The sequence below is a fragment of the Microchirus variegatus genome (assembly GCF_963457635.1).
Source record: "Microchirus variegatus genome assembly, chromosome: 1".
NCBI lineage: Eukaryota > Metazoa > Chordata > Actinopteri > Pleuronectiformes > Soleidae > Microchirus > Microchirus variegatus.
Genome location: NC_139802.1, coordinates 24,226,582 through 24,287,529, shown reverse-complemented (window position 1 = coordinate 24,287,529; position 60,948 = coordinate 24,226,582). Strand labels below are relative to the sequence as shown.

General features: G+C 41.0%; 1 protein-coding gene across 1 annotated transcript; it reads right to left on the bottom strand.

Annotated features, from left to right (window-relative positions):
- Nucleotides 1-548: 548 nt before the first annotated feature.
- On the bottom strand, nt 549-33,168 carry LOC310932259 (hemicentin-1-like; the record flags this gene model as incomplete). Its single annotated transcript, XM_083895552.1, has 14 exons — nt 549-559; nt 6,115-6,270; nt 6,895-7,188; nt 7,304-7,555; nt 12,098-12,367; nt 12,447-12,698; nt 13,212-13,487; nt 14,245-14,493; nt 14,595-14,876; nt 22,504-22,587; nt 22,694-22,945; nt 23,129-23,377; nt 32,725-33,024; nt 33,114-33,168. The coding sequence occupies 14 exons, from the start codon at nt 33,166-33,168 to the stop codon at nt 549-551; spliced, it is 2,982 nt and encodes a 993-aa protein (XP_083751678.1).
- Between the last annotated feature and the right edge of the window lie 27,780 nt (nt 33,169-60,948).

Below are 60,948 nucleotides of genomic sequence, written 5' to 3'. Positions count from 1 at the left end.
ATTTTTCATGCACACATCTGGGACCCACTGTTGGGTCACGACCCTCCACCAGGGAAGGCTGCACTAGAGTACAGACTGTATACATGCATATACATATATACATGTTTTTTCCTCAAGAGATTGAAACTGCTTTTTGTTGACTGGGTTTGTTTTGTCTGAGTCATGATTGAAGGCGTTCAAGGAATTTGTGAAATTTGAGAAAGAAAAACAAGTCTCACTTTGCTTTAACCTTCATCGAGCCTCAGCAACACGAGTATAAGACCAAGACTATACTACACAGAGCACATTATAGAATGTTTATGACAAGGCGATTCTTAGTGTTTAACATAAACTATAAAATGCATTGAGGCAAAATGTGCTAAAACTATTTAAAATCTGGTGTCATAGATGGAGGTAAAGTAAGATGAAGTAAAACACAAATCATCTATTTCAGTAAAAGAGATTTAGAGATTCAAACAAGTGAAAGAAGCTTTTTATTTGGGACAGAACCAGATTGAATCAGAACAGAGCCATACGTCTTTTAGGTGTTTATACATTTGCTCTCATTCTTATGGTGGCCCTGAGGTGCAAAACACAAACGCAAATCACAAACACAAATCAAAAAACACAACGCAAATAAAAAACACAAATGCAAATCGCAAATCACAAAACACAAAACATAAAAACATTAACTCAAAACAGAAACACCTATCAAAAAACGCAAACACTAAAGCAGACATCACAAAAACACGGAACACTCACAACGGAAATGCATGTCGAAACGGAAACACAAATCCACAAAAACAAGAGCACAAAACCTATTAAAAACATTTACTCAAAACGAAAAAAAAAATGCCCAGGGATGTCACTCATTGCACGGACACACAGTCCGTGTTTTTAACATCTATAGGTGTATGCTTGGTGAATGTTATTTTGCGTAACGTGTTGTAGTACTTCCGGTTCCGTGTCACTGTTGAATATGCTGAGCTGCTTCAGTGGCTCCTTGACCGAGAACCATTGAAGCTTGACCGAGAACAGCTCCATATACAAGGGGCTGTACCTATATTTCCTGGGTTCTATGTTCCCCGCTTTGTATGTGACCCTAAGTGTCCTATGTTCCCCAGGTAAAGTGGGGAATATAGGACCTTTCTGTTGAAAAATTGTCATATGTTCCCCTGTCACATACAAAGCGGGGAACATATAACCTTTTTTTGGGAAAAACAGGGAATATAGGACCCTTTAAAGAAAAAAAAAAAAAGGTCAGATGCTCCCCGATCGGGGAACATAGGTACGACCCCCATATTCAACAGTGACCCTGAACCGGAAATACTACAACATGTTACGCCAAATAACATTCACCAAGCATACACCTATGGATGTTAAAAACATGGACTGTGCGTCCGTGCAATGAGCGACGACCCGGGTCAATCCACTACAAAAATAGTACCTATTCAACATGGGCGGAGCTATCACTGCACAGCTGCATGAAACTGCGGTTACGTGGTTTTTAATGCGATTCCATTATAGAGGTCAACGTCTATGTTAAGTCAGAAGAATATGCCGAGAGTCATGTAGACGTGACAGAGTTTTCATGTATCATGCTGCAAGTGGTTCAGTAAAGGAAGTAAAATATCCATAAATTAAAAATATTTCTTTTTTTTTTTTTGAAGATGCAACAGGCACCATAAAGGGTTGGGCCAGCACTGTTTGAGACAAAGGTATGATGTGGGTCCCACACCTTCCCACGACAGGGAGTCATTACTCAAATTCACAATCAGATTTATTGGCAAAGGTACAACCTCCCCATTGTTCACAACCACCCACTGTACAGGTGCTGGTTGTGCAGGACGTGCTTCATGTACCTGGCAGTGGATGACTGCACCACATCTCACTTTCAGACATCAACACCAAGCTGTATAAAAGCATGAATGCCACCATTTCATTCCCAACAGGCTTCTGCACATGCAGGATATCGTTTCCTGGATAAATCACACTGGTGTTTCACTACAGCATGGGATCAAAGATGTTTCTGCTGCTGGTTCTTGTTCTGCTCATGTTCATTGAACACAGCCAAGGTACTGAACACTGTATCACCATTTGACTGAGCTGTAACAGTATATTTACAATAGTACTACAATGATTTGTTTTATTCTTTCAAAGGTGCTCATGAGAAACACAGCCAGCCTTTGACTATCAGCACATCATCCACTAATGGTAAGTGATTAAAGGGTTGGTTCAGTTTTATTTATTTTTTTTTTCTCTTAAAATCACAGAATACAGGAGCTGTTGATCCACTGCTGCCTCCATCTGTAAATTCAAATGTGTTATTTTTACATTTGGCTATTGAAATCCCTTGTTTGGGTTTACCTTTGTGACACACAGTTTTTTTATTCTATGGACATTGGTCTACGTGACTTAGTTGTTTGGAAAAGCCTGTCTAATTTTTATGGGTGTGCCACAAGTGGCCACAATGTTTTCAGAGACAGTGAGCATATGTGTCAAAACGGAATTATCCCTTTTAAGTTTTCAGTTTTGTAATATTGTTGTTCAGTTAAGTCTAAGTTTTATATTAAGTGTGTTTGTTTTGTAGCCTCTGCTGTAGAAGAATTACTGACAACAGCAGACAACAGACCACCAACAACAAGGAGACAGCACAGGAGAGGGTGTTACTGTAGAGGTGAAGTCGATGTTATCAGGACTTACAGTAAGCCACGCACATGTATTCATTGATGCATCAGATGAAATCAGAGCCTGAGAACTACTGAAGGGGAAATGTTTTAATCCATCCAATTCTTTTGTCCTTTTTTGCATCTGGGTCACCCAGGTAAAGGAAGTGAGATGGTAACTGCACGCTGCCTTTGTCAGCAGTTGGCCAAACGCAGAGGCAAACACAGAAAATGTGAGTTATTAATGGAGAAGCATTATTACAATTCAGAGGTTTTTAGGGCCCTAAATGTTTAGCCACTGACAAAATTGGTTTAACATGTCCAAGACCCAAGACTACTACTTTGACTGAGATGCAAAGTGTCCATATACTGTAATTACAACACATTCAAATGTAAATAACAAAGTGAGACATGTTTTTAATTTGAATATGTTTATTAAAATGTTTCTCAAGAACAAATCATATAAGTTTCAGTGAATTTTGCAAATATAGGAATTTTTATACATTTCCAATTTGCCCACCTGCAATACTGCCAATGCCCCCACCAGTGGGCTGCAGCCCACACATTGGAAAGCACTGACCTAGTTTAAATTTCATGATGGACATGGAAAGGTGAAAAGAAAAGTGTTGAATACATTGATTATGCATTTTAATAGTATTTAATTATATATTGCACAGTGAACTTAATGGACATTATTTTCTTCTGTCTCTCTATCTATGAAATGATCCAGTGAAAATGCTGTGTCAGCGGGAAAACACAAAGAACCTGAAGAAGTGCAGCAGGTTTATCAGAGCAAATAAAGGTGGTGAGGCCATGAAGATGAGTCCCAGTGTCCCCATATGAACAACACTGCAAAGCTTTCCACACACGCACGCACACACACACACATACATGTTCACTCTCATACAATTTTCTTGGAATACAAACAAAAAAGTGCTAACGACTAAAAGACAACATTTTAAAGTCTCCACAAAAGTGAATATACTGATAGTTTTTTTAAATTACTATATATAAGTACAATGAATCAAAGTGTGATAAAACATGTATAGATGACAACAGTGACAACGCCAAATACTACAATAATCAAGCTATCTAGCTCAAAGCAGGCAGTGAAGTAATACCATACCAATGTCGGCATGTTTATTACATAATATATATGTCATAATATCGACTCCTGCCCTTTCATTTTTACAGTGAGACTGTTTTATCGAGTGTAGAGGGAGCAGGAGGCATCTGAGAGGATTCAGGTGAACAACAGAGGCAAAAGCAAAGCAAACAAACTCATCAATGTCAGACCAACTTCAGATGAGAAGTGGAGGGCAGAGGCGTGACCTGAGGGAGAGAGGGAGAGGAAGTTGAATAAAATAAAATGCAGATAAATTGAATGTAAATAAATAAGCCTAAACCATTCGTTTTTCAGTGTAAACCAGCGTATGTGTATCTACTAAATATTATTTGTTGATCCAGATGCAAATCTTCACAGTTTAGTGTGAAGTTCTGAAATTATACATGTGATAAATATCGGTGTATCGACTGCCCTCTCTGATCAATCACCAGCTACTGCATCAAAAGTCTTTATTTCATTATCTCCGTAGCTACCTTATATACATCCGAGCATCTTTTTTACATTGGTATGGCTGTTAAGCAATATTTTCCTTAGAGGGCAGTGGCGAGAGCCAAGTGACAGGCGTCAATAAACATGACAACCACTGAAGTGGTTATTCTGTTGTGCTTGACCTGAAATTGAAGTTGGTGTTGCTGATAAGGGAAATTGATGAAGTTAAGTTTTTCTGTATGTCTGCCATGACTTTTGACAGCTTGCTTCATCATATGTCACCTTTTATGAATGCCAGAACTGTCCCTTTGTAGTCTTTCTCTCTCCACTGCATGGTGTGAGCAACTGAGAGGCTCCTCTCAATGAGAACCTCACACAACAACACCCTCTGCACTGCTCCACCCTCTCCCTCCTTCCTCCTCTCCTTCAATCTGCTCTCAGACAACTTCTTGTCCTTTGTCAAGAATTGACATTGGGCAGTGTTACCCTCACAAGGGAGGGGGATTTAGTTACCCTTTAATTCTGCAGCAATAGTTCTATGTTTTCTGTATTGAATATCATTTTTGTTTTTCAATAATCAAATAATTAAATGGTTTAAATGGTTTCCGATTGTATTATTGGGAACTGCAATAAAATGCTCTCACATTTGATTATTGTTCATTTCCATTTTCAGGGTTATTGTTAATAATGCAGGTGACTTAAACATTCTCAATGTTTAACTCCTCCCATTGCAACTATAACTTTAAGATTTTATCGCAATGTAAAAAAAAAAAGGTTTTCTTTCGAACCAAATTATGGAAGAAAGTGACTTCAATTAAAGCAGAGGTATAAAACTGGTGTCCCCAAACAATTACATATGGCCCACCACCTAATATCATGTTACAATGAAACCATGGCTTTAAACACATGACATGTGGCCGAGGCACAGCTGCCAGTGAGATGTAATTTTGTGTCATGAATGATTCGTTCGAAACAACAAATCTTTTGAGTGAACGAACTGATTGGGATCACTTCATGAACTGATTCGTTCCTTTCTTAGTTCAGTTGAGCTCAGCAGCGATCGTGGCGGCCGGGAGTGGAACTGCCGCGTTTTAGTGAATCACTCGTGAAGTCGTTCGCCGGCGGCGTCACTCACTCGTGAATCTTCGGCAAACGGCGCCAGCCAACGGAGGGAGTGACTAGTAAGAAGAACTGGGTCTGCTGTGCTGCTGTGATTCGTTAGCGCTGTCAGTCACTGACTCAGTCATGATTCACAGAGAGCTGGTGAACTGTGGCTGTGGACGGGAATCTCGCGAACGAACTGAGAACGAACTGAGAACGAACTGACACACAGAGAGCTGGTGAACTGTGGCTGTGTACGTGAATCTCGCGAACAAACTGACACAGAGTGCAGGTGTACTGTGGCTGAGGAACGAACTGACACACAGAGAGCTGGTGAACTGTCGCTGAGGACATAAATCTCGTCCGCGCTGTCACTCGCTCACTGACCTGTGGCGCGAACGTACTGCACTCAGGGAAGAGGTGAGTCACGTAGCAGGGCACTGGGCTCCTGCTTAGCACTGAACGATTCGGTGAACGAATCTTTTGAACAAATCATTTTAATGAACTGATTCAAGTGAATCAGTACACACAAATAAACGGCCGATCCCATCACTAGTGAGATGATATAGACAGAATACTAAATATAAATGTATGTGCTTGAAATATTTTATAATAAAATACATTTGGTTATTAGTATTGTGTTATTAAATGCTTAATAATGCATACATTTCATACATTAGGTTAATAGTGTTGTTCATGTACGTTTGGACTCATTTCACTGTTTTTGATATTACTAAACACAAAACAATTGAAGAACATCATTGCAAAACTGTTGAAAGTACACAGCACCGAGGAGATAAAAAGCTCACTCACCAGAGACAGAAAGGGTTAGAGTTTTGTACTTTGTGATGTTGGTCACAGGGTTTCTCGCCTTACACGTGTAGCTCACTTTAGCTGCAGGGAAAGTGATAACAGAGCCAACGTCTACAACCTCTGTTGTGTAATTGAAGAACCAGTAGAAGTCACAAGCTGGTCGAGAATCAGCAGAACATGTCAGTGACACACTGACTCCTGGTTTCGCTGAACTTGGACCAGTGATGCTGACACTCAGTGGGCCATCTACACACACACACACACACACACACACACACACACACACACAGAGAGGGCGAGAGCGAGAGAGAGTTGGTCATGACTGTAACGTCAACATGACAATATTAACCCTTAGAACACAGAGCATTTTGGCTGCTTATATTCCATTACTATGTTTAAACATACAGAGGCTATAAGAATGTTCAATAAAGAGTGTCTTTTCAGCACAACCTAAGCAATGTGATGAAAAAATACTATAGTAACTACTGTACATAAAAATACCTGAGCAAAAAGTACACTAGACTAAAATGTTTAAAATCAGATTGAATTTGTGAAATTTGGAAATACGTCTTGCCACGGGCTACATTCACCGACCTCCCACAGTCCAAAAACATGTAATATGAGGATTAGGTAAATTGGTCACTCTAAAAAGACTGTAGGTGCAAGTGACACTGAATGGTTGTTTGGCTCTATGTGTGGCTCTGCATGGACGGGTGAAAGCTATACTTAATAATAAAACTCTATTTTTTTCTGCCTGTTTTAGTCTCCTTTAACACTCACAGTTGACCAGGAGCTTGTATTTTTGACTTCCATGATGAGCAGCCTTATTGGTAGCGAAACACTGATATGTGCCATCATTGTCAGTGGTCACTGGAGTGAAGAGAAGTGTGTTGTTGACACTGTGGTCGCTCATGTGTGAACTTCTGTCAGAGGCAGAAGTGTTCATATTGAGGAGTGTGTCATCTTTTGTCCAGTAGATGGCGTCATAGGGTCCAGTAACTTCACAGCTGAGGGTGAAGTTTTCAGAATCGATTGGAAGTGTGTAGTTGTGGATCCTCACTGACTCTATGGCCTCTGGAGAAACAAATCACAGTCAACTTAGAGAGCAGTGTTACAACAATGATTACACATACACATATCTTCATTCATGCAGTCAAACAAAACCTTTCAATTTTTTTTTTTTTCTCACCGATAACTGTGACCGTCTTAGAATCTGTGCTGTTCTTTCCCATCACATGATTGTATGCCATACAGGTGTATTCTCCACTCATGTTTAAAGTCAAAATTTCAGTTGTATACACTGAGGTATTGGCCACCTCAGTTCCATTGAACCACCAGCTGAACTGACTGAGAGGCACTGACATGGCAGAACAGTTGAAGGTTGCATATTGTCCTGTCTCAACAAATGCCGGCCCATGAATCTTGGGAATGCCTGGTCCAACTGGAATAACAAAGGAGACATTAGGTTCTTACTTTGTATATCAGAGGCAAGAGCATTTGGGGGCCTGCACATCACACACCTATGCCACCTCAAATATGAAGGCAATCCCATATATTAGCTTTTAATTAATTTTGACAGATGTTAATCTACTGAAACTAGCCATTGTTAGCAGTTGTTAGCGGTTGTTAGTTAGTCTGCTGACAAACAAGCCACTGTTAGATTTGTTAGCTCTTGTTTGACAAACTAGCTGCTGTTCGTAGTTGTTAGTTACTCTGCTGACAAACTAGCTGCCGTTATTAGGGTTGCCACCCGTCCCATAAAATACAGAATCGTCCTTAATTTGGCAATTAAATGTTGCGATTTGCTCCGTATTTCCTTGAATATCCAATCCACATGCCTGTCACACACACATCAACACTAGATAAAGATGAAAATAAAACACAGGGAATACTAAGGCCAGCAAAATTGTCGTGGCTGGATCTACGCAGGATACCGGCCGCCCCGGCTCCGGTGCTCTGTGCGATTGCTGCTGTCACGGTTGCCTAGCGACAGACACCACACATCGGTGCTGCTCACAGTTAACTAAAGACATCAGCTCATCTGATTAATCGGTTATTCCCTTAATTACAGCTCAACTAAAGCTCTTCTACAAATAGATAATGATAATGAAAAGTGCGGTGTTAAGAGTTGCGACTGTACTCGATCCTTGTCATAAAGATTATTTTAGGATGTAGAGATAAAACTGTGTGTAGAGAAATGATCCAGTCTGTGCTGGATACGGAGAGCCTGCTTAGAGGAGAAGCGCAGAGCGCAGAGCGCAGCAGCGACGCACAACACAGGAGAGAGAGAAGCCACAGTGCAGGTGCGCTGCACCAGATGAGGGGGCACACTCTACAATATAATATACTATAATTGCAGTGCCTTGACTTTAGTGAGGTAAGTACACACAGTCCCTGCCATAACAACACAATTAGATTCATGTGTTCCCTCAGCTGCTTCCCAAAGTACATATTTTCTGTAATACAGAGTTCTGTAATGTTCTGCGAATGTGGTAACTTGCGCATTTTGAGTTACTTGCCCTTACTTCATGAGTCACCACAATGGTCCTTCATAAAGCCTCAGAATGCCCCGTTTTTACCTAAAGTTTTCGAATTCTCCGCTCCTCACCAACCCGCCTCTGCTCGGTCGCTCTGCTCCCTCGCCATATTACCCTACCCTTTTTCAAAAAAAGGGTCCCATGTTCCCCTGTCACATACAAAGTGGGGACCTTTTTTGAGAAAAACGGGGAACATAGGACCCGGGGAACATAGGTACAAGCTGTTACGCCTGACCTAGTAACTCTAGTAACTTTGCTTGATGCCCTACACCCATGGTTCTCAAACCATACGCACAAAAAGACGGTATACGCCTTTCATCAGAAAAGACAGCTGATGCAGGTGCATGCTCATCAGCCGCTGGAGACAGCGGCACACTGGCATCTTCTTCCTCCCTCTTCCTCCCTCCCCAGCGTCCACAACACAATCAGTGACAGTAATGAATCATTATACAGTAAGTCCATGAGCTCTATCACACACATTTATAGATTGTTGAAATAATCTGTAAATTCAGCTAAAATGGATAAGTCATGTCTAAACAAACACGTTACATCAGAAAAACAACACTCACAGGATCAACTATCAATGCCCAGCCAGTTTTTTTATTTATTAATATGATAAATAATAATATGAGAGCAGCCGGCAGTGACCCTCACATTTAGTTCTGTCGTGTTTATATCTAATTCCAAAAAATAAAATAAAAATAATAATAATATTTTTTCTTCAAATGTATACATCACATAAATTAATGCGTTGTCATTGTTCTTCAGGAAGGAGGCGTCAGAGAGTGCGTTTTAGAGTCATTTGTATATTTGTAGGTGGAACGAGGGCATGGTGTGTTACTCATTCACCTGTGCTCAGTTTCACGTTTGATGGGATGTATACAGAGAAGGGGCCTCATGTACAAAGGTTGTGTACGCACAAATACGTGGCGTACGTCCTTTTCCACGCTCACGTTCAGAAACGTGAAATGACCGTGGAAATGTGCGGTGCCCACGCCAACTTCATGGCTGGCGTACGCACGTTTCTACAGCTATTGTTCCTTTGGCGACACTTAGTGGTAACGCTCGGGAACTGTTTACAATGTGAAAACAGTAGTCATCAGAGTGATGTGCACATCAGAGACACACTTAGGAACAATCAACACCTTGCAAATGGGGCAATCCGACGTGAGCGAGTATTTAGGTTATACTCGCGAGGATTTACTTGAAAATTATGATAATTGGCTCATAAGCCGATTTCGGTCAGGAGTGTCCCAGCTGTGTGGGACGGAATCATCCGAATGTCATCCAGGTACATCAAATTCCCATACAATGCTGTTAAACAGGCCAACATTAAAGCACAATTTTCAGCGAGAGCCGGTTTCCAGTTTCAGAGCTATTGACTGCACGCACATTGCTATAAAAGTGCAGAGGTAGAAAGTAACAAAATACATTTACTCAAGTTATTGTATTGAATACCTTTTTTGTGTATTTTTTTTTATTTTTTTAAGTACAATTTAAAATCAGGATTTTGTATTTTACTTGAGTATGTATTGACTCAAGTATTGTACTGAGTAAAACCAGACAAATGATGATGTGATTGGCACCAGCACTGGCGCGTGAAAATAGAGGGCGTGGCCAAAAGTGACGTAATATCCTGAATAGTTTTGGATCCAAAATAGTTTTGGATTTCTGATCCCTTGTCATATTTCTACTACCCTCACACCCCACGTAAAGTAACTAAGTAACTTTTACTTTAAGTACATTTCAAATGAACTACTTTTTACTTCTACTTGAGTAATATTTCATCAAAGTATTGGTACTTTTACTTGAGTACAATATTTTAATAGGTTAATAGGAAAATAATAATTCCATCAATTGTCAATTCATATGTGATGCGCAAAAGCAGCTAACCAACATCGTGGCAAGGTGGTCTGGTTCATTGTGACTAACAGCATGGTGGGAACAGGCTGGAGGCTGTCACAGTGCAGGATGGGTGGCTTCTGGGTGAGTAAATAGTTTATAATAGTTTATTTTACTTGTCCCGTATGTAAACAAGCGCAATGCACATTTGGGCATGTGCGCATTCAAATATCATGTTTTTGTTTTTCTTTATTTTCTGCTGGTGAAATTAGAGCTACAGAGCTTTCTAGCAAGCCCCCGATTGTTCAATTCAAATTCTGTTCCTTTTCTTTCCTTTATTCATTGTTATTTGATCAAAGAGCTGAATCTCAGGGCCTATTTAAATTGATTTGCATATGTAAATGGAGGCGTGGACAGGGAGGATTTTGGCACCTCTGCATGTGCGCTCAATTCCACGTTGATTTGGGATGTACAAAGGAACCTGCTTGGATCCATGCGTACGCACACTTTGTTACATCTGAATTTATTTGTGCGTACGACAGTTTCTGGGTTTCGGCGTACGCCAAGATTTAGTAGGAAATCCACGCAAGTCTTTGTACATGAGGCCCCATAAGGTGCGCAGGACAGGTTTTATAAATCTGAGAATTTCTTTGCGTACATACTCAAATTTTGTGAGTACGCCCTCTTTCAGTATGAAAGCAGCACACTCTTTTATACATGAGGCCCCAGCTTTGTTGGGCCTATTTACAGAACTGTATTTTAACGATGGCAATAATCAAATAATAGTATTTTCTCAGGTGGTTTTATGCCAAGTGGAATAAAAAGGTTTGATATCCATTGGGTTACACTATATAAAACCAACATTGATGAAAATGTGTCACTAATGTAAACACTTTTTTAAAGTATTGTTAGGCTTGTGATATTGTCTATAAGGATATTATTATAATCAGTAATAATTGACTATGCATTTATGGCTTAAGTTTAAACAACAAGGTTTTCAAAAGTGATGTTACTTTGTGTCAGGGATAATAAATGTGAACCCTGTCAACACACCCAGCAACGCTATTTGTTACATAATTTTCAACACATGCAGTAGTCTTTTCCACCACGCAATATCATCTATATCACAATACTTATTTTCTGCATACAATTCATAAAAAAATAACAGTCACGCTAATAATATTTTATATTTTTGAAAGTGTGTATGCTTACACTTCATTTCTGGTGTTGGAAAAGTCATGATTGTGTCATGTAAGAAACTAAAAGACTTTTGTTAAACAATTAAACGGTATTTGTCATCTAAACAATGGGAACATATTATGTTTAAAATCCTGAGAATAAATAACATTTGGATACATGAAAACACCTGTTAACACCCTCACACCACAAAAGGTGTGATGGAAATGATGCTTTCCTCTGAATGCTAGATACAAATGCCAAATATTTTACATTATCTACATAATTTATTCACAGCCACTATAAGACAGTGCTTCTACACATAATAAACATATCAAAATATTCCTCAAAATATGTGTTAGATTTTCTAACATTTTCCAGACCAGTTGGACCATAATTGAAGAACAATCCTTAAATGTTCTACTCACAGTTCACAAGGACGTTGTAACTCGGGCTGGTCATATTTCCAACAGCATTCACTGCCATGCACTTGTAGTGTCCAGTGTCATTGCGGTCCAGTGGGTTGAACATGATTGTATGGTTATGGATATAAATTCCTCCAGTATCATTTATTTCCTCATAATATTTCATCCAATAAACATGATCAGCAGGTCCGGTCACGTTGCATGTTAGCATATACACATAACCTTCTCTGGGATAATCCGTTGATGATTCTATGTGAACTTGTGTTATTGGGTCTGAAACAAAGCAGAGTTTAGCTGTCTCTTGAGTCACATGAAGAAATGGGAAACATCAAACTGGCCACACAAATCTCACCGACAACAGTTAGCATAGTGTGTTTTGTCTCGTTTCTGCCGGTGATGTTGTTGTAGGCTTGGCAGGTGTACATCCCACTCTTATCTTCAGTCAGAGGGAGTGTTACATACACGGCTGTAGTGGCCACTAACATATCACTGAAATACCACATGTAGTGGCTGGGAGGATGTGATTCAGCATTACAGCTGAATGTCACGTTAGTTCCTGCCTTCACCAGTGTTGGTCCCATGATAGTTGGCATTCCTGGCCCATCTACAGACAGGAATATTATCATAAAAGTGCAAGTCAGTGAAATGCTTTTTTATTTGAAGTTAAAAATCTGTATTAAATAACTTTATTACAGCTATCACTGCAATAAAGATCATTGAAACAGCAACAAAGAAGATACTATGTATCTCACATTTTGTCTGAAATCTATTTTTTTCTGAAATCAACCGATGGTCACTGACTATACAAAAAAAAGACCGTCATGCCTTGTACTTGTAGCGTATTGCATCGACTTGGAAAAGAATGGCTGTTTTTTTTAAATTAAATGTTACCATTAAATGGTAACATTTAATTTCGACAGTCCGTTTAAATTAATTATTATCAATTAAAATTCCTGGTCACATTATGGCCATACATCATTCAATCAATGCAGAACTCTGCAGGGAACTGAGAATGTTCTGTGACATCAGCAATTTCACTGTCATTTCTGCAGCTACTGTATTCTTTGATGACTCTACTAAATGACAGACTACAGACAACAGAAAATAAAATACTCACAGTTTACTTCAACTCTGTAAGGGCTGCTGGTCAGGTTGCTGACAGAGTTGAAAGCCTGACACTTATAATCTCCATTATCAGAAAGTTGAACTGGGTTCAGAGTCAACGTCTTGTTGTTCATACTAAACATGGTTGTATTGTCAGGCATAAGCAGCTGCCCATTCTTCCACCACTGAACTCTGTCAACAGATCCAACCATGTCGCAGTGCAGAGAAAAAGACTTATGAAGGATAGCAGGACCACCAGTATTATTCACTTCAACTGCTTCTAGTGGATCTGGAAGAGAATGGATAAGAAAAGCTTACTTTCATACATTTATGAAAGGCTGGATCAATATGACAGGTATAATGTGATATTTTGGGAATTACACTAATTGCAGAGAGATAGATGAGACCAATACCATGGTCATACCTGATACTTATACCAGCAGCTGATTAGCTTAACTTAGCATTCAGAATGAAAAGAGGAGCGTGCAATACGTTTTGTAATTAAAACAATATATTGTTTGCTTATATATACAAATACAACATATACAAATATATTTATAGGATCATCATAGTGAAAACAAAATTGAAGCAAAGGCCCAGGCATTGTTCTGGGAGCAGTGTGTGCAGACTTTTTAGCTCTTTGTCATTTAATCAATCCTGTGTGAGCATTTGCACACAGCAGGGACACAAGGAAAAACTGATTTTAGCCACTCAACAAAAGGCTAATGTAACAAAATCCAAGCTTCCTTAAGAATTCTACATTTTAAGAATATGTCCACTGCTTCATCTTGCTGTTAGACGAAAAAATAAAATAAAATAAGAATAATACAAATAAATACAGCCAGAAATGTTGAACTTTAACGGTAATGCTTGGCTTATTTTATTATCTTGAAAATGTGAAGCTAAGCTAACGTACCATGTACCATATTAAACAAGCAAACGTATCACAAGTGTGGTATCTATCTTTCATCATAGTCTCAGCAAACAAGCTCATTCTCCAAACATGTTTTTTTTTCCAACCTTACCTAAAACATAGATCGTCCTACTTGCACTGCTGAACCTGTCCGTGACTGGGTTGTGAAATACACATTTGTAATTTCCTGAGTCGCCCTCTGTAACATTGCGGAGGTAAATTTGTGGACCATATCTATGTAGATTCTGTCCGTTGACCATCCACTCGGTCGTTGCTGAAGGGCTGGTATTCGTTGAGCAAGACAGTGTGATATTAGATCCTGTTCTGTGGATGTGGTTCATTTGGACGGGCATGACATTCATTGTTGTGTTGCTCGGACCATCTAATAATACAGGGAATAAGGAAGTGTTTTGGGGGTTAATGAAAAAATTGTTGAAAAAAAAGTTTTTATGAATTTATGAGTTTGTCTTGGTTGAAACTCACAGCTGATGTTCAGAAACACAGAAGGACTGGTTTCATGGCTGATACCATTGACCACTCTGCAATTAAATGGCCCTTGATCATACTGGGTCACGCTGTCAATGGTTAGAGTGGCATTTCCATCACTGAGGTGTATGTTACCACCAGCTGTGACCACATGGTTGTCCTTCAGCCAAACATAAGACAGAGAGGAGCCCGTAGACACTGAGCACATGAGAATTGCAGTGTCATTGAACTCCACCAGGTTGGTTGCTTTTGCCTCCAGGGTGACGTTGGAAATACGCTCTGCAAAAAGGGAAGTCGCACAATTCAGGTCACAACGAGGTTATTGCTATGTACATCAAGGCTGTATATACCCTATCATTTTAGTCAATTTTTGATCAGATTTCGAGTCAGTGGGGCTTAATTTAAGCTTTGTGTGGTGTTGTTTGTTTTGCAGTTGGACAGAGAAATACTCGGATGCTGGCTTCAACTAGCCTGGCTAATGCAAAACTGCATCTCAGTCTCATTTTATATTGAGTATACAAATAGGAATGACCAATGTACATAGATGAAAATGCCTCTGTATGCAATTGGATGGACCTACAACCAATCAGACCAATAATCAGGATGACATTATGCAGAGCAACAGAAAATGTGTCAACAAACATCCTTGTAGTTTCCTAGGAGCGATGGCTATCTAAGGTGTCTTTTTGTCCAGTTTAACTCTGTGGAGCTAGTCTGCTTCTCTGGTCAAACACCATTCAAATTTGGCCACTGGCTTTCTCAGTCCACACTTGAGTCACTGGAACAAGCTTTTTGTCAACCCCCTGTCCAATCAGCATGAGGCTTGTTGTCTTGTAGACTCCCCCCTTTTATAAACCCCAGAGCTGCCGCTTAATTTCTTTTCTCTATCCACCACTTAAAGTGTGGTGTGAGTGATTGGAGTACCTCACACAACTTACCCAACTCTGTGTAAGATTTCACTTCCAGACCACGCCTCCTGCACTGCTTCCCTGGCTCCCTTCAACCCTCACTAACCTCACAGATAATTATTATTTTTTTTTTAGATCAGGCATTGGGAGGAGCCTCACCAGAGTGTGTTGGTGTGATCCATTTGTAGTCAGAAGTCAGATTTTCTGAGGTCAGGGGTATTATTATTTTATTTTTTTACTCAATAATGCCTCCTGAACTTGGATTTCCAACCCAGAAACTCACTGCTCATAGTACTTCTGTCATATTTGTTACTGTTAATCAGCTGTACCCACACTACATTTTTAACTGTATTCATGCTGCTATACAGTTTGCGTGCACAAAATGTTGAAGGTTGTTATCGCAACTGGTATTTCTTCTTCTTCACTTCTCAGCTGGAACATAGTGAACTCTGACGTCACTCCCAGTTCTTCTGATAGAATGCAGAATTAGGTACCCTTTAATAAAACAATCAAACAAAAAGGCAAAAACAAGCCAAAGCAGGAGGGGGTGGAGTAAACTATATACGTATAGGTTGTGGCCATCACATAAAATGTTGCTTTAGCCTAGAAATTATACAAATTATTTAGACAGTATGAGTTAGAATTAAACAACCAGATTTTTGAAACTTTATAGTGTATGCCCAGCTTGAGTAGTTCAGGATTTTTGCGGTGTGGTTGCATGATGTCCTGCCCAGAACCATCCAAAGACTCGACACATACTAACTCAATGCTCACACAAAACTATTTATACTCGCTGAATAATACATTTTAATAATATGTATATAGACTTCGGCAGGGGAGATATAATAGATCACAGACTAGGCATGCAGAGATTTGTGGCCAACATATTTTGGGATAAATTAGTCAAGTGTATCCGTATGCAAGACACAGATGGAGGCAGATCTCAGAGGTGGATGGACCAATCCAATCACACAAAGCCATACAAGGGATTTTTAAATGATAAAATAACACATTTCTTGCCTGTGCCTTACATCTATAATGCATCATATTTGTAACTTAAATAAGTAATAAATACAGAAAGTTATTTAGCAATATGTTATGGAGTAGTTACCTTTATTTTACTTTATATTTGGTTACATTTAGTTCCATTTATTCTGTAGGACAGTTGCATCTGTCCTTTTGAGGGTAAGCATGATGCTGATGTGACCCTCAGTGAAAATAAGGTTGACACCCCTGATCTAGAGTATCAGTCTGCATGTTCTTGGACTTTGTACGGAGTACCACACATGGGGAGAACATGCAAACTCACAGGAAGGCTCTTGCTCAGACTGGGTCACAAACCTGGTGCTAGCTACAACTCCACCGTGTGGTTGTTTACTGAAACAAATAATTTAATTCCATGTCTACAGCACATTACTGTAAAAGTTTTTAATCAATTGCGAAATAGTTGACTGGAATGAGTAATGAGCGTGATGATTACCATTTACTTATGATGTAGTTATAGAGTAAATTTTGCAGGGTCAAATAAACATTACACTTCACTCTAAACAGTAAAGATTCAATTGAAAATCCAATCCAATTAGCAGTAACAACTTGGTGTTATATTTAACACTAACAGCTGTATTTAAATAATAAGGGCCTGAGTTACTAGATGCCAGGTTCATGGCCCATCCGGCCCGCAGGGTGATATTCCCCTTATTCCCGGTATTCCCTTATTTATTTAATCTAATTTTAAAATACATAGTCTACTTCAAACCGCTACTTTTTTTCACACGGCTTGGATGACCAGTGGTGAGAAGTCATTCACTGGGGCTGGCCGCATGCGAGGAGCGGCTTTTGCTCGGGTCTGCCGGTGGATCCTGACAGCGTGGGGCAGTGTGGAAAAGTCTGCGATCACTGGCGGGCTTCGGGGGGCTGCACTGCTGCGTGAAGAAGAGAACGGCACACGCACGGATTCACCTCCGGACGAGAGTGGCGGCGGGAGCAGTGGCGAGGGAGAGACTGTGACTGACGGAGTCGTTCTGGGGTTGTACGGGTCCGACACGGGTCCGAAGTCGTCTTCCGAAGAAGACGACTTCAGTGGTTTTAGTGTGGGGCTTATGTTCAGGTGCGCTCAATAGTCCAGAAATTACGTTAATTAATTAATTAATTAATTAATTAATTAATTTTCAGTGGAATCTTCAGCTGCAGCTGCACTGATAGTGTGTTGATGGTAGACTAGTCATCTTTTAATTCGCCTAATTATGCATTGATAATATCGGTTGTCCCGTCGCATCTGATGTCAGATCAAAGGCTGTTGGCATGCGTAATGGAAACTCTGCCTGACTGAATGAACACAGATGAAACCAGGGACGGACTGGGACTAAAAAGCAGCCACGGCTGCGGTTGTGATCTATATTTATTTATTATTATTATTATTATTATTATTATTATTTATATACATATGTGTAATTTTGAGAGAAACAGCAGAGCGCCCCCTGGCAGCTCTCAGTGAGCTGCAGGTGAGTCAGGCAGAGAGTGTAGTACCTTTTTTTTCTTTTTACGGTTTCATCCATAGTCTATAGTTTTCTTTGTTTGACATGTCAGGTAATGATGGAGCTGTCCGTCACACCGACGCAGGATGTCCTATGGACGTGGGAAACATAGGTACGGCCAATTCAAGGACGTCATATCCCTCGATCTCAGTTATCTGCTCATCGCAGTCTGTTCAGTGGCTTCCAATTTCATTTTGCGCTTCCGCTGAGTCTGCGCTTTCTCTTTCTCCATGTCGTCAACCCTTGACTAACGCAAAATCCTTATTTAAATAGGGTGGTCTTAACCACTTCTGCACCTGTAGTCAATTGCGGCGGCAATCTAAGTAGGTCACCCGCAAAACGCAAACCAGCAGCAGGCACAACCTTTAGGTTTCCACACGCAATTTAGCGCTCTCTATTTGGGAGCAAAATGTAGTCACACAGTGGAAGTGGCATTGTTGCCTCACAATTAGAAGGTCTAGAGTTTGCATGTCCTCCTGGTGTGTGCATGGGTTTTCTATGTGGTGTAATTTGGCTTCTGCTCACAGTCCAAAGCCCCCCCCCCCCCCCCCAAAAAAAAATGCACAATTGAACACTCGACCGTAAGGTGTGAATTTGAGAGTGAATGGTTGTTCATCGCTGCATGTTGGCCCTGAGATGTAGCAGTGACCCCACCTTTCACTTTGTATAGCTGTGTTTCTATTGAGTGGAATGGTCCAGTTTGATACAGTATATATACAGTATTTTTGTGCATCCACCTGAAATGGTACTAAAATAACCAATCGTACAGAAAGGGTCAGCTGATTGGGAGGTAAAAAAAACATCACTGCCTGGTGACAACTGTTTTTCAACGCTTGACATCTTGTCGAGACAAATAGCCACAAACCAACCAAACAGGGGGGAAAAACATGGTGGATGTCCTCCATTGTTGTTATTGCGCTGATATGGTGTCTTACTACATATTGGTATTGGTATTGAGCTGCTCTTGAACTGTGATTTGCATTCATCCACTCCAACTCTCAGAGAGAATTTTACCTCAAATATTTGCAAACTATATTTGACTGAATATTTGAATATGATGATATATTTAATCAGCGATGAAGTCACTGTGGTGATATGATTATTTTATCTGGGAGAAATATTATGAAACGTGATTGGAGATGTTTTTTTTTAAAGTTATTTTTCTTTAGCTTCATGGAGCTGCTGGCTGAAATACTGTTGAACTCTGATTTTAGCTATCTTTATATACACTTTACGCATACTTGGTGTTTTTTTTCCAATAAAACATGCATGCAAAAAGAGAATAATTTCCATTTTCTATCACAATAACATAATTGTTATAACCTGATTCAACAGCTAAAACGAAAGATGTGTGACCGAACTTGTAAGTCAAGCAAAGCTGACTTCATCTGGTAGCCGCTGCTCAAGGTAAAGTGACCAATAATGTTGTTAATTGTGTTTCCATTATGGTACAGTTGGGTTTCATACAGTACGACACGATGCAGTTTGGAATGTTAAAGCCCTGCGTCAGGCTTGCGTTTCGACTGAGAACAGTACCTTTACTTGGCCAGCGAGGGGTGAGCTGTGTCCGATGGCTGTGTAGCATAATTTCATAACAGTGCAATTAAACAATACAACAGACAACAATGGTGGCGATCCAGCAGCTCTATTTTCCTGCTTGCTTTGTTGCTGTTTGTCAGTAGGGAAAGTAGCTATTGGTTAAAATGTTGCTAGATTTGTTGCTAGTCGCTTTTGACAAAAAAAAGTCGCTAGGAGGATTTGGAAAGTCACCTGATTTAGTGCAAAAGTCGCTAAACTTGGCAACACTGCTGTTCGTCTCAACAAGACATCAAGCTTTGTATGAGAATTGACTGCGGGTGTTTTACTCGCGGAAGTTTTCCATTATTTTAGTACTATTCCTCATGGAAATGCCACAAAAAAAATATATAGCCTTATACCTTATTGAACCAAACTAAACAGCTCCACTCGGTGGAAACATAGTTTAACAGTCTCCCACATTGTCTTTTTATTTTTAATAGCTTGCACATCAATCAAGGCTGATTTGTTTGTTGAGCTTAAATTGTATTTGTATCATGTCAGGTTTCACTTTAAAAAAGTAAAATGAAACATGAAGTAAATGTTCTTACCTTGGACTGACAGTGTTAACTGGCCATCAAATGCATTCAGTGCCTGTAATGTGTACACTCCAGAGTCTTCCATAGACAGTGACATTATACTCAACGATGACGTGGTTGTATTAAAAGCAACCCTGTCCTTCCAGGCGTTGCTAATGCTTATATTTTGTCCGAATATCATCACAATGACATCACGGTTGAACAACCACACTCCTAGGGTGACTGTGGTCGGGCTGTATAGTGTAACATTGCTGCCCACAGGTAAGGGGTTCTCAGAGGCATATATATTCTGACTGTAGACGTGATCTATACAGAAAGCAAGAAACAGACACTGAAATCAGTCACCATTCTGAAACCATTACCAATATTAAGAGTATCATTAAACATGAGCACCTATACAACAACAACAACAACATTCTGATCAAAGTAATTCAGTATATAATCATTTGAACTAACCTGTTGCAAAGCTTATCGAAGCCAAGATCAGGAAAAGCACAGCAGGAGACTCCATTTCACTCCTCAGTGTCTTTTTTTATGAGAAATGTCCAACTTGGTGAAACAGCCTGTATTCCGTCTGTGATCAATTCAAATCTGGTGATATTGTTTGGTCACGGCCGCTTTCTTATCTGCAAATATTTACTCTGTATTGCTCCAGCTTTCTTTTCTCTTGATGCAAATGCTTACCCATACATCACTCTGTGCCACAGACACACACATACAGAGACCTTTTCCACACCACACCTTGTTTTGCCCTGGTCCACTCTGAAGTTTCACTGGTACACAACAAGGAGTGTCCGTTTACTGTAAACCTCTGTTGTTTGCAACTTTGGACAAACCTGAATAAATCATCACGAGGATATTCTGTACTTACATGAAGAAAAATAAGTGCAATCACATGCTGATGACATAATGCTGAGTATTTTTTTTCTGATTCATAGTACACTGTGGCCTTATTTTTTAGGCCTATGGGTATTAACAAAATAATACGGAAATAGGAAAATACATATTGAAATGTATTTAGTCCTTAAATCCTGTGTAGTTTTCCAGTTGACAATCTTTCTGTTCCAGTAAGTTGCTTAAGTTTCCACAGATTAAATCTTCAGTTTTGGCATCATTATGTCGGATTTCTCCCAGCTTTGCTTATCTTATTTATTTAATCAAAAGCAGTCAATCAGGATGTTGTTAAGTGCAGTTAATAAGTGCAGTTAATGTAATCTGTGAAAGAATGTACACAGAATACAGTAAGTACAGTGGCATTTTAATTAAGGATAAATAATAAACTGTATCTCACTATAAATCACAAGGCATTTTGATTATATTACAACATGAATGGAAAATAACAAGTGGTGCAAAGTGAATGTGGTCACAATGAATGCCCAGTTATTAATCTTTATCATGTACTCATACATGTTTGAATGCTTTATTATGATAAAACTGCAATTATTTCAGTATCAAAGTCATCCATGGCCCCCAGCCACCATCACCTGTGAAAGATTAGATTTGGTATCAGTCATATGCATTTCATTACGTGTGCATTTATTTTATTTTATTTTGTTTAGCACCATTAGATTAAACTGTTTTGTTTTTATCTTTTTAACTTTGTCTGCCTTGGGTAGATTTTGGTAAGTATTTGCAAGTATGTTTCAAGGGGACATATTATACCCTATAAAGTTAAACTAGTTCCCTGGTGTCCTAATGAACATGTCTGTGACATGCTTTGGTCAAAATACCATAAGGATGAAGCACCACAGCAGTTCAATCACCCTGCCAAAACAGCCCTGTTCAGAATGGTTTAGTAGTACCTCTTCAGGTTCAGGACTCTGTGCTGCACTGTGGAGCCAAGAATAGAACTTTTCACGGACTTTGCGGACTTCCGGTTTTCATATACCGTTGCCCTCGCCAGCACTCTCGTGTGTTTTACGGACAAAGCCGAGCTCCAGGATTCCAGGAATTTAGCGCATTGTGACGTCCCAATGAGTGAAGTCAACATCGCACATTTTATCTCCTGTACTTAGGGTTAGGGCCACAAAAACATGAGTTTTTCACACTTTGCCGGCTGATGGGGCCTCCAGAGTCCCAAATATAATAAGTATTAAAATGATTAAAAAGTTGATTTAGCATAATATGTCCCCTTTAACTGATGTGGTGTGGTACACAATAAGTCTGACCATTAGGAAATCATGATGGCAGACTCATATTTGACCTCGTCTAATACCTGCAGATATGCCTCATCCATTTATTTCACATGATATGTGTATAAATACTGTAATTAATGTCAATAATGAAGAAAGGACGCTAGGTTGTGTGGAGGACAGAGAAAAAGTAATGCACATAAGATTCTAAAACATGCCTGGCAAGGAGATGAGCAATCGCATCAATAGCAGCAGAGAAACGAGCCACATGTTCACTGCCTGCTGTTTGGATCCTGCAGATGCTGCAGATGCAAAAGAAGTGAAAGGTTAACTTTGTGAGAATGAATCCAGCAATACAGAGACATTAATTAAAAAATAAAATAAAAAAAGTGACACTAGCAAACCCACTTATTGTGATGTGTGAGGTGATACTGCTGTTCATGTTGGTATGGTTGTTTAAGCCCAGACAGGAATATGGACCACTTTGGTCTTCATTGATGCTGTATAGCTCCAGCAGTGGACCTGTCTGGTTCACAGGCTGTCCTCTGAAGGCCCACTGAAACTGAGCTGGAGGGTTGGACTGAGCCGAACACAGCATGGTCAGGTTGGATCCGACAAATAAGGATCCATTCACTGTGAGGGCCATGTGATCTGGGCCATCTGAGAGAGAGACAGGGAGGACAGGGAGACCCAACAGCAGATGACAAAGACAGAACAATAGTAATGACAACATGGAAACGGTGAAACAAATTAATTAATAAATTATATGTATTCACAAATGGACATTTTAATTAACATTGGCCTACTTACACACAATGTTTAAGTCCTGTGGAGCACTTGTACCATTACTGACAGGATTGGACACCACACATCTGAAGGGTCCGTGGTCATAGCGGGTGACATTGACTATATTCATAGTGGTGTTCCCATCAGTGAGCAGGACTCTGTCACTGGCTCTGACCTCAGAGCTGCCATTCAGCCAAAGAAAAGAGGGTGAGGATCCAGAGGAGACGGAACACTTCATGAGCAGGAAACTGTTAAACTCCATGAGGTTGGTTCGATTCACCTCTAGTCTCACATTTAAAATAGGTTCTGTGGGGAGGGGGTGTGTGGGTTGGGACACAAGCAATGATACAACGAAAAGTGATTATTCAGGTTTTTTTTTAAGTGTGGTTGACACATAGTTAGTACTGACAGTGGTCATGTCCCTGCACTGGTCTCACCCCCTGAGACGGACGTTTGCTTTCACTGAATACATGACTGTCCACAGAGATTCAAATTGTGATTTTTTTAAAGATTATATTTGCTACTTCAGGCCCACGGTTGGTGTAGTGGTTAGCACTCTTTCCTTTGCAGCAAGAAGACACGGGTTCCTGGGTTCGAGTCCCATTTGGAACAAGTTCGGAACAAGGGACTTTCTGCAAGGAGTTTGCAAGTTCTCCCTGTGTGTGCGTGGGTTTTCTCTGGGTTCTCCGGCATGTGAGAGTGTGAGTGAATGGTTGTTTGTCTCTATATGTGGCCCTGTGATGGACTGGCGAACTGTCCAGGGTGTACCCCGCCTATCGCCCAATGTCAGCTGAGGCACAGCACCCCCCGTGACCCTACGGTGGAGGATAAAGCGGTAGATAATGGATGGATGGATGGATTTGCTACTTCATCTCTCCATCAAACAGAAACTCTGACTGGAAACTGATGATTGCAAACCCACCCACTGTCCCATACCAAAGTCCATAGAGAAAATTACAAGATATATGTGGATATAAAGCTGCACACAGATGGATTGTGATGTTTGTTCTTCTCAAAGGAGAGTGACAATATACTGTAAATACACTCTAAAATAAAATATAACATAAAAGTACATACATTAAATTGACTATGAATATGGTAAAATTCAGCTATAACGCAAATAATTGGGCTTAGAATTAAGGAAGTGTTATTAAGTAACTTGTTTAATATAATTCTGTCCATTCCATGTCATTTTTATTCAATATATTTACTGTATTTCACAAATGTATTCACTATCATAAATATGATGATTATCAATGCAATAGCCTTTAAAACCACGGAAATAATCACAGATACCGTATCACGATATGAAAATGTCCAACAGACCATTATCTCGTGTCATGATATAGATATGTTATTGAAATAATAGTTGCCTCCTTGTTGTCATAATGCATGCCATAAAACTCCACACCGTTTCTCCCAAAACCGTGAAGTGAATTTGTGTTAATAAAAACTTGTTGTGGGTTAAAATCTTCAAATCCTCAGTCTGTTTGCTGTTGGATCTATATGTGTGTTATGTGTCTACTGTTCCTCATATAAGCACATTTAACAAAAAGCTATTCATTAAATGCTTCCCTGAGACTGATGTTCGACTTAATAAAAGTATTCCATGTTATAAAATGTCAGGCCAATGTCACATGTTCCTCTTAATGTTTCTTGTAACTAATCACTGAATGTCTAAGAGAGGATAAAAATTCATTTTTTAAACCATCAAGGTCAGTAAAATATGAGTGACATGACTCAGCAGGAACAGGTTCTGTGAAACAGAGAACACAGAGTGCCATGATAGAGGCGAGTGTTGACAGATACAGACACACTGGAACCAAGAGGACATGGCAACGTGAGCTAAGGTTATTGTAACCAATAACATGTGTTGTCAGTACAAATATCAGGAAGAAGAAACTCTTTGATTACTGTTCGGTAATCTGTGTTTATCATCTGGAATCTGTAGAGTAAACAATTCATCAGCACTTTCCCCTCCCCTTTCTCTCTCTCTCTGCTCAGTGACCATCCCGGTCTCAGACTGGTTGTCTGCAGCATGGTGCTCTCATTGCTGACTCTAACTCATACAACCAAACTCCAAAATACCTGAAACATCCCTTGACCCTGACCCAAATCTCTGACAGATCGAGGGAGTTTGAGAAGTTGGAAACAACACAAAGGAATGACTCAGTCCAACAGGAGAACTTCTAACAATATTGGTTTATTTTTTAAGTTTTATTTTTATTTGAGTGTGTTTATGCGTATTTATTTACTGGGTATTTGTGTATTTATCTATTTATTTTGTACATTTAGGTAAGCTGGCTACATTGTGCTTTAGCCGCTGGTAGCTCTTGTTGGGTCGGTAACTGAATGGCTTTGTGGTCTCTAGTTGCTGTGGACGGCAATCGAGCTGTGCGCTCTCTCTCTCTCTCGCTCTCGCTCTCGCTCTCGCTCTCCCTCTCCTCACGGGTTGGGAAAACTGCGCTGCTGCTCTCCGGTATGTATATGCAGGCTGATTTTTGTGTGTTTTTAGATGTTGACACAGTATTCTGAGTATTTTTGCTCTCTGCTCGCTTGGCAGGTGACTGGGCCAGCATATGATTCACAGTCTAAATATTTATATTGTGTTGTGCATGTTGTTTTGTTGGTTCCCTGGTGGTGGTGTCCGTCATTGGTCCCTCAACAGCACTTGGGTGTCATCTGGATGGTTACGGTAATCAATGTGGTGTACATTAGGACCCCCAGCCCTAGCCCGGGCGTTTGTGGGCGTGTAGAGTAGGTTGAGTGTGCAGGTACCGTAATAAAAGAAAAGTGAATGATCTTATTATATGTTTAGCCATATTGTGCAAATAAAATAATTGTTTAATTGTGGAATCACGTCTCATCTCTAGTGCTTTTTGAATCGGTGTGCTCAATCTTGGGTGAGCCCTGACATGGGCGGTATTACTTTAATTAGTTACTTCCTTGGGGTGAAATTCCCTGAGGTGGCGTTTCCTCTCACCTGTCGCCACTTTGCCACAAAAGCTAAAACCCTCCCAAATTATGTTTAATATATTTAAATAAATTTGCTTCACTGAAGAAAGATTGATCATTTAATATAATAATAATTTACTTCAAATACAAAAATATGTTGCATAACATCAGTGAATTAAATAGTGGTTCTGTAAGATCCATATTTAATATTTTGTATGGCTTCCATGAGCTTGAAGGAATTATTCAGTTTGAAAAAACATGCAATGGATGAATGTATGTATGAATGATCGTGGTGGTCGGAGGGGCTGTTCGGGGCACACATTGGCAGCCACGCTTCTGTCAGTCTGCGCCAGAGCAGCTGTGGCTTAATTGATGATGGGTCATTTGTAAAGCGCTTTGGGTGTCTAGAAAAGTGTTCTAGAAATGTAATGAATAATAATAATACTTTTGTCAGGGACTGTATCTGTGCTCATGTAGAGAGGTGTGGTTTCACTGACAGCTTAGACCAGGAGGGGGTTGTGCTATGTAAATGTGATGATTCTGTCTCTTGGCTCCCAGAAGGTGTAAATCTTTGAGGCTAAAATTCTCCCTAAAGCAGTTTGAGCAGTGGTCATATTCTTTAAATATTATCCGATTTACATGTGCTAGACATTGTTGGAAAGCTTAATAATCACACTTTCAGAATCTGTAAATATTTTGTGACCGGTTTTGTCATGGCTGGCCACAAATGTGTGTGAGTAGGGTGGGTGGGTGTTCTTTGTTGTTGTTTTTTATGCAAAGCACTGTAGGAAAAGTGGTATATATAAAGATTGATTGAGTAATTGATTTGAAGCGCCTTGCTTCTCTCCTCAAGACTTTTATTGCTCCCCCTCTGCCTAGGTCACTTATCTACAGTGGCCCTGAGGTGCAAAACACAAACACAAACGCAAATCACAAAACACAACACACATCAAAAACACAAACGCAAATCAAAAAACACAAACGCAAATCAAAAAAACAAAAACATTAACCCAAAACGGAAACACAAATCACACAACACAAAAGCAGAAAACACGAAAAACATTAACTCAATGCAAACACAAAAGCAGAAAACACGAAAACATTTACTCACAACACAAACACGAAAGCAGAAAACACAAAAGCATTAACTCACAACGCAAACACAAATGCAGAAAACACAAAAACATTAACTCACAACGCAAACACAAATCACACAACTCAAACACAAAAGCAGAAAACACAAACACATTAACTCACAACACAAACACAAAAGCAGAAAACACAAACACATTAACTCACAACACAAACACAAAAGCAGAAAACACAAACACATTAACTCACAACACAAACACAAAAGCAGAAAACACACTATAGCTCACTTGGTAGAGCTGCCGTCCCTAGTAAAAGTGCACACTACAGAGAGCCTCAGTTTGAATCCAGCCCCAGGCAGAAAACACAAACATAAAAACATTTAGCACAACAACATAATCTCACAACGCCAAAAAAAGCAAACAAAAGAGCAGACATCACAACGGGAGTGCATGTCAAAACAGAAACGCAATTCAAAAAACAACAACGACCGTTGTTTCCTACGGAGCCCTGCTAGGGTCAGGTGTGGAAAATGTTTTCGTGTTTTCTGCTTTTGTTTGTGTTGTGAGTTAATGTTTTCGTGTTTTCTGCTTTTGTGTTTGCGTTGTGAGTTAATGTTTTTGTGTTTTCTGCTTTTGTGTTGTGTTTTGTGATTTGTGTTTGTGTTTTGCACCTCAGGGCAACCGTACTTATCTTCCTGTTTGTTGATATCCTTGTTGACTTTATGCCTTCATACATACACCTGATAAAGAGGCCAATGTTAAACTGATATGCCCAATACACCCACATAGTGTTTGCTTACTCAACAAGGTTCAGATCCTTCTTTGGAGCTCTTCCCTGAGGGAAAATCCGGTTTAATATAAAACAGAGAAGGCCTATGACCAAGTCTTTTATCACTGAAAGCACTTTCTTTCTTTCAGCTTCATCCGCTCTAGGGGTTGCCACAGTGATCCACACATGCTGGTCCAACCCTCCCATTTAATATCACACTAGTGTTGTGTCAGTCATGAATGATTTGTTCCTTTCTTAGTTCTGTTGAGCTCAGCAGCGATCGTGGCGGCCGGGAGTGGAACTGCCGCGTTCTGTGAATCACTCGTGAAATCGTTCACTATGGAAGCAAATGTGTACCATTATCCTAATTAAAATGCATTAACAGAAATGCTTTTTCATTTTCAAAAGGGAGCTGCATTTTGTGACTCATAAATAAAATTAATAATCGATATTTCAAAATGAATTTTCATTTTCGACTTCTAGACTGCTCATTCTGTGCCTTAATTAAAAGACAAAGCAAACAGAGAAATGCTTTTTTGTAGGGCTGTCAAAATTAACGCGTTAACGCAGGATGATTAATTTGTGGAATTAACGCTTTCTCACTTTCATCGCGCTACGGGTAGATGTGCAGTTTATGAACAGGCAAGTCGGCGGGCAAATGCATGGGGCCCGAGCCGATAGGGGGGCTCCCGACACTCGAAGCCTAAATTCCCCAGTGAGCAGCCGCATCCCCCGTCCCCCTTAAACAACAATGACATCTCAGTAGGAAACCCCCCTAACAGGGCCCCACGCCACCTCACGTTAACCTGTGTGAAGTTATCGTTCTGCAAGTTGTAAACGAAGCTGAAGGAAAATGAAGAGGAGTTATCAATCAGGTAGAAGAGGAAGAAAAAAAGAGGATGAAGAAAAAAGAAAGAAAGACACACAGTTGTAAGTGGAGCTGCTGGCGCAGATAATGATATAATCCTAACATTAACAGTCATTGTCTAACTAACGGGGACACAGACAGCAGCTAACATTAGCGTCAGAATGCTTACGCTAATGCTAACTAGTAGAAGCAGGTGCTGATGAGGAATTTCCTGCTGTGGGTTTAGTTCCCCCAAGAAAACTATTTAACTTCTATACTTTACATTTTGTTTATAATGTGAGTTATTTACAGTGCAATGTGTAGTTTGTTTTAAGTTATTTACAGTATTTTATTTTTTTCTATTTATTTATATTGTCTTATAATGTGGGTTCTTGACAATGTAATGTTTATTAAGTTTGTATAGGTTTTTACAAGTTATTTACAGTATTTTATTGTTTTTACATTTATATTTTCACATACTTTATTTATCTCTCCGTTCCTACAACAATATAAGGAGAAAATGTGAATTTTTCTGGCATATTTACGAATGGTAATTAATCGTGATTAATCCAGAGCTACCCTGTGATTAATCTGATTAAAAATGTTAATCTTTTGACAGCCCTAGTTTTTTGTTTTCATGTTCGCCCGCAAAAAGTGTCTCATAATTCAAAATGAGTTCGCAATACGGAGGGCCCCAGGATAGTGACGTCAGTGGCCATGCCCCTTGTTCTTCCAATCGTGCTGAGCATAGATATGTAAAGTATAGATGTCTTACGGCGGAGGGAGTGTCAAACGACAGTATTGGCCAGCAGCGCGGATGACACATCTACCCTTTTCATGTCTATTGTGCTGAGGAGGTGTTATCCGTGATGTCGCCAGACTGCCGACGACTGATTGACCAGATTGCTGTCACAGGAAAAAAAAGTCTTACACAACTGTAGATCAGTTAAAACTAACTTAACAATCCCAAAAACGTGGGTTAATCTCCAACAATTACCAGGGGAAATAAAGATATCCGCAATCGCATTCGTACTAGTGGAAATGTTATTTCAAGATATCTACAACTTTGATTGTACTAGTCAAAACTACATTTAAAGGTCCCATATTATACCCTATTAACCCAAGTTAAACTAGTTCCTGATGCCCTAATGAACATGTCTGTGTCATCCTTTAGTCAAAATATCATAAGGATGAAGCACAATAGCAGTTCAATAACCTGCCAAAACAGCCCTTTTCAGAATGCTCGGTTTTGTGCCTGGTCATTTACATGTGAATGAGACCCAGGTAAACACACACACCCACTGCTTCCAGGGGAGTGTCGATCTAACTTACTATCCACAGCCATACTGTCGCCACTTATCACCTATTGTCATGCACCGTCGTCACTACCCCCGCTCCATATACCCCATAGTAATGTCCGTTTACCCGTTGTTACTGCGTTTCACCCTAATGCATAGTGACCACAATTTTGGCTTCTTGCGATCATAAAAACATTAAAATCGAAGAAAAACGATTAATGCGCGGTAAATTATGTAAATTCCTATGCTAGAAAATAACATTTACCGTAATTGTAATGAAATCACACTGAAGTGACGTCATTTGTCCTAGGAAGAATGACATTTTGGATAGGAAGAATTTAATTACAGATATCTGTAATACATATCAGTCTAGCTATTAAATGTTAAAACGGCTACCTGTCAACTGATATCAATACTTTTATGGATATCTGCAATTACATTGTTTCGTGTCATAATTCTAACTGTAGATATCGGACATTACATTTTTACTAGTCACAATGTATTTTGGATATTCAAAATTACATTCTGGATATTTGGAATAGTTTTTCATTTTGAATATCTGAAATGAAAATTATGACTAGTAACAATTGGATTGAAGATATCTGAAATTGGAGTTTCTCCTAGTAAGAATTCTATTGCAGATATCCAGAATGTTCATTCTGGATATCCAGAATGACGTTTCTGTAAAGCCCAATACACATGAATGGCAAAAGTGACTTTGTGGATATCTAAAATGACAATTGTGGATAGGAAGAATGTCATTGTGGATATCTGAAATGTTCTTTTTGACTAGGAAGAATTGAATTACAGATTTCTGTAATATCCAGCCTAGCAATTAAATGTTAAAATGGCTTATCATAGACCGGCTGCATGTGTGTGTTTGTGTCAAACGGAGTCTGCGCTACTGAGAACTCCGACACAAGGATCGAGCCAAACAATAATGCCGAACTGTAGATGGGTTAAAACTACTTTAACAATCCTAAAAACGTGGGTTAATCTCCGACAATTACCAGGGAAATGTCTGACATTTCAATATTTAACCGAGAAGTCTGGTCCGCGATGGTCCTCCACTCATTTCTGTGAGTGTGTGTAGCAGAGCCAGATGAAGGGGAGTGGCCAGTGACGTCACTATCCTGCTCCCATCCGTATTGCGAACTCATTTGAATTATGAAACACTTTTTGCGGGCGAACATGGAAACAAAAAAGCATTTCTCTGTTTGCTTTGTCTTCTAATTAAGGCACAGAATAAGCAGTCTAGAAGTTGAAATTTAAAATGCAGTTTGGAATATTGATTATTAATTCTATTTATGAGTCAAAAAATGCAGCTTCATTTTGAAAATGAAAAAGCATTTCTGTTAATGCATTTTAATTTGGGAGTCACCAAACCTATCCCTGAGTCACGTAGCAGGGCTTGCTAAGCACTGAACAATTCGGTGAACAAATCTTTTGAACAAATCATTTTAATGAACGGATTCTAGTGATTCAGTACACTCAAATGAACTGCTACTAAAAGAGAGATTTTCACTCTACTGGCCACTTCATTAGGCACATCTGTTCAACTGTTTGTTAACACAAATATCTAAGCAGCAGATCACATGGCAGCAATTCAGTGTATTTAGTAATACACTTCTCTCTAGGAGAAAATATGGCGTGTTCATGTCAGAGGTCAGAGGAGATTGACTACACTGGTTTGAGAAGCCAGAAAGACCACACCTCTGAACACATCATGTCGAACCCTGACTGTCAGGCTACAGCAGCAGAAGGTGCCACTCCTGCCACTTTATTAAGTTTCTCCTGTATATTAATACAGTGGCCAGTAAGTGTACCATTACAAGCTGGTAATATATCAGCTATTCAGATTATATTATACGGTGACTTAAATCATCATGGATTCCTTTTTTTTATCTATGCAGACAGTTCAATAAGGCAAAGAGAACAAAGCCTTCACAGAGCAATCCATATTTCAACGCTCATTGAAACTATCATCTTGAATTAGAATATATTCAACACACTGTTGGGTCGTAACCAGCCAATCGAGGTGGTTGGTCATACAAATACTTACTATAATAAGTACAATAAGTGACACACCTTTTATCAACATTCATCACAAGCCTTGAAACATAATCATAAAAGCAGCAAAATCACTGGACTGGAACAAGAACCAATGATCACCTTTTTACAACAGAAGAACCGTAACAGAAAGAAAACTGATCTATATATCTGCCTGCCTGCCTGCCTGCCTGTCTGTCTGTCTGTCTGTCTGATTGTCCGTCCGTCCGACCAACCTACCTACCTATCTACCTACCTACCTATGACAGTCGGAACAAGGCCTTTTAGCATGGAGTCTCCAGGTTCTCTGGTTTCCTCTCGCAGGCCAAAAACATGTAGATGTTAACTGGACACTCTAAATTGACCGCACGTGTGAATGTGTGAGCGTATGGTGGTTCGTCTCTGTGTGTTGGCCTTGTGATGGACTGGGGACCTGACCTGCCTTTCGCCCTGTGTCAGCTGGGATTGGTTCCAGTGACCCATGACCCTCATGTGAAGGATAAAGCGGTAGACAATGGATGGATGAATTGAATTACATAACACTGCACTACTGTTTTACCATGCTTATAATGCTTCTAATTGACAAAGCCACCAGAATGTGTTAGCCCCAGCCCTGACTTTGAGCCACTCAAGCTGATTCTCACCAAAAACTGTGATTGAAGTGTTGGCTGTCAGTGTGGGGTTGCTGCTCTGCATCATGTAGACTCCTGAGTCCACCACAGTGATGGAGCTCAAAGTGAGCGCTCCACTGACGATGTTGACTGATGCCCTGCCTCTGTGAGTGGCAAAGTCCGCCACCTGGTCCCCCACCCACGTGAGGATGAGGGACGATCCCACTGCCCAGCTTCCAGCCGTCAAACTCACGGGAGGAGACAGAGATAGTGTCAGGTTGTCCCCGGCGACTGCAGGGTTAGTGGAGGGCTGGATCTCCACAGCACCAGAGGCTAGAAAACATAAGGGAGAGAGCAACATTTGTCAATTCCTGTAATATAAGTGACACAAATTTTATTTTCTATTCATCCTTGTATCCTACCTTGTATTAAAGCCAGCACTACAACAGGCAGTGTCCATGCTCTATTCTTCTCCATTTTCCGCTGATAGTCTGAGATCTTCACTGTGTCTGCTCCATTATAAATGTCCTTTCTATGTCCAACCCCCTACCATAAATATAAATCCCCAGGAAACTATAAGATCTTTTGTGCAGGTGTTTCTGATCATTAGCTGTCCACCTTTGTTAAAGCTACAAAAGGTTCATGACATCTTATGTTTACTATCTCGGGTGAAGTTCTGTAAATGGTCAATCTGCAAAATGACAAATTATGACAGAAGGTATGCAAGGTTTCTTTTTTTTCAATACTCTTGGGTTCATGCTGCTGGCAAAGCCATTGTACCTTCAACAGGACCACTCGGTAAACACCTGTGTCATTATTTGAACTGCAGTGGTGCAAAGTTCATTATCTGGGTACACCTGACTCACAGAACTGATATTGTTATTTGTATAGCAAATGTTGTGCAGCCTACAGTTGGTGTGAGAAGGAAAAGCAGGATGAGCCAATACAATACTCGGTATCGGTCTAGTCAAAATCACTTGATTATACAGATTAAAAGAGAGACAAATGTTAAACCAGATGCTTGTATATGCACAAACTATAACAGATAAAATATAAACACTTGACTCCATTGTTTCCTTATGTGCATTTTTTTCTTTTTCTTTCTGATATATTTGAGAAATCTCCATGAACTTTTAATTTTGAGAGAGTATTATTTACATATGTTACAGTTTTTCTCCATTGGTTTGGCTCATTTCTTGAAACAGATATGACAAAATAACATGGGCAAACCTCCAAACCACTTGGCAATTGTTCACAACAGAATCCAATTTCTCCTTCAGTTCATCAAATTGCAAATTTCATCTTTGCAAATGATGAAGTAGAGGCAGCCTACAGTCTAAACTGATTGTTGATTCTCATTCTAATGGTTGTTCTCTCCAAAACATGTCAGCATCATTTCACTGTATGTATACGTTATCACATGCACAATAGTCTGCTCAATTGTCAAAATTAGTCAAAAATCTAACAACTTGAATACCATATATAAATCTCTTGGAAAAGTGAAAATAGAACTTGACTAATGAAGGAGGAGTTTCACATATCTCAGGTGACTGATGGTTACCTGACTGAGCTGTCCATGATTGTGAATGCTGCCAAACATGTACAGTATGTATAGAGCTTGGCCAGGCCCAGTCATTTCTGAACATGGAGGCACCTGGTCAAGTGAACAGGGGGAACTGCCTGCTTGAGGAAGAGGAAGAAGAAGAGGAGGAGTAAGGTTGTGTGGTGGTAGAACAGAGACCGTGGAGAAGGAGGATGATGACAGCGACCAGTGAAGAAATGTTCATTTTGAATCTCCAGCTTTATTTACAGCACTGTAGGCTACATATAATTTCCCTTGTTTTTTGTTTACATGTTTATATTATACAGTATATTGTGCTGTATACATTTTCTTTTAATTCTAATGTATGGAAGTTACTTTATGTGTGTGAATAAAAATGGTTACAATTTCCTTGGCAGTATGAGTGCAGTGATGTCAAACCTTGGAAGGTACGCTTACCGTACATTTTTTTTCAGTTTTATACACAATTGTATTGTGTTAGCTAGACAAAAAACTACTATAGTAACCATTGTCAATGAAGGACTGGGCTCCGACTGAGCAGTGGACATGAGGGATATTTTAATGGTCCTCTGACATAGCGACAAAACACAATGCCAAAGGGACAATGCATTTTGGGGGCACTGACTATTTATATGAGAAAGAAATTTAGTTTTGAAGCATGAGTGAACTATTTTGGGAGAGATATGAGCTTTTCCAGGTGAACAATGGTGTTGTGCTGAACTGTAAGACTAATTTCTGTTTCAGGAAATGAGCCAAACCAATGGAGAAAAACTGTAATTTGATTGTTTATATTCATTTCGTTATTGTCCATAATAATTGTTATGCAAAAGAAAAGTATTTTGATTTCTCTGGTGATGGTTGGCACAGTTGGGCGAGAGTCTATTTGCAACTGAATGATTAATGTACAAAAACAGTATATACTTTACATATCTACATTATTTTATAATATAATACTGTGGTTTATTATTATTTGATTGAAAACCCTAACTAAGAAAACTCCATGTGTCCATATGGATATTTTGATGCTCCAAGTTGTGTTTGCTCCAGATGGTCGCTACCTGTAGGTGTGCTTAAACTTAGGACTCTGAGTTAAGGGAAAATTCATGTTCAAAAGTTAAAAAAGGCATGAGAACTTCAGGATGTGAAGACTGAGAGGAAAGGAAAATAGGACAAATGACATGTATGAAATTGATTATTTCAGACAGGCTCTAAAATGTGTGGTTATGAGAAAACAAGAGCTGTTCTAAGATTCGGCTGAAACTCTCTCAAGCAAACTGCAGTGCTTTAACCTGATGCTTGGCTCAGAAATCACAGATGGACTAATTTGTACTCATTGATGTGACAGCACTGGATCAACAACTGTGTGTTTTGATGTACAAACTTCCATTTGGTGAGATAAAAGGTGAAATAAAGCAGCAAACATTTAAGATATTACATATTGTTGACTTAAGATGGTGTTGATTTGTGAGTCTCTTGTTAAATTGCAAAAATCCGTTTTTCCTAACTGCTGGACTTGTGTGAGCATCAGTATCTTCAAAAAACATTGACCACCCCTTTAATGTTTAAAATAAATAATATTCTTGTGTCTCTGCTCATGTGTTCTGTTTGTTCATGTTCAGGTGAGAGGAATCAATGTATCATTAATCACAAGTGCTTTAAAAACTCATCGTGGAAGTGAGTCATTCACACCCTCTTTTTCTTGGTGGTCAGAAGCTGATGCTAACAAATACCTCTATTCATCATGGATGTGAATCAGTAACACAGTGAGGTCAGGGGTCACCTTCATGTCAATGTTAAGTACACAGCACTATAGCTCTGCATTATATTTTACATGAACTTTTTTTATTCTATATATACACGTTTTGAAAGTTTCACTGAACCATCACAAGAAAAGTATAATGTTTTGGGGTTTTTTTTATATTTATTTTTAATGTGAAGTTGAAACATTGTTATTTGTGTTGCTGTTTTGGTGGAATTGCAGTAACCACTTTAAACACTGTCGTTGATGTTGATTTTATTTTACATAAACCACCTTTGAGGGGTGACATTATTATTTATTTAAATCACTCTAGATGTAAATGTCTAAATATATTCAAAATCATCAAAAGATTAAACAGTTGTGTTGATTCTTCACGGCTGTCCAACATGAAACACTAGATGGCACTGTCTATAAAGAGTTTCTCATTGTTCTTTACTCCTCTAATATTGACACTAAATACTACAAAAGACTACAGTACTATTATGCAGTGTAAAGTAAGATGAACATAGATAGATAGATAGATAGATAGATAGATAGATAGATAGATAGATAGATAGATAGATAGATAGATAGATAGATAGATAGATAGATAGATAGATAGATAGATAGATAGACGTGAATATGAAAATAATCAAGCAGCTGTAGAATCAGACAGTAGCTTCTGTTTACACATGAGAGGGACACGTATGTGATGTGTAACTCAATGCACAAACCCCAGTGCTTCACACTTCAACCACAGTGGGAAACAAATAAAAATCAGAAAGAGGAATCACATTATTATTACAAATTAGGGCAGAAGGACTTTGGGGAAGTATTTTTTTTTTTTTTTTTTGTTTAACCTGTCCTGCCCAGTACCTGGGACATGTAGTATGGTTGACTACGTGCCCTGTGGTGTTAAGCAGATTTGCTGTGCGCAGGGCAAGTCTCTGATACTTGGCCTGCAGTGTTTTTATTCTTATTTATTTGTTTTATGATCGTGGTAACCGGACCGGACAGGGGGACGGGGAGTGGACAGACGGGGGAAGGGAAAAAGGGGGGGGGGGGGTGGAGGAAGAGAGAGAGAGAGAGATGCGAGAGATGCGCAGACAACATTAACAGTGACAGTGTAGTACAGTGCAGACAGAACATACTTCACAGAAGCTAAACAACAATAAACAATTAAGGTAATACAAAGCAGAACATACTTCACAGAACAAAGCATAAACAACACTAAACAATTAAGGTACTACAAAATAGATAGAACATGCTTCACAAGACAGAACATGAACGACAACAAATTAATACTGAACATACTTCACAGAACATAATATTCATTTGTATAACAGGTATGGTTTCTAGTACTCGTTAACGACCATATCAAGAGAGGTTATCCAGGTTTGCAACAGCTATATCAGTTCAGTTTAATCTTATAGTGTGGTGGGGTGCGTGTGTGTGTGTGTGAGAAAGCATAAGTGCGCACGTGTGTAAATGTGCAGGTGTTGTCATTAGATGTGGTTGGAATCTGAGTGGGGGACCGAGTCATTGTCCGACCAACCCCCAGCAGCGAGCCAGTAAGGACCCCGATGCCCGGGACCTCCAGCGGCCGTGCAGGGCAGGAGGAGCCCGCGGCCACCGCCCCCCAGAATGGCCGCGCATCCACCCCACAGGAGACCAGCCGGAGGGGTGCGGGGCGGAAATCCCCCCACGCAGGGTCAGCCCCCGAGGGCAGACGGCAGCAAAGCTACGGACAGAGGCCCAGCCAACCCACACCCAGGTAGATCGAAGAGGTCCAGGCCTCCCGCACCCAGAGCCCACTAGTGTCCCAGGGCGGGGCCGGCCCACCACCGACGGGGGGAGAGCCCCCCCAGGCCGCCCACCGGGAAAGCGGGGCAGAGCCCGCCACAACCACCAGGCCAGGGGTCTCAAACTCAACTGACTTGGGAGCAACATAGGATTTAGTCTGGTCTGGCAAAATAAATACAAACACCAAAACCAGACTTTTAAGTGATTAATATTTTTTTAATTTCATCAAACATATAGCAATAAAAGAATAAACAGTTACACTGCAGCTATTGCAATGTGCTCACTATATTGTTCCAATTTTAATGCAGATAACTCTTCAACATTCTTACAAATCCAGAGAATTTGTCTAACATAGCATAAAGACAAACGTTCAGTACACATTAACTTCGGTGTGACTTGCAGATGATGTGAATAACTCACAGGGAGTTCGATCTTTAGTGATGACTAACTAACGGGGGATGTAAGACCCTTAAAAAGAGCCTCAAGAGCTCAGGTTGGTAGGCAGCTTTTTCTGAGTAAAACTTATTGCTTTCCATGTCCAACACGTCATAGTCATCCATACTGGACCCTTGTCTAATCTTGATGATCACTCAAAGCTGCTTCACACTACATTACACCCATTCACTCACACATTCAAGCAGTGCTTTTCAGTGCATATAGGCTAGCAGAGCCAAGAATCAAACCCACAACCTTCTGGTTGAAAGACAACCCACTTTACCACCAACGATCAAGTCTAACTCCTCATTTTCACTTTAAGACTTTTACTCAAGTAATATTCAACTTCTACCAAAGTCATTTTACTTTGTACAAGACTGAATAATTCTACCTGTAGATATCACACAAACAGCCACTGCTCACCTCATACAGAACATTGCAAGTTTTTTTTTTTTTTTGTCACTCAACTGGAAACTAGGGGTGTAGGAGTAAATGTGTATGCAACTGAATGCATAATATTCATCATTTAAATGGTAAATTGCATAAAATCTTAATGTGGTAGTCCTCCATATTATTCTCCATCAGGTAGCTCTCACTCTCACTCTCTTTAGGCTGTCCAAATGAATGGAAGTCAATGTAGAGTCCTGAGAAGAGCTGTGCAAACCTGCGTGTGTTCCAGGTATTACTCATGTTATACAGTCACATTATGAGGACATGTCTTCCTTATGGTTCCTTAAGGCAAGGTTAGAGAAAATCTGCAGGAAATGGATGTAAACCAGTTCCTGTATGTGTATCTTGGTGAGGACCGAAAAGGGTCTGAGGACAATTTGGGAAAGTGAGGACATTTGTCACAAATTTAAAAAAGGGCTTTATGTGGGTTAAGACAGGGGTTTAGGGTTGAGGTTAGAACTGAGTTTAGGTTATGGTTAAGCATTTAGATGTGATGGTTAAGGCGATTAATTAATAAGGGGCTATGGAATGCATTATGTCCATGAGTATCCTCACTACGAATGTGTGCGTGTGTGTGTGTGTGTGTGTGTGTGTGTGTGTGTGTGTGTGTGTGTGTGTGTGTGTGTGTGTGTGTGTGTGTGTGTGTGTGTGTGTGTGTGTGTGTGTGTGTGTGTGTCAGAGAAAAGCTGCAAACTAGACTAGGAGTCAAATATTAAACCGTAGTGGTGCCAAACATACAGTATGCAAAGCAAACAACTGAATCCCCCCCCACTAGGAGAGGTGAAATATTATTGATCATTAAAGCTCTAGTACGTAACTTTTGGTTGTTACTGGTGTTATTATTTTTCCTTTGTTTGTGAGGACATTATGTGTATGCTGTGTCCTTCATCTGAAAACAAACTTCCTGTGTGCAACATGTGAATGTCGAAACAGACAGTGTCATGCAGAGCTGATAGACCCAATTTGCATCTAGTGAACTCATTTGACAATGGTTTGAATGTAACAGACATTTGTTATATCTAAAAGTTACGCACTACAGCATTAAATACTGCTGGCTTTGACTCTTTAGCTGATTGTGATGTCATCTAAGTCGACTGGCTCATCTATAATGTCCAGTGCGATCAGGTTTTGGGCATCAATTTTTTCCCCATCAGTATCAGACTGCTGGACAGCATCCTTCACTTCCGTGTTGGCATCAGGCGTAGAAGAAGCTGAGGGTGATTCAGGAGTATTGTCCTTCACTTTGACCTCAGCATAATCCGATAAGTTGTTCCCAGACACCTGCTTGACCTCCCCACCATCCTTGTTCTGGGTAAAGTTTACGTCTGCATAAGTCAGATCCTGCAGAGAAAAAAAACAAAAAAACAAGTAATGGAACCAAACATTAGGTAAGTAAGTGCTTTGGGAAATGAGGGAATTTACATTATATCTGTTTTTCAGTTACAGCAACATGACACAAGCAAAAAGTCAGTTAGTGTTGCCCAAAAACATGTAAGGACAGGAAACATTGCATCAGTGTTGGGTAAAGTCACTGATGTGTGGTTCAGTCACACACACACACACACACACACACACACACACACACACACACACACACACACACACACACATTCTTCCTCTAATGTGTCAGCCTTCTTACCTGGAATATTGTGTGATAGATAATTAATCAACCCTAAACGTATGTGATAACAGACTGACCTGTGATATACAGAGAAAAAGTCTCATATAGAACTATGCTATGGATGTGGAACTACAGTACATTACTGGAACTTAAAATGAGTGTTATGGAATGTGCTCACATTGTGCTCACTCTTTGTGCTCACTCTTTTTGCTCACTATAGCACAGAGAAAAGGTGTGTTTTTAGCCTGCAGGGACATGGGAGCTGCTGGTCTACTGATGCCTGGTTTGGTAATTTTGTAACTAATGTAAATCTGAATGAAGGATTTATGAAAACTGAAGTCAGAAAATAACCAATTTGAATGTGGTGATGGAGGCAGTGGATCAACAACTCCTGTGTGCAGGCATACTGACTTTTTTTGTTCAATTTCCTTCTGCAGTTCAGTGTTGGTGAATGAGGAAATTTAAATTTACAGAGCAACACAAACTACACTTTAGAGAAGGAGAAGGCTATGCAAAATCAAGAGAAAACCAGGACTGTGCAGGACCTCTTTGTCTCTGGACTTTGTATACCAACATGTAACAAAAGTCTCTAAAAGGAATTTAAAGGAATCACTTAACATGTTCAAAAAGGCGCCGAGGCCAACAGGTGATTCAATAGACTTCTGTCCAGTTCTGCAATCTTTGGATGATACGATACCACGTTTTTGTGTCTGATATCAGTGTATCAACTCCCTATTTTATACCATTTTGACCTTTGAGGTCAAAATTATGCAAAAGCGAACTTGAAAATAATAGGAAGTAGTGCTTCATTTAAATAGTCCATTCTTGGTCTTGTTATTCAGTTGACTTACAATGAACTAACTGTCAATAGACTATAAGTGTTTTTAACCCTTTTGACAATGAATACTATAGTTTTCTCGTTGTTATATACCATCATTTAATTACTACTCTGTAGATTGTGCTAGCAGCAATGTGCTGATAAAACCCTTTAAAAAATGTTGTATTCATGTTTTATTGAGTCAGTTTTAACTTTCGCAATAATTATGTTGGTTTGGCAACCTCAGCATTGTGAACAAGAAGCTTTGTAGGAACATTTCCAACCAAGAGCCGTTCAGAAGGCCAAGGCCAATACTTCTGCCAACAAGGAGGAGGTTTGCCTATGTCAGGATGACATCTATTGCAATTATAACCTATTTGCATACTATTAGTGCACATGTGTTGTGAGACTCCTGTTGCTGTCAAAATAACCCCTCAGGGACAATCAAGATTTTCCAGGGAAACGTATTAGTTGACGATCTACTTCTGATTAGTCTGTCACTTGAAAGTTAACAGGATCATGTCAACAAATGATGAAGTAGGATCAAATCTTAGTTGATTATCTGTTGACAGTATGTTTATTGTCACATTAACATCAAATCATTAGGTGACAATAAGTTGCGTATGTGTTGACAGTCAACTATCTTATAGATAGATATAAAGATATATAGATGTAAATGTCCAGTGATTATCTGATGACCTGTTAATGCTTGTCTAACATAGTAAGTCACATGAATCACCATGTGCAATAAATGTTACATACTTATGTATGTTACATACATATATACTTATATGTAGACAGGCACACAGTTGGCAGCACTGACTTCACTGGTTACAGCTCAGTGGTGTCACTTACCTCACTCCTCCGTGCGTATGCTGCGTTGTTCTGGCCTTCATCTCCTTTAAAACATTAAGAGAAAACAGCGCATAGAGGAATGTAATACTTGATTTAAAAAGAGAATAATTACATAAATATAAATATATATGTACACAATGTTGTTGACCTACCTGTTGTGGCGTCTGCATATTCTGTAGCAGAATATTTCGCCCGTTTCCTGTAATTACACATTATTACCTGTATCTTTTTTGAAGTTTCTATGACATCATTTCATTTATTTAGCAAATAGAGCAGCAACCTTCAGTTTACCACGATTAAAATTTTAAAATAAAAGATTTTACTAATCTTTTATTTTAAAATCATAATTGTGGTATAATGGGGTTAAAAATTAGGGTTGGAACGAATCACTACACTAATGATAGTCCATGAGACGTGAAGTTGTACAGAGACGTGCGGCTTTTCTAAAATAATATTGTTTCTTTTCTTTTCTCAGAAAAATGTTATATAATTATAAAACGAATAGCTTAAAAACAGTAAGTGGGTTTTGATGTTGTGGGACACTGTGGCCTGATTTTGACTTGTATGATTATTATGATATGATTTTAAAGTTTGATTCTTGCTAAAAAAAAAAAAAAAAAATAAATAAAGGATTGGTGTCTCATTGGTCTAATACCGTGTTGTTTGTTTTCTTCACTTACTTGTAGTAGAACCATATACAACCAATGAGTCCAGCAACGACACAACAAGCAAATATGATTCCAATGACACAGCCAGCTGAACAACTCGAGGGTTGTTTGACTAAAATAGAAAAACATATAATCAGAACATGACTTGTACACAGCTTTTGAATACAGATTGTCAAATCATATCAAAACTGCCTAATAATGTACCCATTTCTGTGTTGAATGGAGAATATTTCTGCATGGCAGAATGGTTGGATGAATGTGTTTTTGAAGTGTGGGGTATTGTATGAGGTACTGACACATAACCATCATAATCTTGTCAATGGACAGCCTGAGGTTGCATTTCTTTGTAATCCATGTATTCCCCACAGCCCAAATCCCTGATTTTTCACAGCATACAGGAAAAGCTACTTGCTTTACCTTCTGTCCAACATCTGTGACCTCTTTTTACCTGACAACATGTGCACTACTTCTGTCGTTGACCCAGTTATCTCATTCCTGGCTTTGCAGGTGTAGCTTCCACTGTCGGACAATTCAACGGCCGCTTTGGTGAACACAACTGCATCGGTCTTTATCTCTGTTTTATTCAGGAACCAGGTGTAATGGGCTGGGGGTATGGACTCAGCAGTGCAGATCAATGTTAGCAATTGCTTCACTTTGATCTCACTGGGACCTATGATTTGAATACGTTCTGGTCCGACTGAGAAAGAGAGTTACAGAGAATATTTGTTTATCATATAGCATAGTATATATAGTACAGTATAATGCAGAATATAATAACACAAACAATGTCATTGTTCATTATATGGAAGCAAAAATGGACCCCTTCAGTGGCATCAGTTCTCAATTAAAAGTGAGTAATAATTTTGCCCCCAAATGACATCAAAGTTGTAAATTTTGCAAGACTTGTTGAGTATTGCAGTCTATGAGACACCTGCATGAGTGTATGGTGATTGGAATATAGGGTTCCCACAAATTAGAAATGAACTGATGGTGGTTTTGGAGTTGAGTTCATTTTTAGATTTTTCAAAAGAATCGGACATAAGACACCAAGAACAAGTGAACATCACAATTCCTTGTCTGTTTTTAAATGTCTTCTCGTTGGCCTTTGACACATTTATAACTATGTAAGATGTTATTTTATTTGATTTTATTGTTCTTTTTTTAATGGCTGTTATTTTTTAACCTATGTTTTATGTTGTTTAATTTGCTTTATTGGTTTCTATTATATGTATTTTGTGAGGTTTTTCTTTATTGTGCAGATCATCTACTGTGCGAGAAGCCAAAAGCAAAATATATGTTTCTTAAAATATTATTATACAGCACTTTGGTCCACTGTGGTTTGGAAAGAAAGTTGGATTATATTGCACACACGTAGTGCAGGTTTTGTTCACTCACGGACTCTACCAGGATGCTAATCTGCAGAAATTGTTTTTTTTAATAACGCGTGGCGTTCTATTATAAGACAAATATAAGACACGACTCAAAAGAGAGACAGATTCTACTGTGGATGTTGACAATGATATTTCATTAGAAATCCCATGTTTCGTTTTTGTTTATAGGTACAACCAGGGTTCGAAAAGCGCTAGAATTTTGAATATGATGCTTAAAAATGCTTGGAATAGTGACTCTATTTCTTCCATTAAAAATAAACTTAAAGGTGGACAAAGCCTATGATGGGGCTCGGACATTAATGGGCCCTATGGTCTCTATGGGGACCAAACTTTATCAAACTACTTAGAGTTGTTGAAAAAAAAATGTCAGTTAATCTAATAGTTGCAACTCCCTTTTCTTTTTTATCTTTTGAATTAACAATTATTAGCGTGTGTGTCCTTTTTTCAGTTGAGGCACCACTGGTACTCACAGATGACAACCATGGTGTATTTAGCTTCATCGTTGCTAATAGGGTTGGAGACATTGCAGGTATATTCTCCTCTGTCTTTTCTCTTCAGACTCTGAAAAGACAACACGCTCTTGCCGTTGTAAAACCTCATGTTCTTGCTCAGTATCAGATCTGAGCCGTCCTTCAACCACTGCCTGGTAAAGACGGAGCCTGCAGCCTCACAGGTCAGGTTGACAGAGTCTCCCACAAACATTTGTTTTCTCGTTGAATTGACTGCAGCAGCTGATATTCTTTCTGTTGGGCAAATAACGGAGGATTTTGTGAGAAAGAGGAACAGGAACAGATGTAAACTGAATAACTGACATTTGCCTAAACAGACACAGAGGAACAGTTCGTCCTTGCAACAGGTAAACTATTCATCCAAATCATATAAAATGGCAACTATATTGGATTGTCCATTACAACTCAAACAATAAGACAGGAATACTATACATGACCTGACACAAGATCAGAGGATGTGTTTACTCACTGTCTATACTGCAAATATATCTATTCTATATTGTTATTATCTTATAAGTAAATTTTTCCACATCGTATATTCAAAGATGTGAAAATTACATAAATGACTGGTCAAAATATGTAAATGATCAAATTGGAGAAATATCATTATTGATATTAATAGTAATATTGGTTGATTTTACTGTTATTCTGACCATCTCCATGCCTTCTATTGGCTTCGGGTACAATTTCCGCTCCTTTCTCCAATTTACCTTATGTGATTTATATATTTCTATTCTTTGTAAATGTGATGTCTTGTTTGTAATCTGCAGAACTTGTTTCTGTACATGTGCACACATCTACTGCACATCTGTCCATCCTGGGAAAGTGAGTTGGGATCCTTACTCTGTGGCTTTTCCTGAGGTTTCACCTTTTTTCCCCTGTTCAAGGGTTTGTGGAGTTTTTCATCACTCAATGTGATATAGGGTTTAAAACCCTTTGAGGCAAATTGTATGACAGAAATAAACAATCACAATGATAGACATGTTTTACTCATATTTACCAAGAACAAAGATGACTGCAGGAAGAGATGTCTCATTTCTCACAGTTCTGTTGTTGAAGGCCTGACAGCTGTAGTTCCCACTTTGATTCATGTGAACATTCATCAGTCTGAGCTCTCGTTCTGTGTCCAACAGCTTGTCTCCATTCAGAAACCACTGAAAGTGTACAGCAGGTCTGGAGACAGCTGAGCACGTCAAGTTGATGTTTGAGCCATTCTCAAAAAATCCTAGTGAGGGAGTCAAAGTGACATTTTCTGGGCCGACTGAAAGTAGACGGAGGAAAAAATAGGAGCAATGTTAGTGGCATGAAAAAAAATGAATACATAACCTGAATACAGGTGTTATTGGTAAACAAACAATTTCCACTAGATATTTTGGGAATTAAAAATTAAAAAAAAGATCCTACTGTAAGCATGTCTTTTTAAAAGGCATACTCATGAATTGTAACTACAAATAAAAATGCAGGTACTGAGGTACTGAGCACTGGGTTGTTCTCTGAAAACATGGCTGCCAATAGGGACAAAAGAAATAAACAACTTTACCCACCAAATACAATGTAAAAAAGCCTTTTGTGGCTGGAAACTTAACCATTTTTATAGTGCTCATTCTCCCACACCCAACTCCATAGAGAAAATCAGCATTTATCATTCACAATACATAACACTGCTGTTCTATTGCTGCCTTGTTTGGTTTGTTTGTTTCATTCGGGTTAATCTAAATGGACTTGAACTTAATAAAGGGACAGCAGTCGATCAGTAACTCCTGTGAGTCCTCGGAGTGTGAGTCTGAGTCATAATGACCCTGTAGATCAGGTGGAAAGGAAGGCAGAAGAACATTGTGGGGGCATGAAGACATTGAGACCCCCAAGCGGGGGCAATGTAACCTCTGTCCAAAGGGAGGGTTGAGATGGAAATGCCAGAAATGTAATTTATTCTTGTATATGAATGCAAAGCAGGAGTGCTTTGCAGCATACCATCAGAAATGAGTGGCCAAACACAAAATAAGTGCGGTGGCACCACTGTTGTTGCACCCCTGACCAAAATCATTACTGGTCAAAAACAATTGTTGCTGTTGTACAACCACCAAAAAATATTTGTGCTGTTGCACGATCACCATAAACGATTTGTGAGTGAGAAATATTGGTCAAGAAATTGCACTTAATGTGACTTGTTCTGAATGTTGTACTTTATGAATTATGCAAAACAAGTTCATTATGAACAGACGTCGCAACCGTTTGGTAGAGGGCTGTATCTGAAATACTGTATGGTCTAATTTGAAAAAAAAAAAAAGAATGTTGTTATTGTTATCATAAGTGAATAAAAAATGCAATGAAATAATTTTTCCTTTGCTTTTTTCTTGGTGCGTACCTTAAAGGGTTAACTTCACATTTCTAGTCATAAAAGGTTGTCTAAGTCTGTTGTCTAGTTCTCCTTTTTGTTTCTGGCAGCCATGTGTTCCAGCACAGGAGGAGCAGTCAGTGCAGAGTATGTGTCAGTGCCTCTTACAATCACAGTGTCCTGTTAACACATCAGAGTTGTGACATAGATGATGAAAATCCGTTTTTTTTTTCTCCTGGCACTGACTCTAGGTATCACCATCACCTTACACAACAAGACATTAGTATTCAGTTGAGTAACTCACAGCTGATGGAGAGGTTTACTGGATCACTGGTGCCATTACTGACAGGATTGGTCACATGACACCTGAATGGCCCTTGGTCATAGCGGGTCACATTTTGTATCGTGAGAGACGAGCCTCCATCAGTGAGCTGAACTCTGTCACTGGCTGTGACCTCAGAGCTGCTGTTGAGCCAGAGGAAAGAGAGGGAGGATCCAGAGGAGGAGCAGGACAGACGGACAGAGCTGAACTCCAACAGCTCTGTGTTACTGACAGTAACTGTTACATTAGAGATGGAAACTGTGGGGTAAATAGACACAGCCATTATTGTACAAGAAGTTGATGAAACCACAATGATCTCTATAGCTAGTTTGACTTTTAAAAACCACAAATATTTTCACCAACACCTTTGTAAGACAGTTTATTTAACAAATGATATGCAACTGGAACCTGTAAGTGAAACTAATTAGGTTTTAACTAATTTAGCTTGTGAGGCTCAAAAGAGTTCAATAAAAGCAACACTAAGTGCCCTTTAATGCATTTTATATTTAAGTGGCAACTTAATATAACAAATATATAAAAAAAAAAATCATACAATCTAATGATTGCACACTTTAAGTATAACTATTTTACCTTCAGTATCTGCCAAAGGAAAATTATTTCACCTAAAATGTACAAAACTTTAAGGACACATAGTGGCCCATGGCAAAGAGGCCCAAAGGAAAGGAAAGGTTGCCAGTTCAAATCTCTGGATTGGTCATGGGATGTGGTGTCCCTGAGCAAGGCACCCCATAGCCCATTTCTCCCTGGGTCGCTGGGTCATTGGGCAGCACTTATCTTTTTGTTTGTATGTAAAAAAGTGCTGCCCAATGCTCCTGCATTATAATTAATTGTTGTGTGTGCAAAAAAAACCAAATAACTATATAATAATAAAACACACTCATATGCAAACGGATATAACATTTGCTCACCGTGTACCTCCAGTGTGGTCTCATCAGTTAAAGTTAAAAGCACATCAGTTATAATAGTAATAATGTATTCCCCAGTGTCATTGAGAGTCAGATTCCTGAGCTCCAGTGAACCATTAGACCTGAAGAGGGTGATCCTTCCTTCATACTGAGGATCAGTATTGTTTGACTCCATTGATGATGTTATGATACTATTTAAACCAAATCTCCAGATCATTAATTCAATCGTCATGGGCGGTTGTCCTGCTGGAAACATGACTGGGGAGAACATCACTTTCCCGCCTTCAGGTGCGACCAGAGCATTTGCTCCAGATAAACCTGGAGGAGACGAGGTGAAGGCGTGTGAAGAAGAGTTTGTGTCACACAGCTATTAAATCACAGGAGAAAACGTATTTGTCATCCATGTTGACATGAACATCAATGTTCTGACATGAATCTGATGAAGACACTGTCATGTAATGAGCATTATTAACTTCCCAAAATAAAAAAGTAAATGAATTATCATGTCACCTCACGGTATTATTCCATATAAAGTCAATGTTCAGATGACTGTTGCTAATGGTCTGGATATTTTTATAAACAAAGAGTTTTTGCTAAGCAATTACATTTTACCATATAACAATATAGTTTTCGTGTAAATCTTGGTTTTGAGAGGTACATTTGCCCTACATCATCACCATTTAAGCAAAGTATAAAATGTTTTTTTGTTTTTTTTAGTAAATTTACAAAAAAGAAAAAGAGTAGACAGAAGCTGAATTTGAAATCCTTACCTGCGAAAATCACAGGTACAGCACAAAGTAAGAGGAACATGTCCACTGGTCCCTTTTTGCCCAAATGTGGAGGTGAAAAAAAAAGTTCAACCATCAGACTGACGCTGTCCTGACAAATGTCTTCTGTGCACAATCCTCACTCACTTAAAACAAACTTGTGCTTGATGAAAGACACCCACTTTGTCTTCATCAGCCCAATCAAGAGGTCAAGACACGCATGATGTGGCCCTCATGTGGTGAATATGAGTTTGTGCAGGAGCTATGCACACTGCAGAGGCGATTCTAGAGTATGTTGGGGCCCCAAGCCAAAATTCCCTGGGAGCCCTTCCGACCAGTGTCCATCACCATTATGTTAATCTGATACCAACGGAAAATGTATGAAGTCAAAGGTTTTTTAGACCAAATGAATGAAATAGCAGAAAAACATTGTTTTTTAAAATAAATAAAGTATGTGAAAATATAAATATAAAGAACAATAAAATACTGTAACTAACTTTAAAAAAAATGTATATAAACTAATACTTCTACTAAACTACTACTAATATACACTTAGTACATACAAATACATTACACTGTAAATAACCCACATAATAAGACAAATAAATTAATATATAGAGCAATAAAATACTGCAAATAACCTAAATAAAAAATGTATATAAACTTAAAGGTGAAGTAAGTAGTTTATAGTGCCATCTAGAGGAGAGGCTGAAATTTACAACAAAGACCTGCTGCTCTGCTCACCCCCTCCCTTCCCTGAGCGCTACGGTATCCACAGCCGGTCAAATGTCGTCCTCGTCGTCTTTCTCCGTGTCAGCAGATGAGGTTCGTGAGGAGAGGGAGAGGGCGAGCTACCACAGCCGTAGCAGACGAAGCAGAGAGAGAGGAGGCGGGACTTCCGCTACAAGTAAAGAGACGCTTGATTTGTTCTCTCGCGTTTGTCCTTACAGGCTCCGGTAGAAACATGGCGTCTCGCTGCGAACAGTGGCTATTATTATTATTATTTTACATGACTTTTTGAAACACTATGAAAATTAAACAAAATGTATTATACAGCAACTAGACAATGCAGGAGCAAATAATATGTATAAAAAAAGTGGATTTTGGGTTATATAAACCCATAAATACTACACAGTGTCCCTTTAAATAAAATAAAAATAAAGTGTAATGTAAAATATACATTACACTGTAAATAACTCACATTATAAACTTTGAAAACAAAATGTAAAGTATAGAAGTTAAATAGTTTTCTTGGTGGTACTAAACCCACAGCAGGCAATTCCTCATCAGCACCTTTTAAGCACTGCTTCTACTACTTAGCGTTAACGTCAGCTAGCGTTCTGACACTAATGTTAGTACTGTTCAAGTCTCTGTGACTGTGGGCGAACAAACAACTGAACTAAGGGTACACATGGACTGAGAACATAATTTATAACCTATACATTACATACATTAATGATGTGGTCAATGGGAAAAGGACCAATGAAGCGGGGGAACAGTTTACGAGACTCGACCTGGAGGGGGAGGTCCTTTGAGGACAGCCACACCTTCTGACCAGGTTGGTAGTGGGGAGCAGGTGTCCGAAGACGATTGGCCTGTTTCTGAGACTGAAGGGAGGAGCGCTGAAGGGCCGCTCGAACCTGTCTCCACACAGAGTGGCAGTGGTGGAGGTTTGCCTGGACCGAGAAGATGGCAATTTCAACCTCCTGGAAATCGAATAGGGGTGGTTGGTTGGTATCCTAGAGAGGCCATGAAGGGAGACATGCCAGTGGAAGCAGAAGTGGGTGAGTTATGGGCGTATTTGACCCAGGGCAAAAAAGTGCTCCATGCAGCCGGGTGTTGTGCGGTGACGCAGCGCAATGCTCTCTCCAGGCTCTGGTTGGCCTGCTCTGTTTGGTCATTGGACTGTGGGTGGTAGCCGGAGGACAGGCTTACGGATGCCTCCAGGGTGGTACAGAAGCCCTTCCACACTTGCGAAGTGAACCGAGGGCCACGGTTGGAGACAATGTCTAGGGGGAAGCCGTGCGCCCAACAGCTATCGATTTCCTACGTCGTAGTTGACCTCAGCTGGGGATAGGCGATGGCTGAAGAAGGCACAGGGATGGAGCTTCTGATTGGTGGGGCTTCTTTGGGACAGAACTGCCCCAACCACGGTGTCTGAGGCGTCCACCTCCACCGTGAACTGTAGGTTGTAATCAGGGTGAGCCAGGATGGGAGCGGTGGTAAAAAGTCTTTTCAACTGCTCGAATGCAGTGTCCGCCTGTAGGGTCCACTGAAACCCTGTTCAGTGGGGAGGTGTGTCTGGTCAAGGGTTCCACCACCCTGCTGTAATTGCGAATGAATCGTCTGTAGAAGTTGGCAAAACCAAGGAAAAGTTGGAACCGCTTACGGGTGGAGGGGGTGGGCCATGGATGTATAATATGAACTGGATAGAGCACGGAAGGTGCTGATGGGAGTATGCTAATGACGTGTGCTAGCGGATTTCATGAATACCGCCATCACGTTAACTTCGGCTTTAAACCATGGATTTGGAAATAAATGCAAAATCAACAATATAAGTAAAGTATATAAGTATATAAGTGAATATAGTGAAGCTGAAAAGTACAATGACGGAGTTAAAGATTAAAACGATCAATAAAAATGGTTTATTTGGGTTAGGACCGTGACTATTACTTTATATGTGTTACAGGAGTCGTGTTGTTTTTGTCTGATTCCCCGAGAATAGATCGAGAATGACAGAGAGAAAGAGGGTTTGCAGCTGTTAAAGGGACGACTCGGCAGAATGGCAGTGTTCCAGCACGGAACGAACTCACTGGCTTGGAGAAAACGGATGAGACTCCCAGGAGCGTAGGGAAACAGGAACCGATTCCACCACAGGTTTCAGCAGGGAGACATGGAAGGTGGGATGTATTTTTAGTGACCTGGGAAGCTTGAGTCGGACGGCGGACTGATTGATTCTCCGGTCGATGGTGAAGGGACCGATGTACCGGGGAGCCAACTTCCTGGATTCGACCTGCAGGGGGAGGTCCTTGGACGAAAGCCAGACCTTCTGGCCGGGTTGGTAATCTGGAGCTGGGGTGCGATGACGGTTGGCTTGCTTCTGGCTCTGTAGGGAAGATCGTTCTAGGGAGGACCGCACCTGTTTCCAAACCGCATGGCACCGGCGTAGGTTGGCCTGGACTGAAGGGACGGCGATCTCTTCCTCCTGGAAGTCAAAGATGGGAGGTTGGTATCCCAGGGAAGCCATGAAGGGTGAGATGCCAGTCGAAGCGGAGATGAGGGAATTATGGGCGTATTCTACCCAGTAGAGCATGGAACTCCAAGAGGCAGGATGACGGGCTGCCACGCAGCGGTCTGGTCTCGGTCTGGCTGTTGGACTGGGGGTGGTATCCGGAGGTGAGGCTGACGGATGCGCCCAGAGCCGAACAGAATGCCTTCCACACCTGCGACGTGAATTGGGGTCCTCTGTCTGAGACGATGTCCTGGGGGAACCCATGGAGCCGGAACACGTGGTCGACCAGTAGGTCCCCAGTCTCTGTGGCAGTAGGAAGCTTGGGTAGTGGGATGTAGTGGACCGACTTGGAGAACCGGTCAACCACCGTCAGAACCGTTGTGTTCAGGCGTGACGGCGGAAGACCGGTGACAAAATCCACCGCGATGTGGGACCATGGGCGACGAGGAATGGAGAGGTTTCAGGAGACCAGCTGGAGGACGGTTGGAAGTCTTCGCACGGGCGCAGATGGGACAGGCCTGGATGAAGGAAGATGTGTCCTCCGGCATGGAAGGCCACCAGAACCGTTGGCGTAGGAAGCGGAGGGTCCGGTTGTTACCAGGATGACAGGTGAGCTTGGAACCGTGAGCCCACTGAAGAACCTGAATGTGCTGCACCGGGTACGAAGAGCCGGTTAGGTGGACCGTTCCCCGGGTCAGGTTCCTCCCGCTGGGCCCGACGAACCGTCTCCTCCACCGGCCAGGAGGCAGCCCCCACGATGCAGGATGGAGCCACGATCGGATCGGGGCATGAGGAAGGTAGATCAGGTGAGAATTGTCTAGATAAGGCATCGGGTTTAACATTACGAGAGCCTGATCGGAAGGTGAGGGTGAAGGCGAAGCGGCCCAGGAAGAGAGCCCAACGTGCTTGCCTCGAATTTAGTCTTTTGGCATCTCGTAGATAAGACAGGTTCTTGTGATCAGTCCACACAATAAACGGAAAAGACGCACCTTCGAGCCAATGTCTCCATTCTTGCAGCGCCAAGATGACCGCCAACAGCTCTCTGTTACCCACGTCGTAGTTGGCCTCAGCAGGAGATAGGCGGCGACTGAAGAAGGCGCAGGGATGTAAATTCTGGTCTGCAGACGAGCGTTGAGATAACACCGCACCAACCGCAGTGTCGGAGGATTCGACCTCCACGATAAACTGGAGGGAGGGAGGGATCAGGGTGGGAGAGAATGGGAGCAGATGTAAAAAGTACCTTGAGGTGTTTGAAGGCGGCGTCAGCGTCGTCGGACCAGGTGAAGGCTCGCTGAGGGGAAGTCAGCCGAGTGAGGGGTTCTGCCACCTTGCTGTAGTCTCTGATGAATCGCCTGTAGAAATTGGCGAACCCCAGAAATCGCTGGGGTTGCTGCTTCCGTGTGGCGGGAGTGGGCCAGTCCTTCACCGCGCTGATCTTAGACGGATCCGGCGACAGCTTCCCCTGGTTCACGATGAACCCCAGAAAAGGGACAGACGAGGCGTGGAACGTGCACTTCTCGGCCTTGGCGTATAGCTTGTTCTCCAACAGTCTCTGAAGAACCAAACGGACATGTTGGACGTGTTCCTCTTCGGTCTCGGAGAAGATAAGGATGTCATCAAGGTAAACAAACATGAACTTGTCCAACATGTCACGTAAAACATCGTTCACCAGATGTTGGAAGACTGCAGGAGCATTGGTCAGGCCGTAGGGCATCACAAGATACTCAAAATGACCCACCTGGGTGTTGAAGGCCGTCTTCCACTCGTCGCCCTCCCGAATGCGCACCAGGTGGTAGGCGTTGCGAAGGTCGAGTTTGGAGAATATCTTGGCCTTGCAGAGAGGGCTGAATGCAGCGTCCATAAGTGGAAGGGCGTACTTATTGTGGACAGTGATGTCGTTGAGTCCGCGGTAGTCGATGCAGGGCCTAAGAGTTCCATCCTTCTTCTGAACGAAGAAGAACCCTGCACCGACTGGGGAGGAAGATGTACGAATGAGTCCGGCGGCCAACGACTGGTTGATGTACTCCTCCATGCATGTACGTTCAGTCTGTGATAAGTTATACATGCGACTGGAGGGTAAGGTAGCCCCGGGAAGAAGGTCGATCCCACAGTCGTACGGACGGTGAGGAGGAAGAGAGAGCGCCAGCTCCTTGGAAAAAACCTCCCCGAGGTCGTGGTAGGCCTTGGGGATCGTGGAAAGGTTAGGAGCTTTAGGCGTGGATACAGGAACAGCAGTGAACGAAGGCATGGCTGAGCGGAGACACTGGGAATGGCAAGGGACACTCCAGCCGGAAAGTTGACCCGTAGCCCAGTCGAAGCGGGGGTTGTGAAGCGCCAACCAGGGTAACCCCAAAACGACGGGAGATGACGAAGACGGGATCAGGAAGAGTTGAAGTAGTTCGTGGTGGTTGCCGGAGAGGACCCGAGAGATGGGTTGAGTTCGATGGGTGACAGTCGCCAGGATTCTGCCGTCTAGGTCGAGGATCTCCTTGGGTTCCTTGAGAGGCACCGTGGGGACCGTGTGGACCGAACAGGAAACAGTTCCGCCCGCCAACACTCCTGCGTGTGTTGGCGTGCTCAGCCTTTTGGCCGAACTGGACAGGAGTTACGGTGATGATCCAATGCCCCACAGTACATGCATGCTCCACTCTTAAGCCTCACTGTCCGCTCAGCGGAGGTGAGCCGAGTCCGACCCAGCTGCATGGGTTCAGAGGACCCAGAGAGAGGTAGAGGAAGAGGAAGAGGAAGAGGAAGAGGAGCGTGTGGTGAGGTAAGTAACCTATTTGGGGTTGACGGCGATGAGCTAGCTACTCGACGAACATTAGCAGCCCTCTCCTGACGTCTCTCCCGGATACGGTTATCAAGCTGTATGGATAGTGAGATAAGTGAGTCGAGGTCAAATGAATCGTTCCGAGTCGCCAATTCGTCCCGAATCTCCAAACTAAGGTGCTTAACAAACATTGCTCGAAGAGCAGAGTCATTCCAGCCACTTTCCGCGGCGTGGATGCGAAACAATATGGAGAAGTCAGCGACGGAAGAATTACCCTGTTCCGTGTGAATCAGGCGTGTAGAGATATCAGATTCCTGAAGCGAATGATCAAAGACCTTACGGAGATCGGAGGTGAATGAGAAGTAATTGACGGAAGCGGGAGCGGCGTTGGAAAGTGTGGCTGTTGCCCACTGAGCGGCTCGTTCGGACAACAGGTTAACCACAAACGCTATCTTAGCACTATCGCTGGGGTAAGTGAGTGGTTGGAGATTGAAGACGAGAGAACACTGAAACAAAAAACTAGCACATTTCCCAATCTCCCCGGAGATACGCTCAGGAATGGGAACAAACGGTTCCCGTGGAGAAGTAGCGGAAGTGGCTAACCCGATGTTACTAGAAGCAGCGTTCCGCTCTGGATTAGCGGAGGCGGAAGTGGCTGCGGCTACGGGAGGATTAGCCGACCTAGCGGTGTTAGCCGTTAGCTCCCGAAGCGAGTTCGTTATCTCGCTAAGGATTTGGCTGTAACGACCGATTAATGCGCCCTGAGCAGAAATAGCATGTCGTAAGGCGTCAACGTCCGCCGGGTCCATGTTTGGTCAGATCGTTATGTCAGGATTAGTTATGATTGGACCCGGAAGCAGACGGAGACAGTAGGTATATTTCAAAACAAAAGATATTTATTTACAAAAAGGGGGTAAAATAAAACGACTTCCAAAACGAACGGAAGTGATAGAGGATAGATCGAGAATGACAGAGAGAAAGAGGGTTTGCAGCTGTTACAGGGACGACTCAGCAGAATGGCTGTGTTCCAGCACGGAACGATCTCACTGGCTTGAAGAAAACGGATGAGACTCCCAGGAGCGTAGGGAAACAGGAAACAACCAGTAAGTTCACGGAGGTGCAGGAGACGTGGCGACCTGGAGCGAGGAGAGGCGAGTAAGTATCCACAGCAGGTAAGTTAAAGCAACAGAAGAATAGCATGTCTTTTAGTGATGGGTCGGTCGCGAATGAAACGGCTCTTAGAGCCGGCTCTTTGAAGTGAACGACGGGAGCCGGCTCTTTCTTGGGAGCCGTGTTTTTTTTTTTGTTTTTTTTGTCACTCTCTCTCTCTCTCATTTTCTTACTATGGTAAAGGTATCTACTATACCTTTTCTAATGTGTCGATGTTGTCTCTTCTTTCTCTCTCCTGCTCTGTTCGTGTGTTACTGCTGCGAGTGTAACTACCGCCCCTCCCCCCGCTGCTCAGCGCTGCTCAGTGCTGCTCTCTCTCTCTCTCTCTCTCTCACTTTTTTTTCTCTTCGCACCTCACGTGATTGGTCAATATGCGTGTGTGCCTTGTGTTTGCGCTGAGCAGCGGGGGGAGGGGCGGTAGTTACACTCGCAGCAGTAACACACGAACAGAGCAGGAGAGAGAAAGAAGAGACATCGACACATTAGAAAAGGTATAGTAGATACCTTTACCATAGTAAGAAAATGAGTGACACCAGGAAAAGAAGCAAAATCTGGAACCATTTCAATTTTGTTGACAACACAGTGGCAGAGTGTAGAGTCTGGAGGAAAAGAATATCCTACAGAGCCAGCTCCACAAACAACCTGCACAGCTGAGGCACTTGGTATTCCTTAATGCCAACCTCGACCTTAATTAAAGATCTGGGTGTTCATTTTTTTTCTTTTTATTTTGCATATTTTAATCTATATTTTATTATGTTGTGGTTTGCAGTGTTTTGTGTTGTTTCACTTTAAATTTGTTTAAAAGGAAAAAGTTGAAAATTGAAATAGTTAAAAGTTGAATTGTAAATAGTTGTTTTTTACATTTTCTGTGGAGTGTATGAATAAAAGCATATTTATATAATAAACACATATATCATATATAACATATATATGAATAAAAAGCACATATTTTTACTTAGTAATTAATTTTGTGCATAATTGTTGTTGATAAATTAATGAAAGCAATAAAACAACCTGAAGAGCCGCTTGGGAGCCGAAAGAGCCGGTTCTTTTTAGTGAGCCGAGCCGAAAGAGCCGGTTCTCTAAAAAGAGCCGGAATTCCCATCACTTATGTCTTTACCAACTGAGCATGTAAAACGATCTGACGCCGGTGAAGAGAAGCAGCTCCGCTTATAAGTCCTCCTGATTGCTCATCAGGAGCAGGTGAGGCGGAGCCGCGCAGGTGTAGAGAATCACCGGCGTCTGAGAGAATGTAGGTCAGCCACGCCCCCTGCAGAGTCAGAGGAAGGAAGGAGCAGCAGCAGCAATACACAAATAACAATAATAATAAAATATTGAGGAAGGTGCAGGTGGAATCGTGACAATATAATTATTATTAGGAACAATAACAACATGTTGAAGTAGGTTTATAACTCCCGATTATTTCACTCAACACGTTTGTATTCAACTATAATTCGCGTATTCATCACATTTAACAGTAACTTTATGAACCGATAGTGACGATAAGACAAACAAGTGACCGCAAGTGCATCACATGGTCAGAGCTCCTCATTCCACACCGTCATCAGTGTCACGATGTCCGGGACTGAACACAGTGATAAAGTGCAGCATGTCAGTCTCCTCTCCTCAATGAATCCACAAAGCAGCTCGTTAATACATCGATAATACGTTTGAAAATAAATGTTAATGAGCGCCGAATAAACAACTAAAACCTGCTTTGTCATAATATTTTAAAAATGTAAACGAAACCCCCCCATTGTCTTCATTTATTCATATTTCTCATAAATTTTTCATGTCGTACGGTTCACTGACAGTAGCGCTGTTCTCGAGACGCCACATGGCCGCGCTTTGCTGTGCTCGTACACAGCTGTGACGTCACTCTGAGAAATACGATTTGTATTGGCTTTTTATGGCCTTTAGGAATGTTTTTCAAACATGAAACTCCATGAATTAAAAATATAGAATATAAAGATTTATAAAAGCCCGTGTCCATGTCTCGAGGTGTCCTGTGGACACTTTTACAGGCATCTCTTTTACTATTGCGGTCAATGGGAAAATTGCTTTTTGGGCTCCATGGGATTTTTTGTTGCAGTTACCCACAGTGGCCACCATGCAAAAATTGTCTTCAAGGCAGAGGGGGCGGTGCTCTATCCAGTTCATATTATACATCCATGGGGTGGGCCAGTCCCTTAAGGCGCTGATCTTCTCTGGATCAGGGGAGAGCTGACCTCGCTGGAAGATGAACCCCAGCAAGGGGACGGAGGGGGTGTGGAAGACAAACTTCTTGACTTTTACAAAGAGTTTGTTTCCAGAAGTCGTTGGAGAACTAGGCAGACATGCTGGACATGTTCCGAGTCACGTAAGATGTTTACTAGGTTCTGGAAAACGGTGGAGGCGTCGGTGAGACCAAAAGGAATAATTTGGTACTCGAAGTGGCCGATGGGGGTATTGAAGGCGGTCTTCCACTCATCGCTTTCACGAATTCGGACCAGATCATAGGCGTTGCGTAGGTCCAGTTTGAAGAAGACTTACACCCTGTTAAGGGGGCTGAAGGCAGCATCGAGCAGAGGTAGAGAATACTTATTTTTGATGGTGATTACGTTGAGGCCCCAGTAATCGATGCACGGTCGCAGGGATCCATCCTTCTTGGACACAAAGAAGAAACCTGCTACCACCGGGGACGATGGCGGTCGAATGAGACGGGCTGTCAGAGACATAGTCATCCATGCTTTTGCGCTCTGGGCGTGAGAGGTTGTAGAGACGACTGGAAGGGAGAGTGGCGGCAACAAGGAAAGTGCTGCTTTGAAAACACCTCTGCCAAATCATGATACTCCTTGGGGATTGATGTGAGATCTGGAGGCAACGGGGACGGCTCGGGTCCCGTCTACGAGCCGGGCAGAGTGGAGTGAAGGCAGTGAGAGTGGCATTGAGTGCTCCAGCCAGTAAGTTTGCCTGTCGACCAGTCAAACTGAGGACTATGGCGTGCCAACCAAGGCAAGCCCAGCACAACAGGAGCAGATGAGGAAGGAATCAGGAATAGCTAAATGAGTTCATGATGGTTACGACGATTGTCTATACGAATCGCCAGTTCAATGAGTGAGTCTAAATTTGGTGAATCATCACAAGTTGCCAGCTCGTCCTTCAACTCCTCATTAAAATTTTTAATAAATATTCCTCGGAACGCCGTGTCGTTCCACCCGCTTTCAGCTGCGTGGATATGAAAGGTGGAAAAGTCAGCGACCCAATAATTAGCTTGACGGTGGTTAATTAAGTGAGTGCAAGTGTTATAGGAAATGGGGGTAGCGGCGGAATTACTTAGGATATGCCTTGCACAGCAAACGCCTGAAATTATCCCCCTCTTCTGCTGGGTCCATGGTGGTCAGTTCGTTATGTTACGTTCTCCTTTAACAGAATAATTTAAGATGAGTTGGACCCAAAAATGCAGAGGAGACAGTGTACAATTATAAACAGTATTTATTAAAGGTAATCTCTATCATATTAGCCTCATACCAATCCTCTGATTGGTGAAGCGTAGCAATCGTAGCTCTCTGGTAAACAGAGATGTCCATAGCTCTTGGGAGGCAGGAGACGTGGTGACCTGGAGCAGAACAATGGCGAGTCAAAACCAGGAAGTCAGAACAGGAGTAAACACGAGCGAGACACTGAAGCTATGTCCCAAATGCGAGACCGCGGCCGAGGAAGGGTGGATTCGTCGACCGGATGTTGTCAAATTACATCACAGCGCAGCGCCGTCGGCTGTCCCGAATGAACCGTCGAGATATGCGGCTGACGTTAGCTTGTTTTTGAAGGATAGGTCTGGGGTATCCTTCGCAGCCGACCATATCCCACAATTCTTTGCGCGCCAGCAGCAAAACTTTTCCAATCCAACATGGCGGACGTGTTGCGGGAGAAGTGAGTTCGTTTTCATACGTAAGTATTACAAATATGAATGAAATAAAACAAATTAAACTTTTCTTCTGTTTTAAATGTTCCGCTATTTATGTAATTAATAAGCACAAGTCACTGACTGACCGCCGCATTTGCTGTTCGCTCTGTGCTGCCTGTAAGCACCGTGAAACGGTGGTTTCAATCACGGCGTAACTTTTGTTTTAACTTAAACTTTAATTAACATATATGTGGTGGTTTTATATAATACTTATTTCACCACGTACACTGATTGTAGTTGGTGGCAAGAAAGAAACATACGTTAATCATTTTATTTTCTAATAAAATGATGCTCGATGTATTCTCCTCAGAGGTGAGCTCACCTTTTCACTCTGGCAAGGTATAAATGTTGTTGTTGTCTTTCCTAAAAGAGAAGTGTAATGTTATTATGCCTATAATGATCATTTTAACTGTGAAGGGGGCAGCAACATGTCATTTAAACACCCGTGCTAAAACTACATCTTCCCTTGTTGTCTTTTGTCTCTGAATAGTACTATTTTGCAAAGAATGGACCTGCAGGAAAATGTAACTCCCTTGCAGGCCAAAAAAACCCAACTTAAAATAAATATTAAGTAAGGATACGGTATGTAGTATGTATATATCAGTTTGATGTCTGTTCGGTGTTTTACATTACATTTGGTTTATCTTGGGCATTAATAATATACTTTTGAAATGTACTTTCATTGTTGTTTTTGTTGACTTGTCCTCAGGGATGGAGTGCTTCTGTCCCAGTACCTTATCCATGAGGACAGACAGACCAGGGCAAAGTTGCAGCAGTGGGTGAAGAGGAGGATGATTGGGTGGAGGAGGAGGAGGATGATGATGATGATGATGAGGAGGACCCAAACAGACCAGAAGGTGAGAGGTCAGAGGAGGAAGAGGGACAGAGAGAGTGAACTGATCGACCTCCTCAGGGAAGACATGAGGAGAGAAATGAGAGGA